The sequence below is a fragment of the Nelumbo nucifera genome, chromosome 5 (assembly GCF_055504915.1).
Source record: "Nelumbo nucifera cultivar China Antique chromosome 5, China Antique-T2T, whole genome shotgun sequence".
NCBI classification, from domain to species: Eukaryota; Viridiplantae; Streptophyta; class Magnoliopsida; order Proteales; family Nelumbonaceae; genus Nelumbo; species Nelumbo nucifera.
Window position 1 is genome coordinate 40,260,217 of NC_142653.1, and position 72,089 is coordinate 40,332,305.

Genomic DNA, 72,089 nt, shown 5'->3' on the forward strand with positions numbered 1-72,089 from the left:
ATGTTTTAAAAAATGACCCGGAACTGGAACCGTTCTGATCACCGTTTGATGGTTTGACTGTCCAGTTTGAACGGACAGTCTGTTTTAATAAAAAATTAAAAAATAATTAAAATAAAAGGCTAAAAACCGTTGAATGGGTCAGATGGGCAGATAGTTTGGCAGCCTGAGTTGACGGGTCATTGACCAATTCAACGATTTTTGGTCAGGGACTGGGTTTAGGGTGAAACAAAACCAGTTGTCTGAACGATTCCCGGGCCAAACAGTCCGACCATCCAGGTCAATGGAGGTTCCAAAACATTGTTAAAAAGTGATTTTCTACGACATTCTTACTAAGCTAATCATTTTTGCTTATTTACTTAAACTAAAGAAATGGTTTACCAATGCCAAATTGATCTGATTAGCTGCTATGGTGTAAAGCACCTTGTTGAGCAAAAGCAAATCCAAATAGATTTGAGTTCCAACTTAACTTCAGTTGGCAGGTCAAGCGTCGCATAGGATAAGTCATAAGTGGATAACGAACCAATGAGGAATTCAGTTTCGCCAATTACCAGTCATCAAATGGTCCCTTAGTTCAATGATTTAAATGTAAGCTTTTGTATGTTCTTATTTTGATAGGCCTAAAATGAAAGCAATTATAATTGATTTTGTGTTTGGAATTGCATCACTTTTAGAAACTTATAGATTTATACTGTAAATGAGGGGAACCAACCCATCATTTTGGGGGATTTTTTTAGTAAATTTGGAATGGTTATTTGTTGACATCCTATATATGCACAAAAAGTAAATTTTGAGAAAATAAAAATAAAAATGGTTGCTCCAAAACTGTGTGATTTCATGAGTGAAAAAGGTTGGCTGGAGATCTACTTAGCTTTCATGTCCATCTCAGGTGTTTCCTCCGGTTAAACATTAAGGGGGGTGTTTGGCAATAGGCATGATTCTGTTTTTTAAAACAAAAATACTTGCTATATCATTAAAAATGTTCTCTTTTTTCTGATTGAATACCCATTTGTAATGTATTATGATAATAAGACCATTTAGAGTCAATTTCATCTACATTCTGCATCCACCAACAGAGCTTTTGGAGTGTCTGAACATGGATCCCCACCAAATCTTTTCGTTGATAGAGGAAGAGAGCAGTGCCTCTTTCCTAAACAAGCCTGAAAAACATGGAGTAGCAAAAAAACCATGGATTATATCTTTTATTTAAGAAAAAACAATTGGAAGCTACTGAAGAAATAATAACATAAATTAAAACTGGGTTTCTAAAGAAACAAATTCTACAAATAGTAATAGACATCATTGAGGAAATTGAGTGAAATCATAAATTAAAATCAAAAGAAAAGGTTAGGGGGGTAATCTCTAATATGTATGATTTTGTTTCTTTTAGTGCAAAAAAAAGAATATACATATTGGTGAAAACCCCATAAGATTTTTATATCAAATGCTAAGCAAAAGGTTATCAAAAGAAATTATTCCAAATTTGGAAGAGAGAGAGAGATCACCTTCTCAACAACTGCTCTGGAATTAGAGGAGTGACACCTTCCAAAAGCATAGCTTTTACAATCACCAGAAGGGTTTCCAAAGCTTGCAAATAGAATTTTTGAAATGGTCCTTCCATGAGGACATTCAAGTTGAACTTTTGGTTTCCTTCGAGGGTGTGTTTGATTCTGTCTACCTAACCATGAAACCACCGGTGGCAAATGGGATTCCAACACGTGTCCACATACTTTAGAGATTGTAATAGTCTCCAATGTGACCTTCAGAGGGTTCCCACCAAATTCTTCAAATAGGACCAGGAGGTTCCCTGAATTCTTGATAAATGATCGAGGCACATGGTACCTGAGGAATGAGAGATGGAACCTTAGTGGTGGAGGAAAAAATTATTACAGACTAGGGAAAATAGAAAAAAAATCCAAAATAAATATCTAAAAAGCAAGTCCAGAGCTACAACTTACAATGTCTGTGAAGGGTCTGCTTTGTCTGGGTAAAATGAGACCCAATAACGGCCAATGCTTTGGCCATTAACCCAAGCTTCGCCTTTCCCCATTGAGCTCAGGTTTAAAACAACTGGGTCATTTCCAATTGGTGCATCAAATGTTGTCTGTCAATTTTTTGAATGAAATTAAAACTGGTTACAATTAATAAAATTCTCAGAAAATGGGTTTTAGCAGAAAGTAAAATCTACCCAAAACTTTTCATCAATAGGGATTTTTGAAAGCTCTCCATTAAAGTATTCACTAGTAAACCTATATTAGCAAACATGATTATGGTATTTTCATCCAGTACTTTTCTATGATGGATAATTAAAATACAACAGTTAGATTTAAATTCATAAATCATACCATATACCTTATACCATGTAAGAGGTTGTTGATGGGAGATTGTGAGATTGTTCCATTGAATTTTAGCCAATCCTTGGTCTCCATATGTTTTAAGCTTTTCCCCAGATAGTCCTACCTGTATGACATTAAATTTGGAAACATGAGCATTGGAAAATAAAAAAAAAATTGTGCATTTGCTTTTTCCTTCTTTAAGACAACAATATTCTATAGAAAGTTGCAACCTTGCTGATTGTTTCATGCATGGGAAAGCTTTCTACCAAGGTTTCCAAATATTACTGAAATATCAATACTTCATATTACCTGAAAGAAATGAAAGCTTTCAAAACTTCATTTGGAATAAATAATATTAGATATATCATAGAATTAAATATTGTTTTTGGCTAGTTTTCATATAAATGTATTATATTCATGTAAAATTTTACAAACCCCCCAAATTTTCATAAAATATTTTTTATACTAGAATACAGTTATTTCAATTTCATCCACCCTATATGATACTGCATTTTTTTTCGAAATTACATAAAATTTTGGCTGAATTGAAAACCTTGACTGCAACATAGAGAAGTGTACATTTTAGTACAAAGACCTTCTCCATTGTATTAAAACACTCCTATTTATAGGTTGAAGAAAAGACCTGGTATCCCCACTGATACTTGGAGAAATCTTGAAGCCATTTTCCAGTGCCTTGAATTCTTACCCGACGCAACCCAGCAACTCTACGCTCAAGATATGCTCCTGAATCCTTAATAGGATGAATACAAGTAATTAACTGAATGCTAATTACTGAAAATTGGCATTAAAATAAAAAAAATAATCACATATATTTAAATTTGGTGAAGTAATAAAAAGGGGGGAGAGAGAGATTACTGGTAATCCAACCATGACACTTAGTAGTGAAATATTGTTGACCCCATAATTCAATGAGATTGAAATATTAAGGCTAGATCCTGGATTTTCATGGCTTCCATGTGCAGATCCTAGAGAATAGAAAAAAAAATCATCTACTGCCTTGAAGATGTACTGTGAGCATGGCTTTGTGGAATTCTATTTAGTGGTTATTTAAATCAGTTTTCCAAACCAAAACAATTGATTAGATGCATAAATCCATTCATTCCAAATCACAACAAAGATGCATTAAACTATATATTTTGGCCTATAAAATAATTAGAAAACATTTCCATATATTTTTGACATTTGAAGTCTCGACTTATAGTATGTATCCAATAACAGTGAAATTAAATTTTCAGTTTTTTTTTTTTTTGTTTTTTGTAGTGAAAAGCGACTAGAAGTTTTTAATACTTACCCGCATATATTCTATTGACAAAAGCATGAATAACATGTCCAAGGGAGTAAACTTGAAGCATATTCCCTTTAGCAGAGGAGTTCTGCTGAAAGCTGCATTAATTATTACATTAAAGACTGGAATTAGTAAGCAAATATCACTAATCAATATATTATTAGTCTTTCAAATTTGTAATACAGAATAGTGGGAGCATTTTCAATCCACCACATATGAAATAGGGGGGAGAGAGTAGGGGTGGCAATTTCAAGCATGGGCTAGCCCACTTGATTTTGGCTTGGCCTAAGGACCTTTAGTGCTATGCCCAGTCTATATACCTCCCTGGATTTCCAGATGGACCAGGCCTTGGCTGTAGGTTTATCGGAAAAGTACGGACAGGCCCAATGCAGATTTCTGATTTCCGCTGCAGAGCTATAAACATTCAAAATGTCAACAACCCACACTCTATGCACCAATGTCCGTCCGTGAATTGGCATCAATTCCGATCTGGCACCTACCCCAACAGTACTTTATGCCTACAAATTCTGACCCTGGGATGAACCGTCATTCTCCCTAGGTTTATTCCAGTTAGGCCTAATTCAGTTGGCACTGAATATACTCAACTACACTCATTTTCTAGTTTTAAGTTTCTTCTCTGTGTGGTTAAACTATGAAAAAGTTGCCAAATATGAATTGGGCTTCAATAGAGAAGTAGGAGGTTTATTTCACTCTATGTAGCGAGTAGCATGGATAGAAAGCAATTCTTGACATTTTTCTGTAAGACTACTTAAATGATCTTTTTGACTTACCTGAAAGTGTACCATAGATAATCAGATGCATCTTTGGTTGTACCCATGTGTTCTAACAATGTAGTTTCTTTCTCAGATGTGTCTGAAAAGTTAGGGATAACCTCACTAAATTCTTTCCATTGCTCAGATGACTCCAACTTTTGGTTTAACCATGTTGATCTTGCACTATACTGTGAGCTTACCTGCAGGCATAATGAAGGAAAAAAAAATGACATTACAGATATAAATACAACTACGAGCAAACTTCTTTCTTTCTCTCAGATAAACTTTTCCAATAATTACAAGTTTTCCAATCTAGTTTAATTATTTACACTTGTAGCGAACAAGTTGAAGACCAATTTTCAACATCTCTCCAATTAAAGATAGTTATTCAAAACTTATTTAGTGAAATATCTGTTTTTAATGCAATTGGTAAGACAAGTAAACCAAGTAATTAATTAAAGAAATTTTATTTCCCTCCTAAAACCTTGTCCAAAATTTCAAACTCTCCCTATAATTTTATTGTTAATACTTAATATAAAATAAATTGAAGCTTATTTTTAAAATCTCCAATAGAAAAGCTAAACTTATGTTAGACTTATTTTGATGATTCAGCATTAAATCATAAAGGAAGTGTAGTTATCTATACTATACTATTTAATTATATATTGGAGGGAGGGAGGGATGGAGAGAGAGAGAGAGAACCTTTGCTGTGTTAAAGATTACATTCTTGCAATCTGGTAGAATACTAATTGATTTTTGAGGAAGTACAAATGATGAATTTTGGAAGTACACTGTAGAAGTATTTCTTATATCATTGTTTACAAGAAAAGCAGCACAACCTCCTGATTTTCCTTGGAAAACATGAGCCTGCAAGGAAGAAATTAACAGTTGTTATCATCCATTCACAAAAAAGAAAATTAAGAGATATAATAGGAGATCACAGGGCTCTCTACCTAAGTTCTTACCTCTTGTAGTTGGCCTAATGAGAAGTTATTGTATGTTCCCGTGAGCAATTGTTCAGAGCACAGCTTTATTGCTGCATGCAATTCCTTGAGATGACCCCATTTTGGTTGCCTAGTCAAACCTACAGGTTCCAAGAAAATTAAGTCTTCCCCCTTTTCCTTCTCTCTTTTCTTTGTTTTTATGGTAATCAAAGAAAAATTCAAATTTATTTAAAGAATATATACAAATAATGTGATAAGATCAGAAATGTAAGTCACCCACCATACTCATCAAGAGGAGCTTGATCATAATAACTTGTTGTTGCATAAGCAGAGCTTACTCTCCCAAAATTTGTTCCTCCATGATACTATATTCACTTATTCAGAGTAGTTGCATTGTTAGATACATTCATATTTGCAAAAAATAAGTCAAACTAAACTAAATTAAACTATCTACATTGAGTATCTTGTACCAGTGCAAAATCATGTTGAAGTTAAACGAGCATAAAGCATGGTAGATCTTGGCCCATCTTCCATATTAGAAACAAGGTTCAGACTGAACAATTTCTAGTCTGACCTGGTGTCTCAAAATTGGGTTGGGAATTTTCCAACCAGAACTCCATTGCTGTTCTATTTACGTTATGTTTGATTTGAAGGAAAAGATAGGGAAAGGAAGGGAACATAGGGAAATCTATATAAGGTTTGTAAATGTTTTCCTACATTTCCCTTTCTTTCCCTACTTTTTCCTTCAAACCAAACACAGCCTTAGAGATCATAAATCCCTTGAAAGTATTGATAGAAACAAAGTAAAAAAAAAAAAAACTTGCTTGTTAAGATTAAAAATGACATACCATGTAATAATTTACATAGCTTCCCTTCTTTGCAGCAACAAAAAGTGCAACATGAAAAGCAATGTCTTCAGCAGACCTTATGTATGGTTCTCCACCAAATACTTGATAGCTTCATTTTTATTTGGGTGGGGGTGGGGAAGAAAAGAGACTGTTAGTTGGGTCTAAAGCATACGAGCACCCAATTTTATTTGCAATAAGAGCATTAACAAAGGGCACTTTCTATGATGCCGGAAGGGTATGATACCCGAAGAACCCCCCCTCCCCCCACCCCAATTGGTTACCTTCACTTCTATGAGACCGATTGGTTGGTTATCAGTTTTTTAGGTATCATACCTTTTCTATATCATAGCCGGACTCTTAACAAAGAATAATTTTCATGCTTAGACTAGAAACATGATCCTCAAAGAACATGCTAACAGATTGAATACTGAATAGGTGAAAACTTACAAAGATGTCCAATTCTCTGTCCATATTGATGGCTTATTAGGGGAATTTGGTCCTGCAAATGTTTCTCCACACCTCATCCCATTGCATGAATTGATCTGCACACAATAATGAAGTTAACTAGAAAGAATTTAAAGCCAACCAAAAGGCAAAAACCATCAAAAAATACTTCAAAGAAGAAAAGCCATGGGTGGAATTAATCCTAGCTAAGACTAAGAGACTTGTAATAAAACTAAGAATTTTGGTTGAAGAAACTGGAGCACTAAGACCACTGGATCAGGGGCATCGTCTTGCTTGCACATCACCCATGGAACACCAGTTTGGAGCCCGACCGCCATTTTCGCAGCCCAAAGAACATAAGGTGGCCCTTTCTCATGAAAAGCTCTTTCAACATTTCTGTATTCATTCTCAATCTACACAAAAAACCAACCTTAAATCATGGAAGAAGAAGAAGAAGAAGAAGAAGAAGAAGAAGAAGAAGAAGAAGGAGCCAAAAGTGTTATCTATCTTGGGCTTAATTACCTGTGATAGTATGATTGGGCCTCCCTGTGAAGCATACAGCTTCTCTGATTTCATCAATTCTACTATCTTGGTTGTAAAATTTTGCATGTAATACTGTACACATGAATGAGCATACGTGAATCAAAGTGTTCATTTTATGTACCACCACAATATACGTAATATCACATGGATCGGGGTGAACCGGTCTATTAATATGGACAATTGGGTTCGGCAAATCCTGGACCAGTTTCAGCCCGGTTCAGGTTGGGCATCTTCAGTTCCAGCTCAACCTGGGAATTGGATACAGAACATAATACCTTGAAGGGTTCATTATCGGATCGATAGACGATTCCTGGGATGTCATGCAGCCAGAAAGGTAGCCCCCTGCATCACCATAACAATTCCAGTTATCCTTTCCATTTTATATTAATGGCTAAATAGTTAATGTTTACCAACCGGGGAAAGAACCGGTTTGCCGTCGAACCATTCTTGGCCCGACCAGTCAATTTTCCATTTTATTCTCAATTCTCATCTCAACCCAACCGATCTGAATCGAAATTGGGCTTCTTAAATTCGGCCCAGAAGGAAAATATTGGAATTGGCTGAATGGGCCCATTTATTGTGGGTCCCAATGTAAGTGAAACCCATGAACTTTAAAGTATTTATATAAATCACAACACAAAGACTAGAAATCTAAGATCAGTATTAATATACCCATAAGTCCATTCAGCTTCTATGAACGGTCCGATCCTGAGGGTTACATAGAGTCCTCGTGCTTGGATTTCCTTGATGAACCTCACCAGATCATATCTTCCTTGGAAATAATACTGTTACACAGAATACACCATTAATGGCATAAATGAGAGAGAGAGAGAGAGAGAGAGAGAACCTGGCCTGGTTGAGGCTCATGTTGGTTCCAGAACACATAGGTTTGTATCACGTCCAGTCCTCCCTCCTTGGCTTTAGATATCAAAGATGGCCACATCTGAAGAAAAGTTTGTAGGAAGGAAATGAAGGAAACAAATGATGCTAAGAATGCATACAACTAAGTGTGACCTTCTCCCGAGAACCACCCATATCTTACCTACCCAGAACAATGAAATTTTGGTGATTTATTTCTTCTCTAGATTTTAAATGAATGGGTGACCGATAAATTCCATACACAAGAGGAAGAGAAACTTGTGCACTGATGGAGTACCTTAGGAGTGCTACGAGGATAATGAATCGAGCCGGAGAAGAGAATCTTCCGTTGCCCGTCGATGATGAGCGATCTCCCATCGTAGGTAACATCCCCTCCTCGGACGCTGCCGCCTCCAATCACCACTGCTGCCACCACCACCCAAGATAACCACCAGACCATGTCTAACCCAAAGCCAAACTAACTCTCTTGGCAAGCCAAAATCCTCAACTTCTTGCTCGCCATTTCTCTCCTTTGATCTCAATTTATATACAAATCTGACCTCATTGCCTCAACTCAGCTCTAAAGCATGAAAGAAACACATACAACTGGCTTTCTTTATATCACTTTGTAATGTATGAGAATAAACTAATGGAATTTTCCAGTAGAAGAAAGATGTACAGATTTATGGAGCTTACCAATTTGGGAGAATTTGATGATATGAGACATAAATTAGTTTATATAAGGCAATGAAAAGGTTCTACCTCTCATTAAAAAAGTAAAGATAGGAAAGGCTTAGAGCTAGGGGCTAGTTTTAGGAAGTTAGAGAAGAATTGACAGAAAAGGATGGCAGTTGATGAGTAGTGAACTAGTGATGCATATGTCAACTTTATTTTTATGGGGTTAGACCGGCTATAACCATTGAATGCCGAGTCAAACCAAGTTGATCAGACTAAACTGAACTTTTAAAACCTGGGTACTTCCCGGTTCTGAAATCCAACCGGTCTGACTGACCCACCACACCGCACTGACTGATCATTTGACTAGATCTTGAACATTTTCTCCTCGAATTCTGCTGGACAACTGCTGAAATTGAAGAGCTAAATGGGTAGTTTCTAATAAAACAATTAAACAATGAAATATTTTAAACCCAACTTCAGCTTCGCCCTTAAGCCATTAGTCCACAACCTGCTTACTAACTACACAAAATTTATTGCCGAAAAACTTCAACTCTAAGATTTGGTTCAGGTTATGACTTATGGGTCAACTCTGACCCGGACTGACTGGGTGGCACGTGCAAGAGAGAGAGAGAGAGTTAGAGACATGAAATTACTATTTTAGGATGGTAGATAGACGTAAACCCGAAGAAACCATAGGCAATAGGCATAAGTAAAGAATAAAGATGACTTCAATATTGTATGGTGCATTCTCGATGAATGAACAATAACCATAGGGTTAGTCAAACCCATATATAATTGCGGAGCTTCCGATACCATTATGGATCTGGTGCAACCAGGGGCATTGCGTGACTTCAGATTCCAGTGTATTTCGAACTGAAATTAACATAGTTTATTAAGTGTTTTAATAGGTTCACTTTGTTTGCGGTGCAAATTTCATTTGCATCGGTATATATACATGGGAACGAAAATTGGTTGAGTGTAAATTCTATTATTTGTACTTAAATCCTGTTTGGTGAGAACTGAGAAGTGAGATATGTGTTTTTCATCTATGTCAGCACTGCATCAGTCTGTGATGCGGGAAAGGCATGATATCGGAAGAGTTTTGATCAATTAAAACCCGTTTATGAAATTTGATAATTAACATCTGATTGGCTATGGTATTTATAATTTCAGTTGATTCGTCAGAAGTTTTTTGAATATCATATCTTTCCGATATCATAGTTGAATTCATGGTTTTCAAAATTGGATTGGATTGGACGGTCGAACTAGAAAAATTGGGAATTAATCGTTTTTCCCTAAAACCATTGATTTTGATCAGCAAACCGCTGAACCAGCCGGTTTATCATTCGAACCGTTTGATCCGATAACCGGACCCCTAACCGGTTCGGTCACCAGGTCAGTTTTAAAAACCATGGTTGAACCCAACACCAAATTGATATTTTTTAAGACACCCCTGATTTATGTTTCTAGTAGAGACATTTTATCACTGTTTTAACTCAGAACAGAAAATTGGGCATTAAACTCAAAAAACCTAGGTGCTAAGATGTGGCAAAATTTCAAGTAAAAACGGCCATGATACCAAATGTCCCCTTTGTCTTATTTGTTTGTGAGAAGTAAAATGATGTTTTCCCCACACCATATAAATTAAGATTAATGGAAGTAGGAAGTAGAAGAGAGGTTTGTTTGGGGTGGGGTAGGAAGCAAGATGATAGTTAGTCTCCACTTTGTATGAGAGACAATTAAGGCAGGAGGAAGGTGGTGCAAATTTTGTATTTTTAAGATGCAAAACTTGCACAGCCAAAAAGTGCAAAATGAGAGACAAAGAGTACAAACTTTGTATCAGATAAAAGCACAAATCATAATTATAAACAAATTAACAGATGATCAGAGCCTGATGACTAGGATGCATTAATAAAAAAACTAGATAGCAGAATTTGTATTTGATTCAGATTGGCACGACAAACAATCAGAGCCTGATGACTAGGATGCATTAATAAAAAAAGGATCCATAGTTACTAAAATTAAATTATGCATCAGATCCATAGTTACCTAATTCATTACAAGATCAAGCAACTTGAAATATGGGTAATTAAATTGCTCAAACCTCCCTTGAAAATTTTCACTATTGTTGAAACCTTCTTTTAAATTTGGTAATTGCAATATCTTCTATGAACTTTTTGATATAGTTGCAATTAGACTCCCTTTATTAAAATCCATTAAATAAGAAATATGGAAATGCCCAAAATATCCATACATTTATTATTGAATTTGGTTTCTACAATAAAAAAGTATAAACTTTATGAACAATAAAGAGGATGTTTAGTTCTGTGGACTTTTATTGAAAAAATGCGAATCTTAAAGTGAAAAATGTTTAAAATAAAGGGTAAAATCCAAAAACCTCTCCTTTAATTTCATTTTAACATACATCCCCTGAAATTTAAAAAAAATCAACAAACACCTCCCTTCTATCACTAACTTAGACAGAAAACATTTAATTGATGCATCATTTTTTTTTTTCAAATACCCATTCTAACCTGGGTATTGGCAGCATCTCTACCAAGGCCAAGAGCAGCAACGAAAGTTGGGGTTTGGGATTCTTCGGTTGCTCTGCAAGGAATGAAAACTCTGTTTAGGAGAGGAACCAGAGTAATGAGTGACCTTGTTGTCACTCATATCACGGAGGACATTACAAATGACAAGCTTCACTTGTTTATCAAAAGTATATATCAATCTGGTCTCATCATGCGATTAGATGTCACACATATCTTCCATTCTTTCTCTTTAGCTTCCCCACTTGGCATTTCTTCGATTTATTCTTCTATAATTCGGGAAGATAATGATGCTTTCTTGAAGCTCATCTGTCATTGCAGAGACAAGCTCATGATCAGGTTCCCGGAGTGTTGGACGTTGGGGTATGTGTCTAAGTCTGCTAAGACGAGGCGGGTCCAGTGTGTCTGAAGTTGGAGGTGAACTAGGCAAAGGTGTTGCCATCACTTTGTGGCTCCTGGACACCGCCGTGGAGATGGACGACAGTGGAAACGCCACCGTTCTTGGGAAAGGCAGTGGGGACGGTTCGATCCCATGGGAGTATGTGATTTTGAGGGAGATGATTTTGCCACATCACATAAGTTGGTACTCTTCAGAGTGTCTCAATTGTGGGACCGGGAGTAGTAGCGGGCATTTAGGAGGTCCCATACGTTGGAGGCAAGTCACAATGGAACTTCTGTAGTAAAGTGGAGAAAGTTCATCAAACATGACAAAGAAGCAAGAGGGAGTATTGTGAATTAGTACCCATTTCTTTTGATACATGTCGATGGTGAGACTTGAAGGAATGGAAAGGCGATATAGCATGGAATAACCGTAGAGCTTTGTTATTTGTGGGAGTTCATCAACGAACATTTGCAGAGAAGTGGATACTGTTGAAGATTAGTTGCTTCGGTTATCGGAGGAGGAGGAGGAGCCTATGCTTGGGCTTAGTAAAAAATATTGGAGACTATTATAACACTACTGTGATTGTGACCATACACGTGGTCAATCTGTAATTCCCTGGATGAGTGACGTTGATCTGTAATTCCGAAGGGTCCAATGCAAAAAATGCTCTGACATTAACAAGGGTAATTTCATAATTTTATAATTTTCTGTCGGGTCAGTAACAGAAGGGAGGTTTTTATTGACTTTTTTAAAAGTTTAGGGGAGGTATTTGTTAAAATAAAACTAAAGGGAAGATTTTATTATTGTCAGAAACTTGAGGGTAGGTTTTTGTATTTTACCCTAAAATAAAGTTGTACAAATACATTTAAAGAAATAAATGGTCCATCCATAAATGCCCACGGAATCAAATATATACAAAAGAAAAAAAAAAGAAAAGAGAGTTTAAAGTTGCAGTTTTATCTTTGAGCCATTAATATGAAGGGCAAATTTGAAAAATAAATCAATTTTGGAAAAAGAAACGGCAAAGGCTTGGGGTAGCAATTGATATGAAGAAAAAATTTAGAAAATAAAATTTTGCTCAAATAACTATATGAGTATTTTGGATATTTTTGTATTTATTAGAGTATTAAAGGCGATATACTTGCAATGATATCAAAAAAATTCAAGGGAGATAATTATAATTATAAACTTTCAGCAATGGTCCAAACCTTTAAGGGAGGTTTTAGAAATCCACCCTTTAAATATTTATGACATTGAAAATAAGTCAAGAACCAGGCCATCTACAAAACAAAACATAGTAACCTCTTTAATCAAGCTCAAGCTGCTCAAACGTCCAAATATCCATTTAAGAAAAAAAATCAAGCATCACAACAAAAGAGAAAAAGACACCAACAGTCCAAGTGAAAGTAAAACACTAAAATAATACCTGGTAATGCTTTTAATTGCAGAACTTTATAAATTAATGTTGTCAGTTAATTTAACAAATGAACTGAATTAATTATTTCACTCAACAATGGCCAGGGTGGAGCCAGGAAGATTCATTAATGAAGGTCGTGGTGTTTTGTCCCAACAACACCTTGTGATCCCCCATCCCCAAGGACTCCAACTTGGGCTACGGCTGTATTCGGATCGAATCAAGCAACATTCAAATCTGACCCGACTAATAAAAACAACAATTATAATCTGATCAGGTGGGATCAGATTGAAAATCTATTAGACTTGGAACAGAATCGGATTTAATTAGAATTTGCTTCAATTTTTAAATAAAAATTTAATTACAAAATCCAAATCCAATTCAATTATGTGAATAGATCATTAGAATCCAAATTCCAAAATAATCAGATCAGATGTCAAAACGGGTTTCATACATATGGAATACATTGACAACCCTACTTGGGCCAGGTTGGACTGAACCCCGCATGAAAACGTCGGCTTGAATCAGATTAGAGTTGAGGTAGAAACATATGAACCAGACTTAACCTGGGATTGGATTAACTAGGGTTGAAGCCTAGGAAAACCCGGCCAAAACAAAATCATTGAGTTGAGTTAGGGTTAGGATTGGAGATTGGGGCCGGGTTCACCAACTTTGAATTGGGTTAAGATTGACCTCAACACAACCCAACCCAACCCAACTTCCACCCCTAAATTGCCAGCCATCAAACAAGATGCTACTGTGTAAGTGAATAACAAAGAGTTAACCGTTTGATCCAGAAGATGGTCTTAGTTATGCCCATTACCAAAAATCATTGAAGAATCAGTGAATAGAGCGATTCTTGCCACATAAGAATTATATTCTTTTGGGGTAGAAAGAAGAACTATAATTATAATTGGATGAATTGGTTTGTGTTCCTCACTAAATTCCGTAGAAATGAAATGATCACCCTTAATCTTAGCATGATTCAAAGGCCAAACCTATTCCGTGTCTTATCAAATTTCAAGACACCAACAAATGCACCCAAATGATGGAATTTGGAGATTGGCAAAATTGGCAATTCCATCCATACCTCAAATTATTCATATTTACCCAGTCTATAACTTTGAGGGGCAATAGATCAGCCCAGCAGGCCATCCTTTAATTTTGACGGTCAGAAATGCATGCATGGAAAAAACAAATATCTAGATGAGTCAAACTCAAACCTCAATAAACAAACAAGATTTTTATAAAATAAAAATGGATTAAATGATCAAGATTAAGCAGCATCGAACTTGAGGTTTTTTTCTACAGAAAACCATATCTTACCCACTGAAAACAATTGCACAGCGGTGGCTGATGACTTGCTTCCTTCTAATATAAGTTATAACCTAACAAGTTTTAACTCACCCAAGACACTCTTTAGATATTGATTATTTAAATAAATATTGAGAGAGAGAGAGATGTGAAATGTGGTGGAGTACCTGATCAGTGCTGCAAGGATAGTGAATTCAACCGGAGAAGACAGTCTTGTCTTCCGCTGCCCGTCGATGATGAGCGAACTTCGGTTGCAGTTTGCAGGTGACATCTTCCGACTCCTCCAATATTGATTGCTAGTGCTACCAAAACACAGCCCAATACGACCAACAGATCCCCATCTCTAACCGATTCTCTCAGCAAAACAAACCCATCAAAATCTTATTCACTTACTTCACCGTTCAATCGGGAGTTCAAATATAAACCCCACTTCACCTGACTGTACCTCTCAAGCACGAGGAAATAAAACTGAAAACTTCAATATGATGGCAACTTCAAGAATAAAAATGTCCAGAGAGTTTGAGATATGCTTGGGCTCTGAGCCTCTGATTTCATTTGCTTTTAAATTTGTGAAGTCGATCGAACTGGTTTTGTAAAAGGAGAGAGAGAGGTTTTGGTGGTAGACTGAGACAGGGAGAGAAGCTGGAATTTGACCGTATCAGCCACGAACTATTGATTAAAATAGAAGCAAACGGCTCAGACATCAAAGTGTGCTTTCTTTTACTACTTCGATGATGATGACTTGGTGGGCTATATAGAGCAACCGTGTTATATACACTAGGGATGCATGGATTCTGGACAAGAGTTCATGACCGGGTGGTTCATCTGTGATGGTGCGCGATCTAGATATTCTTAACCGGAAGACGATCCGAACTCTAGTTGCATGGCGAGCTAGACCAATTTGTAAAATAATAGATCAGAGAACCCGGGGTAGCTAACCCGATGAGGCCACTCTGATACTCAAATCAGTACTATACTGTGGATGTGAGCTAATACTTGAATGCTTGAATGCTAGTGAGTAAAATAATCATGCGTACATTTGCCTTGGGGTTTTATGTCCTTATATAATGGAATAGTCGTGGGCCTTACGAAAGAGCTCCGGGGTCTCTGGGCTGTGCGGATAAGATCTGTTCTGTTTTTGAAGGAGAGCAATATGTTGATAAGGTTTATCGTCTACCTCCGATTCAGGTGGAGATAGGATGAATCTCATCGTGATCCGAGAAATTCAGAGTCCATTGGGGAGGCTTTTCGAGTCGATTATGTGGTGTTTTGGCTCTTTAGCTCCGAACTGGTACTTTGGTTTTTTAGTCCCAAACTGGATTGGGTGTCGAGGTGTCTCTATGTCGAGGTGGTTTTTGGGCTGAAATAGTTGAACATCCGAGCTCCAAATGTTGTGGACCGGGTTCGTTTGGCTGAATTGTCACCCCTCGAGTAGATCACGTCTATGTATCCCCTTTTTACTAGATCGTGCCAAATCACCATTCATCAATGTGATTAACAAAAAAATGGATTTTTAAATGAACTTCAAACCAATCAATCGACCCTGTTAAACCGCTGAAATTCAAAGTTTCAAATTCATATATACTTTGTTTTTGGAATTGGGATAACGATATGGTTGAATTTGTTATGTTTTATCATGATAGAGTTTGATATGTATTGATATAGACCAGGTCAGTTTGATGGTATGATGACCCACTCTTATCTTTATCCTCTAATACTTTGAATAATCTTATGTAAGAGGAGAAGTTATGATAGTATGATGACCCAGATCATTTCCCTAGTTCAGACTAGGTTAGACTGACCCACCACCACTGATCAGTTTGATCTGATTAAAACCACTGGATTATGAAGGCTACCTGTGGTTGATTAAATACTGTTGGGTGCTAACTTAAAAATCAGATAGGTTTGCATCAACGATTAGACAGTAATCAACATACTAGAGGATGCTAACCATTGGATCAATTGCTTTCTATCTTTTGGTGGTCCAATAATATCCACAAGATTAGGTGACCATAGAAGTGATATATATATCTATATAAAGAGAGAGAGATTTATTAATGATAAGCAAATTGGTGGAATATTTTCAAATGCTGAATCATTATTTGCTTTTTTTTTTTGAGACCCGATCTAGTAGGCATAACAAAGTAAGCACGTTAAGTGAGCACTTGATAAATATTTTGACAAATGTCAAAAGTGGGTATTAATCTTTTTTAAAGGTAGGCTGGAGGCATTTTAAGGGATAGGTGTCAAAAAAATTTCTAATTACTCATTTAGCGTGCTTACAACGTTGTGACTACCTCATCCGAACTGTTTTATTCTTTCACTCTTTCTCACTTGCCACAATTAAAAAACCTAAAAACTGAAAGAATATAAATAAGGTTATCAATGGATTGGTTCTACCCGATCAATTAAACTGAACCAAATCAATTATATCAGTTTTGGTTATGTTATTTTGTCCTAATTAATAATTGGGTTGATTTTGGTCCTTGCTTGTTGAGAATTATTTCAAACCCGGCTTGACTATTTTCTTATTAATATAAAATATTCCTACTTTTTTTTTGTAATTTTTATTACATTTTATGTCTAAGATGGTAAATTTGAAATACCATATATAAATTATTTAGCATATAAATAACTTGCTATTTTAATATCATTTTTATTAAGGTTATATTATCAAAGATCAAGTTTATGTTATTATTTATAAAAAGTAATTATAACCATCAATATAATTTGGTATATTGGGTCAAACTTGATCATTAATTAGGAGGTTTTGGGTTTATGATTTTATCTTGATTAATAATCAGTTTGGGACTAGGACACTTGTCCCGACCCAACCCTATATCTTCATTAATTTGGTTCATACTTGTTGGATTTATGTGTTTTATTGAGAGTACTGTTGAATAGTGTTAAGTGTGTAGTTGTTCCAAGTAACTCTAATTGAACTAAGATATTTAACAAACTACTATGAAAAATCAAGCTTGAAATGAATTGCATTAGGCAACTTTCAATCAACTAAGTGACTCTCAAAAAAAAAAAAAAATTTGCTATCAAGAGAAGAAAACAAAGAAGCATCAAGTTCCAATACCTTTAATTGTGTGTCTTGTTTAGGACTTATGTAAATCGTTTACATGAGATGCACTCTATGGGCATAAATGCGACCAAAGTTGGTTGACCTAACCATAGAGACTAATGGTTAGAATTAGGTTTAGTTCTTAAGTGTTTTCGGACTATATATTAATTAGATTTAAATATTGAAAATCTAAAGTTACAAACCTAAGGTAATATTTTCTACACCTTTGAAATTAAAATCTTAAAGCTTATTCTAAGCTTGTGAGCTACCAGTAGTTGATTTCCCATGAAGTTATAGTCAATTATCTGTGACAGTTGAGGCTAGTGTTACTTAGACACTACTTAGTAATTGACTATAAAAAATCTATAGTGGACTATGTCTCATAGTTGATACTAGTAGTCGACTATGTCTCATATTTGATATTAGTAAATTGCTAGCAATTGGCTGGTAGAGAAAAAAAATTTCTCCTTGCGCATAGTATTTGATCACTTAGTAAAACATCTGACCGTTTGAAGGCATTAATGAATATTTTTTTCTTCTAGTAAGTCTTCGATCTTGTTAGGAACTTGCTCTAAACTTTTCCTAATATTGTTTAGTCCCTTCCCAATGGATCTATAATGGCCACTTTCTCTCTACCACTATAAGTTAGTGGTTCTGGATTGAAAACATGAAGAACTTGATCAATGAAAATCTGTTGAGGAAAAAGAGAGCATTGTGATCATGAGTCTTTAGAGAAAGAAGAGATTTCTGAGCTTAATCAGTTCATACTAATGAGAAAAGTTGAGTAGCCTTTGGGCCTATTTGTTTTTTACTGAAATTTCTCAAATCTCTTCAAGCGTTTGAGCCTATAGTTTTGTGCATACACTCTTGCATTTGATATAGATTTGATTGTATATGTTTCTATCAACCTATTAAGAGGCATTTGCATTTGGGCCTATGTGTTTAAGATTGAAAACCGTTATAGGTCTACTTGGCACCCATAAGTCCAAATGTTAAGGTTTGCTTGACACTCGAAAGCTCGACTGCTCAAATCTTATTGGCACCCATAAGTCCAATTATGTAAGGTCTAATGGATGCCTGAAAGCCCTATTGTTTATAAGGTTTTATTGACACATGGAAGTCTAGTTGTTTACTAAACCTTTATTGGCACTCGAAAGTCTAGTGTGGTCTAGTGGGCACCTGGAAGCCCTAGGTTTGGCCAAAGCTTTATAAAATCTCCATGTTCTTTATTTTTTTGTATAGTTTATTTATTTGTTTATCTTTGTTATTTGCATCACATTACATAACACACACACACCTACCTTTTATTCTATTATTTTTACATTCATAAATTTTAGAAGACCGGGGAAAAATCTTTTAGTACCCAAGTCACTCACTCTCTTTGGGCTGGCAAAACCATTCAACCATATTATGCCCTTAAGGCTGTGTTTGGTTGTAGTGCAAAACTTGAACCTGATACAAATTTTGCACCCAATTCAGTTTTACATTTGTTTGTTTATAACTATGATTCATATTCCTACCTAATACAAAGTTTGTAATTTTTGTGTCCTTTGCTCACACTAGCAGTGTAAATTTTGCATATAATAAAATGGGGGCCACACCATTATGCTTCCTAATCGCACCCCACTCCTAAACAAATAACCCTCCTACCTCCATTTTCTTGCATATAAGGTGGGAGCATACCAATTTATTTCTTATTTTATTTTTCACAAATAAACAAGACAAGATTAAATCTAAATTAAAGTAAACCAGAATTTACACTCAACCTATTTGCACTTCTATGCCTTTACACCAGTGCAAACAAAATTTGTACCACAACCAAAAACAACCTAAACAAAAGTATTAGCTTTACCTTTCAAAATGTATATTCTGAAATTATTCCTACTTATAATTATTATACACAAATTTTCTATCTCAAAAATCTGATTGTAATGACGGAAAGTTTTGTTCCGTAGAGGGTATTCTCTTGCCCATTTATTTTACTTTCACCCAAAAAATGAGTTGGGCACATCACACCAAGGTTGATTGAATTTGATATAGGCACACCACCATGAGTGATTTAATTTGATATAGACACATCATGGCTGGTTTAATTTAATATGCCCACACTTACATTTTGTACGCAGTGGGGTATTGATGGAAACATCAAGAAGAGTATTGATATTCTAATGGAATTTGGTTTGCAGTATATAAATAAAGTAAACATAAAATGATTTTAATATTGTATTTCATGAATAAAATGAATTAAAAATTACTCGTGTTAAAAGATAAATAATTTAAACCTCACCTCACATTTGGAGTATATTATATAAGCTTGGAATTAAGCCCAGCCTGGGCCCAGAACGCAGGCGCCAGGCCCAGGTTATAGCCCTTAGGGTTTTAGAGTTTTAAGAGTGCATTTGAATCTCCTTTGTTAGGATTGTAATTAAAACTGAGGGCTATCAAACTGAAGCAAACTTTAGGGTATGTTTGGTTTGAAGGAAAAAGTAGGAAAAGGAAGGGAAAGGTAAGGAACCCTATATAAGGTTTAAAAAGGTTTTCCTATTTTTTTCTTCAAACCAAACACAACCTTAATGGTTACTACCACAGGCCAATAGTGTTTATGAATAGGATTGTCAATAGGTTGAATATGAATTGGTTCAAACCTAGATCCAAGCTTGATCCAATTAATACTCAAATTGGATTGGAATCAAATGTTACCCCATAATTATTAAGGTTGTATTTGGTGCCACTACACAGAACATTTTGGGTTGATTAATACAAAATGGCATACCATAAAAATGCATGTGTTGGCTCTTTGAAGCAATATCAAATTGACATTTCTTGTTCCATGGGATAAAATTATTCAAACTGAAGTCTCATATGCGATGTGATAACACACGTCTTTCACCAATTTGAATTGATCAATCCAAAATATTTCATGGTACCAAAAACAACCAAATGTGTCTCCCAATATACTGAATATTGTATGACTTTGAGAAAATCAGCTAAAAATATGTCTCCTATACAACTGAAAGATCATTACTCAACTGAAATCTGAAATCAAAAAGACATACCTTAAAAATTCACGTGTGTAGGATGTAGTTTGTAGCAATGTCAGGTTGATGTTCCTTGCTCCACCAAGTGAAGTCTAATCACTCATGCTGAATGGCCAATTTGCATCCATCAATCCAAAAAATGTTTAGTTAGAAACAACAACCACACCAAAATCAACCCAAAATATTTCTAACTAAAGGTCCTACAAGCTCAATCCAAAACAATTTGTATTGATCAATCTAAAAATGTTCGACTCCAATTATACAAGGTCCTACAAATTCAAGATTTTACCATTACACCAAACAATAATTCTTGTTCATTGAATTGAAAATGACTTGGTACAATAGATTAGTGGGTAGGGGTAGGGGTGTTCATGGTGGGTCTTTTTTTCCAAACTGGACCAGTGGTATCGGTAAAATATAAATATACATAAAGATATATAAAATATAAATATATGTATACCGGTTGGTTCGATTAATTATCATTTTTTTTTATACTGGTTAACCGACCAAATTGGTACCTTCGATTTTTCTAAAATACCAAACCGATCAGTTCAGTTAACTGAAATAATCGGTTTGACTTTTGATTTTTCTTGCTCACCCCTATTAGTGGCGTTTGATGAAAAAGAAGTCTGATATCTGTAAAGCAGAAAAACTATTTTTACAGATTTGAAATTTGAAACCATCACCTTTCCTTTTCTATTTTTCAAAGCCTCCATAATATTAAAAGAAAACGAAGGCACTTTGGTCTTTTATGAACCATGCAAGACGCATTTGAAAACATTTTGTGAATAAAGCCATTTCTTACCAAATCACATTATCATTGAGGAATGGTTTAGACATAGATCCACATCAAAACAATGAGATCCACCTCTGAAAAGCAAGTTTTGAACATATCAGACCCCGTTTTAGTGTTACCCAAAGCCACCTTAAGCCACATTTTAAAACTTTTGCACAACTTTCTTTTTCTTAGGCACTGTTTGGTTCTAAACACTCTTGTCTCTTAGTTAGAATCTTGAATGGAAAATGCTGAACAAGAGAAAAGCATTTCAAAGAGAAGGGAGAAAAGTGTTACATTCAATATAGTTCTCTTTGTAGAAAAGTTGGAATAATATGTTTCTACTTCAATTATGGGTTTTAAATGTTGTGAAGAGAAAAGAGCATCCAGTGAGTGGGTTTCCGTATTGCTTGTGTTGATTCCCATACAATCCCTCTTCCCTTCTTATATAAGTGCTTATTGGTAGTGTTTTCAAAACCGGATGGGACTGGACGGTTGGACTGGAAAAATCGGAAACTGATATTCATTTCATCCAAAATCGTTTTTTAGCAAAAAATTGTTGATTTGGTCAGTAAACCGCTGATTAGGGCGATTGAACTGTTGACCCAGACAATGGTTTTTAGCCATTTTTTTGTTTTTTGTTTTTTTTTTAAATTTTGTCAGAATGGGCCTTCCATTCGGACTGGATGGTTGGACCATTGTCCAAAATATTAGACCGTTCTACCCAGGAACCGGTCCCTAGAATGGTTCCCTGTCCGGTCCAGTTTTAAAAACCTTCCTTATTGGTGTGATTCCAGACTAAAATAAATGCTTAAAAGTAAACACTCCCGAACAGGGGTTAAGAATTCATTCTTTGGAGCTAAAAATTTTGACCCAAAACTCATTTTCAAACAGTGACTCTCTCACGAGAAAACCAGGCATACCAAAATGTAATATCCAAATGAACATTTTGGTCATAGTTGTGGATAAAGCACGGGAAGCTTGAAATGGGCTAAGTTGGGTTTAGGCCTATTCTATCTAGCCCAACTCGCAAATTCGTGGATATGGGCTATACTTATCAGTTGTCCGGTTCAACAATTGCTGCCCATTCTACGCCAGCCCAATTTGTAAACAACCAGGTAGGCAATTCTTGTGTCATTTGACCTGCAGAGTGCAGATGTGTGTTGCAACATCGTCTGTAGAGCGAAGTAAATAAAGAGTTGCACAAAAGCATTTTGCAAGATCCAACAAAACTACAAAATGTGGTCAACCGGGTTGCTTCGATCAGACCTCTTCAACGGTTCGACCAACGGCTGGTTTAAGACAAATTTACAGGGGGAGACCGGAGAGCCAGAACCCTTTACAGGCTTTTCTAGTTTCTTTCTTTCTTCCCAAGCTTCTTCTCTGCTTTGCTCGTTGAATCCCCCTTCTCTCCTCAGTCTCCTCTCTTCGTTCAGCGCTCTTTTGTCCCCATGTCGGTAGGTTTTCGTTCTCAATTCATCTCATTTTTTCGTTTGAATCTCTATAAGGAACATTCAAATCTCATTTGGGTTTGTTCCTTTCCTCAGATCTTCGAGTACAATGGCAGTGCCCTTATTGCAATGGTAGGGAAGAACTGCTTCGCCATTGCCAGCGATCGCCGCCTAGGAGTTCAGCTTCAGACCATTGCCACCGATTTCCAGAGGATTTACAAGATTCACGATAAACTCTATATCGGTCTCTCAGGCCTAGCTACCGATGCTCAAACGCTGTGAGCATTTTTCTCTTCTCTTTGTTTTTCAGTCTTTTTCTTCTCACCTCTAATTTCCAAATTGGGGTTCTCTTAATCTTCCCTTAATGTAAAGGTATCAACGGCTCGTTTTCCGTCACAAGCTGTACCAGCTTCGAGAAGAGAGGGATATGAAACCCGAGACCTTTGCCAGTCTTGTGTCCGCTATTCTTTACGAGAAAAGGTTGGTCATTTCGTTTTGATTCCACACAAGTTGCATTATTGTTAAGATTGAACCGCTTATGTTGGAATTTGCAGAACTCATGGTGTTTCTCAAAAACTGGATTATTTAAATTTAGGGCTGAAATAAGGTTCATCTGATCTGGATTAGACCCTTTGAGATTGGTTCTACATCCGATTAATTATACTTTGGATCAAGATTTAGGGGACCTGTAATTCTTAGTTTTGGTCCGTAACTTAAATATTGTCTAGAATCAATTGCATTTGCTTCTAGGAATATGCTTCGTATTTTAGTTTGAAGATGATATCCAACTCTAACTCTTCAATTACGTGATGTTTTATTAGTGAAAGCGTAAAATGGAAAACTATCTTTACGTGTTCAATTCAGCCCCCAGTTCTCTATACTGGCTTAAATGGAATGGTATATCATGTCGACTGACAGTGAAGTTGATGGTAAAAATTATCAAAGTTGTCTGTGACTTTCCTTGAGTAAATGAGGATAAGATAGGTCCTAATAGATTGTAGACTAATACTATTCTCAATATCAGCAAGCAATTTACTCTAGATATTAGAAGGGCTTGACAAAATGTCATTCTAAATTGCACATTATTCTATGCTTTGTTATTTATGCAAAGAAGTAAACAGAAACTTTTCTACATTCATCCCTGTGTAAAGATTTTTCATTTGATGTGTCTGCATTTGTCCCTTTGTAGATGGCCTATGAATGAGAACTCTATTGGATGCTGGTGGTTATCCGAAGGGATATGTCGTCTTTCCAAATTCCAATAATAGCTCATACACAAAATTGATTGTTCTCTTAGAGATCAGTGTTTTAAAAGCACAAGGCGCAAAAAAGGTGCAAGGGCCAATTTGCCCCTGAGGCGAGAGGTGCAAGGCAAGGTGTGCGCCTTTTTGAAGCAAGGTGCAAAAATACAAAAAATTGCTAAAAGATAAAAAAAAGTCAGAAAATTCAAAAAAAGCCAAAAAATTCAAAAAATGCAAAAAAAAAATTATTAAACATAATATTAATAAGAAATATAAACTTAGTTTTTAAAATTAATGGTTTTAAAAAACGTACTATCTAAAATTAAAATACATAAACATAACATGTAAAGCATATTCAAATGAAAATTTAAAAATAAAATCAAACATAAAAAACATTTTCAAGCATATAAAGCCCTACTTCAAGGCACAAGGTGCATCAGGCATGCGCCTTTTGAAAGTGCTGCACGTAGGACCTGGGCGAGGCGCCTACCCTAAAATGCACCTCGCCTGTGTGCCTAGGCACGCCTTTTAAATCACTGTTAGAGATGGATATTATGTCTCAGATGCAGTAATGTGTGTCTATATGTGTAACAATAACTGCTTATACAAGGAAATGATTGCTGTCTTAGATTATGTCTCAGATGTAGTAACCCTGGTGGATCTGGCTAAACCTAATAAATATCTGTGTTTGTGATAGAAGTCCCTTGCTTAAAGAATTGAATAAAAACTGAACTAACTAGACCTTGTGAAAATTTTAATGAGAGTTGAAGGGATGCTAATAGAAAAATTACAATACCTTTGCTGGTTCTGGCTATCTGGGGTTTTCAGAGGGATGGACTGGATATGGACTTAACCTTTGACATTTTTTTTTTGCACAAAGTGGCTGTTCTCAGACTCGGCCACTTTGGCCTTTTGTAAATCAAGCTTTCTTTTTAACTTTTAATCTTCTTCTCTTCTTTTGTCCTTCTAAAGCATTTGCATGCTATTTACAGTAGAAACTCAATTTCAAGGGTTTCTAGTTTAGCATTCCTGGCCCTTTGGGTATTGGAGAGCCAAGAGCCTTTGTGGATTGTTTTATTCATCCCTTTAGGCTTGATGGTGATGGTAATTCAAATAGTGTTGATATCTTTGTTTTGTAAAAGGCTTTATATATTCTCATTCCCTTGGTTTAAGTAGATTTTGGATGGGGATGACTCAAGTATAATAGTTGGATGAATGTTATTGGCATCTAAGTTGAACTAAGTTCTTTTGGACACTAGGTTTGGCCAAGTCATCTCTCTCTAGGTGGGGGTAGGATGGTTTAATTTGGCACAGCTACATTGTATGGTTGAATACTTGGGTTCTATATCCTTTTGTAGTGGGAGTTGTGCATCATTTTTTCCCATTAACCATGCAAAACACTTTTAGGCTGTTGGATTCCTTTTTTGCATCATTAATACAATATGTACACTTACCTATCCAAAAATACAATATGTACACTTCCTATTACACAAATAGCTAAAAAGAGAACAAAGGAAAGAAAGATAAAAATGGCTTTATCTTTGAAATTTTCATTATTTATTCTATTGAAAGTTACTGTTTCCTATAAAAATTCTCATTGTTTATTTTGTGATGCATTTTGTTTTTTCTGCTGTCCTGGCTTTTTCCTAAGCTTGATAAATTATTTAGTTAATGCTTGACATTGACAGTAGAGCTGAGAACAGCATACAGGGGAAGTGAACTCCTAGATTGGCCAACACTGTTGCTGATGGGTTTGCAAAACAGGGAGTAAACTGAAGAGAAATGTCTTGGGGTTTGATACCCCAAGGGTAAAGGAATATTTCCTTGTATAACCATATATAAGATGACTAGCCACTTAGCCAGACTAGCAATTGTATTGGGGTGCTTGGCACATGCTTAAATATAGTGATAGAAACTTCATTAAAGATCAATAAGAAAGATGCAACATGACTGCTCCCACAAAGAGGTGCGAGATGCAGCCTCAAAATCAAAACAAAAACTAAAATTGAGCCCAAAATAACTGATTCTTATGAATAAAGCTTGCAATTACTGATAAAGAAGTTGCTCTATTAACATAGAAAAATGTAGAAACATATTGGATTGGTTGTCTAATTTGTTTTCAGATGCTTATTATATGGTACTTTATAGATGTAATTATGTGCAATAGTTTCTGTAAGAAAAAAAGGTGAGACCGCTAAAAGAAATGAAATGTGGTTGTTTTCATTTTGTAGGTTTGGACCATACTTCTGTCAACCTGTGATTGCTGGATTAGGAGATGATGACAAGCCATTTATTTGCACAATGGATTCAATTGGTGCAAAGTATGTTAATTTCCTTTCTTTATCATGTTTGTATTGCTATTGTTTAGAAGTGCATGCTATAGAATGCTAGCAGTTACAAATAATTAGATTGTCTTGATCTTGCCTTTCAACATAAAATCTTCTTTTTCTGTTTCTCTTTCTTTCTTTAGAAAGAACAAAACCCCAATAAAAAATAGCATTGGATAGCATCCTTGATGGAGAATTTTCAGTCAAATCATACTATGAATCAATGACTAAAATTTAGCTGGAAAGATCAAATTAAAGGGTTTTAGGGTAACCCACCTCCTAGAGTATTTGCTTGGCTATTAGCAATTTACCATTGGATAGCATCCTTACTAGAGGCTTTTATCTTCCATGTATTTGTTTTATGTACAAGAAGCAAGAGGAAGACGTGAGGCATTTATTCATTAATTGCATCTGGAAAGAACTTATTTGGGATTTCATTTTTGATATTTTTAATGCTCAGAAATAAAATCCAACCGAATTCAAATATATTCACTGTGACCTAAAGTGTAATGGGTAGCAGCAGGACACAAATCTTATGAAGCATCATTATTTCTGCAGTTTGCTGGGGTATTTGGAAAGTGAGAAATAGATGCATTTTTTAAGATAAATATTGCTCAAGATGGAAGCTGGTTGTTGATATATGCTCTTCAATCATGGAATAATCTTTTTCTCATCCGGAATTTAAAGATATTAGTAAGGAAGATCTTGCGGATAGGTATGATTTTCTATGGGTTTAGTTAATGGGAGTAATTCAGATGTACTTGAGTTAATTTGTTCATTATTTATGTATGTGTCTATTTCATGTTAGGTGAAATGTCTTCACCATTCCATTGTAATCTTCTTTAACTTTTTTAGTGAAATTTTACTTTTTACTAAAAACACAATTATTTACAGAGACAGGCAGTAGTTGCATTGTAGTTCACAATTTCTCAGATTGGGAAACGAAACTTGGCAAGAGAAAACCCTAGACATGCTCAACACCACTAACTTGGTTGCATGTGATTCACTGTTGTATATTTTTAGTGCATTTCTAGTCCTTACAAAACCTAGATTTTCATAACCTACTTTTGAGTTTTGTCGGATTTGGGTAATATTAATGAACTTTTTTTGGTGAGTCACCTTATTTTGCTTACATTTGGAACTTGCAGGGAGCTTGCAAAAGATTTTGTTGTTGCTGGTACTGCATCAGAGTCTCTTTATGGTGCATGCGAGTCGATGTACAAGCCTGACATGGTTTGTTGCATATTTTATTTGATTTCTACTTTTACAAGGGGCAAGTACTTGATATCTCATTTTAGTAGGCACCACCAAGTTTGAGTAGGAAGCAACAAGTCACTGAGTTTCATGTGGTTGACACAATAAAAATACAAATTCCTTGAGAAGGTTAGGCTGGAACATATCTTGAGCACAATTGGCATAATTACTAGGTTACATGTAAATACGGTAACATGGTTATCTCTTAGACTGTCTTTGGATCTAAGTGGAATTGCAATTGGTAATTTGGTAACAGGATTGGCGGGGGGAATTCTACATGTCAGTGGTTTTAGCTTGGATAATATGTCCACTTCAACTGCAAAGTGGAATTTAGCAAAACATGGATTTTGACCTTGAATTCTGTGTTTAGAAGAATTAGAAATTATTAGTAGTTATTTAAATTCTGGAGAATTGAGGCATGAATGAAAATATGAAATTCAATTGCAAATCCACTCCTATGATCCAGGCACAAATTTGGCAGATCTATGGGTCTATGTTGTCTTGAGTCTGCATTATCTTTTGATTCGTTAAAATAATGTCCTGTCATCTTTTGACTGTGACTGAAGTTTGCTTTTGTTCTATATTATTATTATTATTATTATTTTATTTTATTTTATTGAAGAATGATAGTATAGTGATCTGGGGGGGGGGGGGGATGGGGGGATAAACCCTTGATTGAAAAAGTAAATAGATGTATTGATAAAAAATAAATAAATAGATGTAATACCTCAAGATTCCACACTGTCTCAACTCTGAAGGTTTGAAAATGACTTGGAAGTTAAAATACAACTTTGATGGGTGTAATACCTTTATGATTGAGTAAAAAGTGCAAATCAGAAAAATATTTGTAACTGAACCAAGCATATATTATCATCTCTTTTGTTACATGCCAGAAGCCATGAGTACACGTAAGTCAACAAAGTAATTCTCTGTTAAAATGAATGGAAGTTTACATTTTGAAATATCTAAAAAGAATGATTCAAGAAAAATTCAACAGTTTTTATGTTTATTTCAGTTAAAAGAGATGAGGATATTGGTTTCAATTTCCATGGTCCTGACCCAGTTGGCAGGATATGTTAATATATGAATGCTCCTTTTGAGGGCTCTTAGCATGTAATACAGGGAGGATAGAAACCTAAGGAAATGTAGTTGGTTTCACATCTGCAGGAACTGAAGCTGCTCCTATTAAATTATAAGGAAACAAAACAAATAAGTGAATATGAGTGTTTTAGTTTCACAAGGGTTGGCTAATTGATTCTTATGTCATGGTCATAGCTTATGAATTTTTGTTCTGAATAGTTACTTGAACTGTTACTCAGGAACCAGAAGAATTATTTGAGACCATATCTCAGGCACTGCTGTCATCAGTAGATCGTGATTGTTTGAGTGGGTGGGGAGGACATGTCTTTGTTGTGTAAGCCCTAATTCCTTCACTTTTCCATCAGAAAGTGTGCTTCTGTATGTTTTAGTTTTATTCTATATCATCTATGCATGGTAAATGCTTCTCTGCTAGAGATGAAAGAAAGAAAGAAGATTGCAGATAAGTGAGTTTACGATGGCATTCATTTCTCAAGCATCATTTATTCACCTTGTTTAGCATCATGGAGAGATGCATTTTATAGAAATAGTATTATTACCACCCTACAAATATAGAACATAGGATTATCGAAATTTGCCTGCAATTGGTTGGCGAGCTATATCTTATGAATGTTGACCATCTATTGGGTGGTCCAGTTTTCCTCATTGGGCTGACTGCTGGTTCATTCATGGACTGAACCAATATAATAGGACTTGTACATCTTTGCATAGTTTTGTTTTTTTTTTCTTCTTCTTCTACATAGAATCAAAGACATCGGCCATTTGTACAAGTATCATCCCTGAGTCTAGCTTATATCTGCTTGTTTGACAGTTGGGGTCGTGCTACCTACCCCCCATCTTCTGTAGCACCTCTCTATTATTATCAAAAAAAAAACGGCCATTTTTTATTGATGAGATATCTCCATTTTGGTTACATGTGATGACTGAGTGGAAGGCCAATGGGGAGATTTGGGGCTTTCACTGGGATTGCATGTAATCACACCCTAGTTATTGGTAGACTGACATTTTCTTTTTGGTTGGCTTTGTTGCAGTACACCAACTGAAGTAATAGAGAGAACCTTGAAGGGGAGGATGGACTGACCTCACTTCATAGAGCTGAAAGTCAGAGCTTCCTATTTCCAGTGCAGCACTCTTTCTCTAATTTCAAATGCGAACTGGAGCCTCGTTTTCTCAACTGGAGACTTCTATCCTGTTGGCGTTCAGGACACTACCTCCTGCCACTTTTTGTAGGGGTAGTTTCTCACCGTCCCAAAATATTCTCTTTGGATCAAGAATCAAAACTATTAAAAGATATTGTAATTTTCTTTCTCAGAATTTTGGTTGTGACTGATTGATTATAGGCTACCTTCAATGACTGGAAACGCTTCAAATATTTATATGCTGTTGAAATTCTATCTTTTAAGTTCTGGGTTAATTACTTAAATATTCCATTTACTTGCTTAAAAAAAAAAACATGTACTGAACTACTTAAATGTATTCCATGGCCATGGTTTTCAGAACTACTTAAATGTATTCCATGTCACACGGATTGGTAATGTACATGCAAATGGATCGGATTCAAATTAGGGTAATATCCAAATCTGACATATTCAAGATTAGATCCGATTCAAAGATTTGATCGGATCTCACAAATGGTGATCTGAATTTGAATTTGTTAAGGATGTTGGATATCTGAATTTGATTAATAAAGAATATGATTATCATCATATATTAATATATATTAATATATTAATATATACATGTTATCCACATCATGTAAAGTCATGTGTGATTTTAAACATTCTAGAATCCCAAACCTATCCCCTACCCTTCTTTCTAAGTGTTTGTGATAAATTTGATTAATAATAAAATACAGTAAAAATTGCTTTGTAGGAATAATTGCTGTCACTGTTGGAAGCATCCATCACTGAGATCGATTCCTTTATCGGCTAGAAATGTTAATATATTGTAGATTCATCTCTGGTATGATACTCACTTCAAGACCCTATTTCTGCCATTGAATATGAGATCGGATTCAGTCCCCACAAGACTAAGACTGTGCTCATTCCATATTCACAGCTACTAGCAATCGTGTATTGAAAAAATCTCCGTACTTGAATGTTTTTATTTATGGGATGATATTTGTTGAAATATTCATGAGATATTCTCAATGCATAGCTGTAAGTGGTTGTGAAAACCATGTGAGCACAATTTTGTGAGAACTGAATCCAAATTTATCAAATAAGTTTTATTGTTTATTAATTTTTCATAGGTTATTATTTTTATTAACAAAATAAGTTTTATTTATTTTATTAATAAAAATAATTTTAAAATTGATAAAACTTAAGGCTCAATTTGGGAAGAGTATATATATAGATATGATGTATAGTGCAAAACCATGTATGTTACATTTCTAAAACTTGTATTTGCATTGTACATGTTTGTATTTGTACTCTTCCCAAATTGAACCTTATGAATTTTTAATAATATTTTTTATTTTAAATGCAATTGAAATGAATTTTAGTTTTGCTCTTTGTTTTTTGAATTGTTTATATAAGGTATTGCTAGATAATTTTTAGTTTTGTTAATAGGGTAAAAGACTTAAACATACCCTAAGTTTTCAAATAAACATAAATATACCTTGTGGGCCCACTAGACTTAAACATACCCTCCATTATTGAAACTCACATGTAAAATTATTTAAAATTTTTAAAATCCTATTTTTCCCTTCTATGCCTTCTACGATGTATGATTATTTCACATCATATTCACATCTTTTCTCTAGTTGTTGGAGTGATGTAGAGGGTTCCTTTAAAAGCTTGTGAAATTGGCCCTCTAAAGCATGGGAACCACTTGCCACCATGAGCTAAGTTCATATTTTGATTAATCGAATGAACTTTAAGTTAGTCTCCAGAGATTTGCCAATACTCAGGGGGTTTTTGTTGGATATGGTATGCCCTCGGGTCCAATAGTGTTTGTAATTGATATTTATTATGAATAAAAGTGCATTTGCATTTATTTCATGTGTCATGTGGTGTGCCTTTGCTAATTAACTCTTGAACTACATTTAGGATTATGTTTGAGACACCATATTCAGTATATCTATACTACTATAAAAAGTACGAATAGCCTCTAAAATATCTGGAATTTTTTTAACCGAAATACCCTCTTTTCTAAAATATGATCCCTCTATTTGTGAGGGTAGAAAATATAATTTGAATGCTATTATTCAATGTATTCAATTCCCTTTCATTAAATCACACATTTAAGGTATTAGCTTTCATTCACCCTCATTAAATCATATACTTAAAACATTTTATTTACTCTCATCACTAAATTCCACCAATTAAATCCATACATAATCTATACTACTTTAAAAAGTACAAATAGCCTCAATATTTTTTCTGGAATATTTTGAGGACAAAATTTATCCCTCCATATTTAAATTTATTCATAAAAAGAGGGCAAATAGGGTAATTAGTTATTGATATTAAATGACTTGAAAAGATGTAATTTTAAGATATTTAATGCATTCAATTTCATCTCATTAAATCCAAAATTTAATGTATTAACTTGCATTCACCTTCATTGAATCCTATATTTAGGGCATTTTTTTTCTTCTCATCATTAAATTCTATTAATTAAATCCATATAAAATAAATTGATAATTTCAATAACACAAAAACTTATACTTTTAAAATATATCTTGAAAAAAGTGTTTTCGCCTAGGTGGTTATAAGAAATTAAATCATTTTTTTGTCAAATGGGACAATCCATGTTGTCACAATTAAATAATAAAATTAAAAAATAGATAAAATACAAAAAAATAGAAATTAAAAAAATGGGAACATTTTTAACATCATATATTTTGCATATTAAACAAGAATAAGTATGATAATTAATAAAATGATTTTATTAAACGGAAATGGAATGTAAAATTTAAAACTAATTGGAAATAAAACTATTTTCCTATTTTCACTCATTAAATATCATATCTAAGGTATATTCTCTCATTAAATCCTATATTTAACATATATTTTTCTTATCATTAAATTCTACTAACTAAATTCATAACATTAATTTTATAGTATAAAAATAAATATTTTATAAAATAAATTTAAAAACAAAACCATTTTCTTCCCACCCGGTGGTGGGTAAGCAATTATACTATATAGGGTGAAATGGGTTAATAAATAATGTCATAATTAAATAATAAAATAAATTAAAATGAAGTAAATATATAATACAAATAAAAATAAAAAGAATTGGACATATCTTTAATATTGTATATTCATTATACTAAACAAAAAAAAAGTATGAAATGTAAGAATTATTCTTATTAATGTTGAAAATGGAATGCCAAATTTAAAATCAACCTAGAAATGAAATGATGCCGTAGTCAAATAATAAAATTTTAAAAATAAAAAATACAAAGAATCACAAAAATAAAAAAATAGAGAAACATTTGGGCACATGTTATACATTTATAAAAAATAAAATATTGGGTATATATCTAATATTATACATTCATTATATTTAAAAAAATAAGTATTGTACATAATAAATAATTTTATTAATGACGAAAATGCAATACAAAATTTAATGTCAACAAAGAAATCAAACTAATTTTCTTATTGGGTGGTGGGTTAGTGGTTTGGGTCAAATGGATTAATTGATAATATGATAGCTAAATAGTAAATTTTAAAAAAATAAAAAAGTACAAGTAATCAAAAGAATATATAAAAAGTTATATTAATTATGTCAAACAAAAATGAAGTATGATAAGTAGAAATTATTTATATATTGTAGATGAAATATATAACTTAAAACTAATCCAAAAGCAAAGTTATTTTCTTATTTAGATGGTGGGTCAATGATCCAACTTTTCAAAGAAACTCATGATGTCATAATTGAATAATAAATATTTAAAAAAACATAAAACACAAAAAATGAAAAAGTGCAGAATTTTGTTGAAAACATTTGGAAACATTTCTAATATTCTATATTCATCATATTAAATAAACATAATTGTTAAAATAAAATTCATTTTTATTATGATATAAATGGAATAAAAAAGTTAATAATAATAATAATAATAATAATAATAATAATAAATTTTCACGTGCATTTAGACATTTACAATAAGCACTTACTTTTAGTTTTAATTATATTGTTACTTTTATTAATTTTTAATTTCTATCTTAACTATGAAATATCTAAAATTCAAGTAATTAATATGAAGAAAAAATTCTCACGTGCAATGCATGTGCTTAATTACTAGTAATTTAAATGTTCAGAACTAATGGATAAACTTGGGTAGTCTAATCCTGACAAGGTTGATATTTACACACTACAAAAGTGATGGAGTAGGCTGTCTCATCTTATAGGGTTGTGACTCGAAGTGTAGATATGGGTGTTTACTTGAAACACTAATTGGACAAAGTTTTAGAGTGTTTTAGGACTTTTGAATAGGTGGAATAGCTGAACCATTGCTTGTAAACCCTTGATAGTGATACTTAGATATCCAACTAAACTATTTTTGATATATCAATCAGTGAGATCCTTTTGGAGTCAACATTTGGGTATGTTGGAGCAATTAAGTGGGGTGTTTGGGCAAGTGATCGTTGTGATAGGATCAACCACTTTGTTAGACAAAGAGGATATTTGTGAACATGCCCTCTTCAATGGGTAGTCAAAACTATGGATAGTGGATTTCAGAGGTTGTTAAAATCAATTTTTGCAATATATATATATATATATATGTATGTATGTATGTATGTATAATTTATTATGAAAATATTTTCAAAATAATTCCTTCTCGGGGTCCATTGATGAAAGGGTATGAAATTGGGTTATGTGTTAAGGGAATGAATTCTTCCCTAAATTTTGGTGTTAGGTATTAATGACTCTGAAATCATGAAGTGTCTTATTAGGCCCAAAACCCTAATGGACATATAATTAGGTTAGGACCATTAGACTTGGGCTCATAGGGTGGTTTAGGCCCAAGTAATTAGTATTTCATACTAATAATTAAGTATTAGATGCCAATGTGCTGAAATGTTCAAACCCATAATGTTATAGGTGATTCACTCTTTAAGTAGAGTGAATTCGGTCTAGTAGGCCCAACTCACTTCAAGTGAGTGAGAGGGCCCAATAATAGTTCAATCCTATTGGCATATGGGTCCCATGTCATACAACAATGTCTTCTCTCTTATCCTTTGAGAAACTAAACACATATTGGCAGAGCTTAGAACAAAATTGCAAGACTTCTATTTAGGTGGCGTTTGATAACACTTTTTAGAGGTTTGGTGTCTAAAAAACTTACTTTTCAGACACTAGACTTGTTTGGTGTTGCGTCTGAAAACTGATATGAAATCTGTTTTTAGATCTAAAATTTTAAGTTCATAGCCTGGCACTTAACGCGCTTAGACGTGTTTCAGATCCAACACAAAGTCGAAAATGCCCTTCTAAAAATTTTGAAATGGCACAAATTACCCCTGTTTAACCCCAAAACCTAAGAAACCTAATTCATTTACATTTTCTCTCTTGAACAAATGAGAAGGAAGATTGTCGCCTACATCTGATTTCTCTCACAAACCTACGCATCTAAAGATTGCTCCAGATTTCATGGCCGCAAACCTTCACATCGAACGAACTGCATCTGACATTGCTTCTTGCTATATTCTTAAACTTTTAGGGTAGCACTACACAGCCTACAAAGCGGGTTGGATGCAACGGAGGAAAGGGGAAATGAACATTGTGAATCAAGAAATCAAGCTTGTCACGGAGCTTTCTCCCGATGCAGAAGGCTTGAACTTTGTTGGCTTCCATGAGTGGTGAGTCCCAGGGGCACATTGCCATGGTGACCCACAAGGGCTTCGCGTTGTTAATCCGGTCACCGTGCCGCATTGTGATTATCATCCTAGGGGCGCACCGCCGAAACCACTGATGAGCATGGTCTATGCTTTCCGATGATTGATGCATCAAAGATGTGGAACGTTTCAGGCGAGGGCGAGACAACGAGTTAGGGAACGATATAATTTTCTAAATAAATTATATTTTGAATTGAATAATTTATTTTAATCAATTATTTGAATGAGTTCATAATCCAAAACGTTTCATAATCAATTATGTGGAACCTTCGTCACCCAATTTCCAAACAAAAAAGTTTCATAATCCAAAACAGAGGATGAGTTCGACAAGCAGAGCTTGGATCATAGCTGCGAGCATTGGAGCAATTGAGGTTTTAAAGGATCAAGGTTTTTGTAGATGGAACTACGCTCTTAGATGTTTGCATCACCACACCAAGAACAATATGGGATCCTTCTCTCAGGCCAAGAAGATCTCTTGTTCCATGGTCCTAGTGAGTATGAAGTTGATGACAGATCAACAGAAGATGAAGCATTCCGAAGAATCCCTTAGAAAAGTTATGTATTTGAGTTGTTGGGGTCCCAATTGAACTCACGGTTCTATACATATTTCTTTGTAAACTAAACTAAACTCTAATGGAGAATACATGTGTTACAATTTCCTTCGTTTTTTATCGTTAAGTTTTATCTTACATCTTCTTCCTCCCACAGTCCATTCACTTTTTAAGACATGGTTTTGCATTTGTGACCAGAATTTAAGTTTTTTTTTGAATAAATTATATTTTGAATTGAATAAATTATTTTTTATTTTTTAATCAATATTATTTTGAATTGAATAAAATATTTTTAGTTTATATGAGTTTTTTTGTATTAATTATAAATTATTTTAATTTTTATTATTTTTGATTAATTTAGTATTTTTTATTAGATACTAGTTGCACATTTAGTATTTAATTATTTGTTTTTTTATTATTTATTAATTAATTACTGATTTTATTAATTATTTTCATATTTATTTGGTTTTAATTATTTTAATATTATGTATTAGTTATTAAATGTTAATTCTTAATGATTAACATTGTTAGGTATTATTTAGTAATTATTAGTGCTATTTATTTTAATATTTTTATTAGTTGTTAATTATTTTGTTTAATTTTAAAATTTTAACTATTAGTTATTAATATTAATTTCATTAATTTTTACTAATTATTTTTATCCTTATTAGTGTTAATTATTTCATTTTTATTAATTTTTGTTTGTGTTTTTTATTAAGTATTAGTAATTTTTCATAAATATTAGTTATTTTTAGTAATCATTAATTATTAGTTATTAATTTTATTAATTATTGAAATTTTATTTATTACTCATTATTAAATATTATTTTGAATTTGATAAATTATTTTATATGAAATAGTACAAATTGAGCTCAAAATTATCAAATAGTCTTTTTTAGGGGTAAAATAGTAAAATTAGAGAATTTCAGATGTTAAAGGTTTGGTCCAACACAAACAAGCTTGAGTATTCAGAGCCTCTAAAAAATAGAAAAGCATCTATGCCTCTTTTTAGATTTTAAACACTTTTAATATCTTTTTAACTTTTTAGACTTTAGATTTCAAATTTATCAAACGCCACCTTAGACTAGAAACTTGATTAGTTTTGATTTGTCAAACTGGGCTGAATTAGTGTTCTATTTAAATCCAACCAAGAGCAATTTGATTGGGACTTTTCTAGAGTCATTGGGGACTTAACAGAAGCCTATTGGCATATGGGTCCCATGCCATACAAGAATGTCTTCTCTCTTATCCTTTGAGAAACTAAACACATATTGGAAGAGCTTAGAACAAAATTGCAAGACTTCTATGATATATATCATGTACAAATTTATAAATTTTAAGTACTAAGATAATTATTCTATTATTAATATTTTATTTGTATAAACTTCTTGGGATTAAAATCATCATTTGATGTAAATTTGGATTTGATAGATTATTTATTTTATTTAGTTATAAAATGCTAATTTTAAATATTATTTCTTTTAATTTTTGGTTGAAATTGTTAATCATATATGTATTGATTGTTTGAATAAACACAAAATAAAATTTATTTTATTTCATTAAATAACACAAAAATGTGACATGGCTTAGTTGCCTAAAGTAGTATTAAGAGATTTGGTACTATCATTAATTGATCAGGATTCAAGTCACTCTACAAGTGTTAATAAATTCTTTTTAGTAGAAAACATTGGGATCAAGGGGGTTTTACGGGTGGAATGGGTCGGAACAGGTTTGCCAGAGAATGGATTTGAAAAATTGAGAAAAAAAGTTAGATGAATTTATGACAAACATGAATTTGGGGGTATATAGGCGGTTTTGAAAATGGATAGGGTAATTTTCAAAACTATCCTACCCGTTGTCATTCCTAATTCCAAATAATCATGGGATCCAGAGCCATTATAAACTTATAGTCGCTCAGTCCGGATCCGTTGGACAGAGTCGACAGACCGATCCATTGACACCCTTCTCGCCACTTGGAACTCTTGCTATGTTTGGTGTGAAGGAAAAGGTAGGGAACCTATTCCCTTCCTTTCCCTACATTTTCCTTCAAACCAAACAAAGTACAAGAGCACGCGCCAACGCCGTAACGCGCGATGGGATTTTAAAAATTACGAACACGTGTACATATCGCCTACATTACACGTGGGAGGCGGGTAAATTCGATTTGAAAGATAAAATATCACTCACTCGCTGGAAAGGAGAGACGTTGGGGGCGTAGGGGCAAAATAACTGGCGACTGGAAGGAGGAAATCTCTGAATTTTTCACCGGCGACGATCGTTCCCGCAGGTGATAACATATATTTTTTTCTCTTTCCCTTTTTTCTCCTACTTTGAATTTTTCATGGCCAAAACTCGAAGCACTTCGGTCATTTTGTTCCACGAACAGAGTTCGGCTTCCAAACTTGTTCCCCTTCCTCCTTTTCTCTAACATTTTCTTCCAATTTTTCAGGTTGGGTCGACCTCATTCACCGTTTACCTCTGTGACTTCACGGGCCAAACCCATTTTTCCAAAGGTAATAACATACCGATTGTTATGGGTAGTTTTCCTCATAAATTTTCTTTTTTCCACCAACGTAGCATGCTTGTTTTAGTATATGGGTATAGATTCCTAAGTTTTTTTTTTTTTTTCTCATTCTCTTCCCTTTTAACGTTTCCATCTTACTCGCGTTCACGCTCAAGCAATGCCTCTGACCATGAATTTCGCCACTAAACCCATGATTCATAAAATTGGTTTGGCGTGTTTTGACTTTTGATTCTGTCTTTGCTATTTTTAAATGTCTGAATCTTCTGCACTGTTTCATCTTCTGACTTGATAATGCAGACAAGTTTGCTTCTAGTTGTTGTTTGTTAGATCGGCTTGCATTCAAGCTGTTCTAATCTTTCAATCAGTTTTAGGGACAATAAACATTTCTGGGTTTGTCTGCTGGTTGGATAAATTTCAGACCCCATAAGCCAGACAGAAAAACAGAAAAAACTTAGTCAAATTAATTATCACAGAATCACTGTAACTTCAATGTTGGCACTAAATACTGACTTACCATGTTCTTTATGAGAACACTTCTCGGAGCAGCCAGCCGTTCTGTGAACCGTCCAAGTTAGAGACAAGATGGGCAATATAATCAGGTCATTTGTTTCAGCATTCAGCAATGCTGTCAGTGATATGTTTCGAGCTCCGGTCGACTTCCTCACTGGAAAGTCTTGCAGGTGCGAAATCACTGCAATTCTTCATCCCATTGGGACTAGAACTGCCACCCATACTTGCTGTATTATATTTTATTTAGATATGGAATATTTTCATTTTGTTTTTTTCAATCTTCGCTGAGTTGACTAAGATAGTTCTTTGCCTTTGATTGTCATTCAGCACAGTTTGTGGATCAACATGGGATCTCATCTGTTACATCGAGAACTTCTGCATTGCCAACCTACTCAAGATGCTTATGGTGTTGGTTCTGTTTTACATTGGTGAGTTCTAGATGGTTGGCTATATTATCCAAGAACAAATCCAGGATCCCCATTAAGTAGTTCCAAAGGCACTGTCTGTTTGCAGTGTGCATGAGAGTGCAAATGGGGTTAAGTGTAAATTCTGGTGTGCAACTCAGGCCGGGTTGGCTCTAGGGTTGCAACTTGGGTCAGATTGGGTTGGAAATTTGTTAAATTTTCAATGGTCCTTTTTAAAGCAGAAAAATTCAATGGGCCTGAACCCTAACTCAAGCCCGATGTAGTTTAAATTCTTTAAAATTGGCAACCTGATATGCAGTCCTAATTGGTTCAGATCAAGGTCAATCCTAACTAGCCCAACATATTAAAACCTCAATTCTGACTTCAAAAAAAAAAAGTAAAAAAACCTAAATCCTAACCTGATCTTCAGATTGCTGTACTCATTCCTAGCCCAACCTGATCAGAAATCACATCCTCTGTGCCCTTAGTACAGATAATTTTCTGTACCAGACCAATAGCAATCTGTCATACCAGCCTGTTCTTCCTATTTCAAAATTAAAGTGATTTTTTAAATGGTGTGGCAGATTGCTATTGTTCTGGTACAGAGGATGTGAACTCACCTGACCATGAGGTCACGTTGGCCAGGTTGGGTTCTTGTTGGACCCTTTCCAACCAAATTTACAAACATTGTCATGAGTACACACTATCATACTCATTCAAACACCATTTTGTATGAAAATGATACATAGACATCATATTATGGTAATATTTTACAATAAACAAAAACTTGTATCGATCTTTTTCTTTTTGGTATACATGTATCTATTACTATATAAAGTGGATACTTGCCTTTGAGTTCTGTATACGTTATAAAAGTTAAATCCAAATACAATATATCATATATGGTTAATACATACTTGCAGACGTGCATAGCACATGCTCTTACACTAGTTATACTGACATAATGAACAAGAATATGATTACAAGCGTAGTACACTTGGTTGGTTTGGGTTGCCTAAGGCATCAATCCAAACCAACCCTATTATTTTGGGTTCAGTTATGGGTTGGCTTTGAGTTGGCCCAACCATGTTGCAACCCTACTCCCATCCCTTTTCTTTATGGTATTGGTGCACTAATGCTGGTATAAAGATGTATAATCTACTAAATGGGGTCCTTAGATTTCTCCAAATTTCAAAACATTAACAGATGACTCCCCCCCTCCACGTGCAGTTCTTTTGTTCCTCTATCTGCTATACAAAATGGGTATATGTAGCTGTGTTGGAAGGAGCCTTTGCAAAATGACTTGGGCATTCTGTGTCACCTGCTTCTCAGCATGGGAGTATGGATGCACATTCTTGTGGGTTAAGCTTAGAAGGATTAAACGGATGAATGAAGAGCATATTAGGGACATTGAAGAGGAGTATAATTCAAGTGGTTATGAACTTGAAGATGAAAGCATATCCTATCATGTACCAAGGGGCATTGAAGTTAGGAGGACACTATCTCATCGGTCCAGGGAACACAGAAGACTGCAGTTGCAAAGGTCACTGCGGCCAAGGAGCCACCGGATAAGAGTTGGGATCAGCAGAGGTTCAGCTTACGTGAGTTCTAGAAACACAGTTAAGCATGACAGACATGTTAGAACAGTTCAAAACATTAAGGTCACTCGAACATCAAAGTTCGTTCAGAAAGGCACCAATCTTCGGCACCGAGACTACCGGAGGAGGAGATGGTGATGAGGGACTGATGAAGAGAAATCTATTGTTCAAGCTCATTTTGCACCCTACAAACAGAGAATCAGTCATTGTAAGTCTCACTAGTTAACTGTTAAAACTTTAAAGGTCCAGCATACTACACAAACCAAAGAAGGCTATAATGTTTCTACATGTAAACATCTAGGTTGGAAGTGGAAACTCCTGGCCTTGGCAAGGTCAGGGCTGAAGTGTTAGGCACAGGCCCGGCCCACAAATTTCTAGGCCTGTTGCCGGCCTGGGCCAGGCTAGGCTAGAAATGATCACCTCTAGTTGTAACCCTTAAGCTTCATTTAGATGCCCAACAAGAGGGAGTGAAATAAATTTCTTAAATTTTGTTGAAGATATCTTGAAAGTGACTTTCGATTAGCACAAGAAATTGGGAATAGCCCATAAAAGAAATTCCTGCATTCCAAATATCTTTTTCTAAATGAAATCTATATTTTTCTTGTAGTTTTAATAAAATGTAAGAGATTGAAAGTGAACTGCTAAATAAATGGCTGGTCCCTCTAGCACCTAATTTTTAATTTCTTTTCTTTTGCCTATCATGCATGTAATTCAAGATATTTTCTTTTCTTGATTTATAATTTTCATTCACTTTCAGTCTGAATCCTCTAATTAATTGTTTGTCAAATGTGTACCCATGAGCACATGAATGGTGGACCTTCCTTGAGAAGAGATACCCCATAGATCCTTCCATGAGAGAATTCCATAAACATCTATAGTTTTGTCACACAGAGCATTGACATTGAAGGCCTCCATTTGAGAACGCCACATTATGACAGTTCAGCTTTCTATGCAGTTTCAAGCATAAGCTGCAGGCAAGATGAGATCATAAGAAAGAGATGTGATTGAATGTTTGATAGTCATCCAGCTTAATTATTATAAATGCATTGTCAGTTAATGGTGTAAAGCATTTAAATGACATCCTATAACTATTGATGTAATTTCTGAACTTGGCCAAATGATTTCAATTTGACTGGATTTCTGGTGGGCTTTGGGCTCTAATATAATCACTTAGAATCCCTGAGGCCCTGAATTTATTTGGGAAGACTAGATTCCACATGTTTTAGCAAAAATACAGAAGTTTTTTTTTTTTTTTTTTTAATTTTTTGACTAAATTGGTTCTAATTCACTGCTATTGATTTGCACCTTCAATGACCATGCCAATGGTTGACAAACCGGTGTTGGGTTGCCGTCCTGTAGTTTGGTGGCGAAAGTGCAGAAATCACCTGTAAAAGAGCAGAAGGCAAGGGCCAAGAAGTCACTACCGTTTTCCCAGAGAGGAGATGATGAAGATGATGATAAGAGGGGGGCCATTATAGAAACTTAATGTTCTTGGCCCGGCCCAACAACCTATCTGATTGCACGGCTCAGTCATAAAATGTCCAACACATGAATGCAAGCAGAACAATTCATTTAGCGGGTTTTGTTCTTGGAAACTATTGGTACCAAAATCAATCCAATTCACTGATTGAAAAGGCCCATAAACAAGAGCTGACTTTTTTAGGCAAATTGCTGAAACCTCCCCTGGAGTTTCTGACCATTGCTGAAACTTTCCCTAAAGTTTGACAATTGCAATTACCTCTGTTGAACTTTCTGACACAGTTGCAAGTAGACTTCCTTTGTTAAAATCCTCTAACAAGATGCACAGAAATATCTAAAATACCCATGCAGTTATTATTCAGGCTGATTTCTACCGAGAAAACAATACATATTTTATGAATAAAAATAGAGTTTAAAGTTGCAGTTTTACCTTTGAGCAATTGACATGAAGGGCAAACTTGAAAAGTATCAATTTTGGAAAAGAGATTGGAAGGGTTTGAGGTAGTGATTGATATGAAGAGAAAATTTAGAAAATAAACATTTTGGTCAAAAGTAATTGCATGGGTATTTTGGACATTTTTGTGACTCTTGTTAGAAGATTCTAAAGGAGAGGTTCAACTTACAACTGTGCCAAAAAGTTCAGAGGATGTATTAGGATTACCAAATTTTAGAAGAGGTTTCAACAATGGTCAAAAACTTTAGGGGAGATTTTAGCAATTTATCTTTTTTTTCTTTGATAAGTGAGAGCTGACCGGGGCCAGAAATACTGTGGATTATTAGTCTCTAAATTTGTTTCTGTCTTGTATCTTAGCCTGAGCAAGATAGATTAGACGTGACTAGCAAGTAGCAACTTTCTGCATATTCATAAAAAAATGTATAATCGAAAATATCAAAGTTTTTTAAACATAAAAAGTTGGATAATATAGCAAGCCTGGGGGAAAATATTATAATAAAACTCATTAATCCCATACAATGCACATTAATGAAAAAAGATAAATAATATTGTGTTTCTTTCAAGCCTTATCCCAATTATAATCGAGAAAGGCTTTGACCAATAAAAACTTTAATGAATTGGTTACTACTTATATTTTTTAATGGGTTTGAAGGTTTTTTCTTATTTTATATTTCAAGTTACAAACCATAATTAAAAAAGCCTATCATTTCTGTAAGTTGCATCTGTGTGTGCCTGTGACCTTTTGAGAGAGAGAGAAAGAGAGATTTATTTGTCCTTTCTTATTTCTCTTTTTCTCCTTTTGATTTACAAAAGGAAAGCATGGGCGCTATCTTGTGGAGGGTAGCATGGGCCCAGAAGAGCTGAAAGGGAGGGGACATTTTGGTGTAGTGAGTCATCTTTTTGTTTGTTTCACAAAACAAACGTTTATGTTGAGTTAATGGATGGACCTTAATCGATGGATTGAAGGGGGTTCAAACAAAGACATGGGCCAATTAAGGTAGGTGAGACATCACTGGTTAGAGAAATTATGAGGGTTGGAGGAACATTTTATTTGAGTTCTACCACAAGTGTTGCATGAGTTATTCATGCTAATCATTTCCTCAACTTTTCAAATAAAATATTATAATCATGAAAAATCTTTGGTAAAAAATCTATATTAATATAAAATGTATGGTTTTAAAATTGCCATTGACCTAATCGTCAATTAGGATGGTTTAACTGTTAAACCGTTTCCAGTTAATAGTTCTCGGGTTGCCTTCAACACAATTCAAAATTTTAAATTAGAAATTAAGAAATAAAAAAAATTACATATCCTATAATCTTGTTCCATTATTCCCAATGGCTAAAACTAATTAATTAGGGTTTTTAGTTTTTGCCAATTTGATTTTGAGTTTTGTTTATTTTTTCTAATAATAGGGAAGAAATTGTGAATCTATAAATGAAGAGATCCAAAGATCAATTCAAGAGATCAGATGAGAGAGGTGAGAGAGATCAATCAGAGATATGCAAATGATGCTAGTATGATTTGGGATCTAAGATTTAGAGAGACAAGAGAGATTTAAGAATAGAGCAAGCAGTGCTTTCTTCTTCTTCTTCTTCTTCTTCAAGGTAAACAAGTGCTGAAACATGAGAGGAAGAACATGGCAACAACTGCCATCAGTGCTTCCTTTTTTGTTCTTAGCTTTAACTAGCCATGTACCCTTCTCAAAGCTTTACTATATGTTCTTCTTAACCTATATTCTAATCTATTGGTTAGGATGCAAAATACACTATATTTTAAATCTAACCATTTTGACATACTCAAATTGGGCAGTTGAACAACTGACATAGAAATCCGAGGCCAAAGCAGTTCCTTTTCTAGGTCGATTTTTAAAACCTTGAATAAAAGTGTGAATAACTCCCCAAGGCTTTTAGACTTTTTTCTTGACTAAAATACCTCTTTTTGTGTTTCTTCTCTCTTTATTGAAAGGACAGAAATTGTAATTTGGTTAATACTTTTCAATCGCATATTTGTAAAATTAATTCTTTGTTCACTCACCTCCCATTCCTTGATTGTGAAAGCTACGGGTTTGATTCCACCATAGATAATTTATTTCATATTTTTGTTCCGCCTAATACTCTCTTTATTTTATTCACAGATGGTGGAACCTTATCTCCGAACCTTAATTCTTTTGGTGATATTTGTTTTTCTATCACTCTCTTGTCTATGTGCTTTTGGTGGTCATTTTCAAAGCAATGGGATTGCAAAAGAAGCTGAACTCATGGCTCTCTTTTAAGGACTCCAGTTTATCCTTCGCCATAACCACGACGTAGTTTTGATCCATTCGAACTCATTGATGTTGATAAATGCCTTGAATAATCGAGATCACATCTCCGCTCCACAATGCCCCACAGCACATCCCTGCTGTGTATTAGGAACATCTCCTGATGATGACATCATTGGTTCTGTTACTATTATTGGGAGATGTTCTCAATACACGGCGGGGATGTGCTGTGGGGCAGCCCCTTATGGGATGGAGATGTGAACTCTGAATAATCTTTCTAGCTTTCCTTGGCCTTGTCATTTTTTGTTATCTCAATACCAAACCCTTATATACCAGCTATCTTCTTTAAACTTTTGTTCTGTTAACAGACCTTTTAATGTTTTAGCTCATCAGTTGGCTCAAAGTGCAAAAACTTATCCTTCTGATTCTTTTTTTTTTTGGTATTTGATCATCATCCAACTTAGTTACCAAATGTATTGAACTTTATATCTTTCTCCTTTTTATAATACAGTTTCTTTGCCTATAAAAAAGTCCTATATTTAAGGCATTATCTCCTGTTCTCTCTCATTGAATCATATAATTAAGGTATTTTTTTTTCTCATCATTAAATTCTATTAATCATGTTCATGAACACTAATTCTTATAGTATAATACTTATACTTTTGAAATTGACCCAAAAATAAAAATGGTTTTTCAAGGTGGTAGGTGAGCAACTAAACCATTTGCATTAAACTGGTGAATCCGGGAAGTCATAATTAAATACTAAAAATTTAAAATAAACCAATAAAAAAAACCATTTTCTTTGTTTAAGTGGTGGGTCAATGGATCAACCATGATGTCATAGTTAAACAGTAAATTAAAAGTAGAAAAATACATGAACTATAAAAAATATAAAATAATGAAAAAATTAGACACAACTCGAATATTATACATTAATCATATTAAACAAAGATAAGTATGATAAGAAAGAAAAACTTTTATTGATGTAATGAAATCCAAAAATTAAAATCAATATGAAAATGAAACATTTTCCAATCTAGGTGGTGGGTCAATGGTCAAACCTTATAGGTCAAATGGATTAACACATGATGTTTTAATTAAATTATAAATATTTAAGAGATAGGAACACGAAAATATGAAAAATGTACAGATTTTTATATGCAATATCTACCTATCTTTATCTATACTACAACAAAAGTAGGAGTGGACTTTGAGTTGTCTTGGTTTTTTCTTTACCAAAATACCCTTATTTTGGAATTTGGCCCCTCTGTAGTAGAAAATGTGATTTAGAGTGCCACTTTTTAGTTCACTCTATTTCTTTTTCTTTTTTTTTTGTTTCTTACTATTGAATTCCACCTATTTCTAATAAAAAATATTTAATTAAATCTACAAAAAATAATTTTACCAATATAAACCTATGTATTTAAAACCAATTCACAAATGAAATTGTTTTTTCATCTAGATAGTAGGCTAACAATTCAACCATCTGAGTCCAATGGCTTAGTAGATGATGTCATAATTAGATAAAAATAAAACTAAAAATACAAAAAAAATATAAGAAAACACATAAAAATTTGGGCACATCTCTAATATTATATATTCAACATATTAAACAAAAGTTAGTATGATAAGTAAAAAACATATTTATTAATGGGAGAAATAGAATACAACATTTAAAACTAACAAGGAAAGGGAACCAATTTTCTGTTTAGGTGGCTTGCCAATGGTACAACAAGCTAAAGGAGTTAATTCATGATGTCATAATTAAATAATATTTTTAAAAGAGATATAATAAAAAATACAAAAAATATAGTAAAAATGGGGACATCTCTATTATCATATATATTATATCAAAACAAAAATTGGTATCATAAAAAATAATTATTTTTATTAATGATAAAAATAAAATACAAAATTTAAAAGCAATAAAAAATAAAATTAGTTTTTTTGGTTAGTAGGTTATTGATTCAACTATCTAAGTTAAATGGTTCAAGTCATGATGTCATAATTAAATAATAAAATAAAAAAGATAGAAATACAAAAAACATAAAAATTTTGTAGAAAAATTTGGGCACATTTCACAAATTTAACAATGAGGAAAATACAACACTCATTAAAGAAAAACCATGAGGAAAATACAACACTCATTAAAGAAAAACCATGAGGAAAATACAACACAAATTTTAAAAATCACTAGGAAACAAAATCATTACATTCCGGTGATGGGTCAACAACTCAACAATCTAGGTTAACCTATGATGTCATAGTTAAATAATAAAACTTAAATAGATAAAAATACAACAAGTTATAGAGAAAACATAAAAAAATTAAAGAAAAACCATGAAGCATGCCTAATATTATACATTTGTCATAATATACAAAAATAAGTGTGACAAATATTGGTGATGGAAATGGAGTAAATTTTTTAAAATTGACAGAAAAATAAAACCTTTTTTTGTGTTAAGTCAAATGGGTGAAAATTTAGAAATTTTATAAAAATACATTTAGAGGCATCTAGATAATATTATTATTATTATAACTATTATTATTATTTGAAATTATCACGTATAGCGCATGTGCAATTTTACTAGTCTATTAAAAATGAATAATAAAATTTGTTACACAAACCGATCTTCGGGTCTTAATGGAAAAAAAATGGAAAATCCTGTAGAGAAGAGGCCCGTTCTTTACCACACTTTTTGTAAAATTTGTCTGTTTTGTTTTTTTTTTTTTTCATTTTCCTTTTAATTTGACTAATTTGTTATTTTCCAGATTTTCTGTCACCCACATTTCTCTGCCCACTAGGTAGGAGAGGTTTCAGAGCCAAAAATAGGTGGCAAAAACTAAGCCATTCAGTTCTAACACATAGTCGACAAATAAGGACGGCCATACCTTGTTAATTCAAGTAATGCCCTTTATAAGTGTCATTCTGGGTAATCTTACACAGAAGATTATCAATTTATCACTTTCATTTCTTACAAGTTAGAGAGCTAGAAAGAGATGGCCAACAGAAGACTTGTTCTTGCACTGCTCTTCATCTATCTGTTGATGCTGCTACTTCTTTCTGCAACTCCAATCAGTGCCTACAATTGTTTCCAAAATTGCTTTAATGGCTGCATCAAAATTGATACAGAAAAGCATTGCATAAAGGACTGCACCATGAGCTGCAGGAATAAGGCATAAGGATAGCAGCATAGAAGAAACAACAAGTTTTGAAACCCAAGAAAATAAATCCCTGATGACCATGGGATGACACCGATTGAGACCTTCCAATTGTGAATCAACTGTGTGGCAGGATGTTTGGCTGTCCAAGTGATCAAACCCAGAGATGATCATATTTGGCTTCCATTTTGTTCTTTTTCCATTTTGTACAACAATTTCAACCACCCATGTAAATTTCCTTGTTTTTTGCTTAATCAATTGTAGTTACAGTCATTTTTTGTTTGAATTGTAATGATGTCTCATGTAGAAATAGCCCCATGTCTGAAGAAGTCCTATAGCCTGCCATGTGTCGTGCTGTTAATGTGGGTTGTTCTGGGCGGAACAGGATCTGCTTCTCACACATGGGCGTCTCACAGACACATCCACCGTGCATTGGAAACATTTCTGTGAATAATAACTTATAAGTACGGGAGATGTTACCAATGCATGGTAGGATGTGCATGTAAGGAGCAGATCCGGTCTCATTCTGTACTGGGCCATGGGTCGTGTCAGCAAGACCTACTCTATCATGCCATGTCATCCCGGCCCATGGGCCTCAAAATCCAAGCCTGGCATGGCCCAGGGATATGGGCTGGGCCTCACGCCCAGTTGCTACAATGACTAGCCCATATGATGCTAGGCCCACTTTACAGCTCTATGATTCTATATTATACGTTTCAATTTATTTTGCCGCATATCTCATCCAAAATATGCAAAATAGATATTGTGGGTTTCATAAGATTGCTTAACCATATTTGTAGTTTATGGTTGTGTTTAGTATCATTGCCATTTCAGGCTGAAACGTTTTGAGTAGTGTGGGTGGTGTAAGTTTTAATGGTTAAAGGAGAAACCTGTTTGGATAACACTTAATGTTTAATCTCAACAACAATGCTGATTAGGCATGTATAGTAGATATGTATTTGGTATGTCCTATTTCATATTGAAGTATTTAAAGTAAGGTTCAAAGTATCGATACGTATTAGTTAATATGTATCATGCCGGGAGCTTCCCGATACGCTCCTATAGAGGTTATATCGGGTCAGACCATGGTTCAGAAGGTAGCTGGGACTTAAACCAAATCCTCTGAATCGGTTTTGAAAAAAAAACACTGATACAGGCCGATACATCAATCACACTTTCAATATGCCAATCTAATTGGCAAGAATTTTCCAAATCCAAGATTTTATCAAATTTTATTTTTCTCCCATGTAAACACCAATCACGTTGAAGTGTTGTATGATACGTGATGCACCATATCAATTCATCACCATGCCACATCCAATGACAGGTAAGTGCGATATCAGCTAAAACTAAAACATTTTGAGATGCAAAGACTATTGGGGGAAACCTTAATTTGATGTTTCCTCCAATGCCCCCTCGTTTCAATTTTCAGACAACGTTTTTTTTTTTTTTTATTATTATCTTTAGTTAAAGCAATCTCAACTAAATAAAAAGTTTCCATTGCAATTCAAAACGCCTAGGTGGCATTGATTTGGCAGGGTTTCAGTTGGAAACAGCAATGGTACCAAACATACCCTATGTATAATTGATTCTGATGCCACCAAAAATTCAACTTTGAAAGACAGAAACGTTGGAGAAAGGGGAGAAGAGTTGGTGTCTCTTAAGACCTTACTTTTAGTTATTTTCGAATTTTGAAAATTTCATTGGTTAAGTTTGGGAGTGCTTAAAAATAAGTGCTTATTTGGGCCAGGACAATACCAATAAGCACTTATTGGTGTTTGGGAAATAAGCCCGAAATAAATGTTTATTTAAAAAATAAGGGCTTATTTTTTAAGCCCAAATTTTCAAATTTTTAAGTGCTGATACAATAAGCACTTATTCAATTTTTTTTTTCTTTCAAAATTATCCCTAGTTGAATTTTAAAATACCACTTATAAAACTATCCCTAGTTGAATTTTATAAAAGTATTTTCACAAAACTGCTTTCGTAAAAACACTTTCATAAAAAGTATTTTCGTAAAAACACTTCTATAAAAGTGTTTTCGTAAAAATACTTCTATAAAAATATTTTTGTAGAAGTACTTTCACAAAAATATTTTTATAAAATTGTTTTTGTAAGATTTAAAAAAATGAATGAAAAAATAGTTATAAATACTTATTTAAGTGCTTTTGCAATGCATGAGAATGCATTATGATACCCGTACACGATTTCATGGGTGAGCACGTATCCATGTGTCTTGTCTGCTGTGGCTGTTGCAACTTGGGTCAGGTTGGGTTGGGAATATGTTGAATTTTCAAATGGGCCTTTCGAAAAAATATTCAATGGGCCTGGCCCCAGCCTCAACTCAATTTGCAGTCGTAGTTGATTCAGATTGAGGTCAACCCTAACCAGCCTGATATATTAAAACCTAACCTGATCTTAAGACTGATCTACTCATCCCTAGTCCAACATGATCATGAAGGTCGTGGTTGGGTTGGGTTCTTGGACCCTTCCCAATCAAAGTTTCAAAATTCAAACCAAAGAAAGTTATAATGATTCTACATGTACACATCTTAGGCTGGAAACCCCTGGTATTGGACACAGGCCCAGCCCACAAATTTCTGGACCTGATGCGGGCTGGGCCAGGCTAGAAATGTTCACCCCTAGTAAAGTCATGAAAATGACTTTTGGTTAGCACAAGAAATTAGGAATAGCCCATAAAAAAAGTTTCTGCATTCCAAATATTTTTTTCTAAATGAAATCTTTATTTTTCTTGTAGTTTTAATAAAATGCAAGAGATTGAAAGTGAAATGCTAAATAAATAAATGGCTGGTCCCTTAACACTTTTTTTTTTTTTTAATTTCTTTTCTTTTGCCTATCATGCATGAAATTCAAGATATTTTCTTTTCCTGATATATAATTTCCTTTCACTTTCAGTCTGAATCCCCTAATTAATTGTTTGTCAAATGTGTTCCCATGGGCACAAGAATGGTGGACCTTTCTTGGGAAGAGAAACCTCAGAGAACCTTAATTCCATGAGAGGATTCCATAAACATCTACAGTGTTGTCAAACAGAACCTTGACATTGAAGGCCTCCATTTGAGCACGCCACATGAAGACAAAGCCTTTAGCTTTCAGTGCAGTTTCAAGACAATATCAGGGATTGCGTAAGCTGCAGAAAATATGAGATCATAAGAAAGAGATGTGATTGATTGTTTGATAGTCATCCAGCTTAGTTAATATAAATACATTATCAATTGATCGTGTTGAGAATTTCAAATGACGACAGCTTATAACTATCCTCTGATGTCATTTCTGAACTCGGCCAAATGAATTCAACTTGGCTGGATTTCTGGTGGGCTCTGGGCTATAATTTGTCTAATTTAGCCACTTAGAAACCCTGAATTTAATTTGGGAGGACTAGACTCCACCTGTTTCAGATAAATAATACACAAGTTTTTTTTTTTTTTTTTTTTTCTTGGTTAAGTTGGTCCAAATCGGCTGCTATTGACTTAAACCTTCAATGGCCATAAGGCCATAACCAGTTGTGGGTTTCCATCCTGTCGGTGTCGGCCGCTGGCTGCAAGAGTTGTGAAGAATTCACTGGCAAAATAGCTACAGGCAAGGGCCAAGGAGTCACTATCAGGTTCTTCCAGAGAGGAGATGATAAAAGGAGGGGGACCATGATAGAAATTTAATGTTCTTGATCTGGCCCAACAGCCTATCTGATTGCACGGCTCAGCCATAACTTTGAAATGTATGTTCATGATTTCATGTAAAGCTTGTCTGATCTCAGTAGTGGATAATAAGGCAAGACTTCTCTCCCATTATAGCTGAAATGTGGAACACATGAATGCAAGTAGAGCTACTCATTCAGTGGGTCTCATCCTTGGAAATTATTGGTGCCGAAATCAATCGAATTCCGTGGTTGAAAGCCCCAGAAATGAGACCTGATTGGGCTCAGAAATCTCGTGGATGATAAGTCTAAATTTGTTTATCTGTCTTGTGTCTTACTATGAGCAAGCCACATTCGACATGACTAAGCAAATTTGTGCCATTCACAAAAAAATAAAAATGTACAATTGAAAATATCTAAGAAGTTAAATAAAATAGAAATCTTGGGAACAAATGTTATAATAACCGTTACTAATAAAAGAATTTCCTAATTAAATCCCATACAATCTGCGTGAAAATAAATAAACAACAGAAAAGATAAATCGTGTTGGGTTTCTTTTAGTAGTTTATGTAAGTTTTCTCCCTATTTTATATTTCAAAAGTGTAAGTGATATATTTTGCCTTGTGAGAATATCTCTCTCTCTCTCTTAAATTAGTATTTATTTCTCCTTTTGGTTTACAAAATGAAGGCATGGGCCCAGAGGAGGTGAACGGAGGGGACATTTTGATGCAGTTACTGCGTGCATGTGAGTCATCTTTTGTTTGTTTCACAAAACCAAACAAACGTGTATGTTGGGGTCATGGAGAGGGGCCTTAATTGATGGGAAGCCGGAGACTTGTGACAATTAATCAAGTTAGGGTAGGTGAGACATATGTTACTTGCTAATTAATGAGGATACGCAGGAGAAACATTTTATTTGGGTTTTCTATCAAAGTGTTGAATGATTTATACATGATAATCATTTCTTCAACTTTTCAAAGAGAGACGATTAATATAACCATTAAATATCTTCAGTAAAAAGAAATCAATTAAAAATGAATAATAATGGACTCGTTTGGCAAGTCTTTATGAGAAAATCTTTTTGTAGTTTTGACAATCAATAGATGTATTCAGCTTTTGACATGAGATTTAGGCAGCCCAAAGGCGATTTGACAGATGTGCATTTTTTCATGTATCGTTTCAGGTTTTTCCGCATGAGATTAAAACATAAAAAACACGAGAAACTTTATTAGTGAAAAGTCTGAAGCAAACCGAAATTTTCCACATTGGCAATGGATGGAGACTACAAGGCTGCTCTCCAAATATTCCTTTGGCCACCATCTATTCATGGGACAAATCTGAAGCCAATACCCTTCCCACTCCTTCAAAACATGCCTTTACTAGAAGAGACTCATGATATACATTGATGTTGTTAAAAGATGTTCATGTTCTATAGGGAGTGATTGTTGTATAGTCTTATATTTTGACTTTTTTATATTTTTAATTAAAAAAAAACATAAATCTTAAGGGTATTGAAAAGCCATGTGAGAAGAGAGAATAAGCTGATGACCTGGACAACTACATTAACTATATATAGAATAGATTCTAAAAAATTTGAACTGAAAAATTAAAATTAGGATTGACTAATATCACTCCAAAAATATGTCAATACAAAGTGAGGATAACCTTACTTCTGGCAGTGATAAAAATTCTGCCCATTTTATTCTTCAACAGAGGGGATATAGATAAAATAAAATGATTCTATCATGTCAAATGTTAGCCGGGCCAAGTGAGTCTTCTAGATGAGTTCAACTTCAGTTCAGGATAAAATCCATTAGAGCAGCCTTTACAGTCTTGCATTGAGAATATCTCCATACTTATATGCTTTATTTATTGGAGAGATATTCCCCATGCAAAGTTGCAAATGGCGGTTGGAACGGTGTGGGTATGGGTTTGCCCTGAGGGAAGCCGGTCTCCTTCTAGATGCCCACGTTCTATCTCTCTTAGGCAGAAGTATAATAGGAAAATTCATGGTTACAAAAGATTACCATCATCATCATCATCATTATCATTATTATTAAAACTTATCATTCCGCTTTATGTCATATTCATTGTTAAATTATTGGTGCAAAACTCATGATTACAAACAATCACAAAATTAAGTTTCAATCAATCAATTAAATATTCTTCACTTTTTTCTTTCATTCTTTTCCTTTATCCGCAAAATTTACAATTCCTCACTATGTGTTAAATCAAATGAAATAGTCTAAATCAATTGAAAGATCTCTTCACCAATTGATCAATCTTATGTCTTTGCATGCATTTCATCAAGAGTGCAACTAGGAACCAACCAACCAAGAGGGAGAGGGAGAAGAAAGCTTTGATTTATTAGCGGCTCTAATCGATCCTTGTGGGGCCTTTGGGCAACGTGGGCCCCTGGACTTTCTCTTTTGAAATGTACATTTTGATCAATTTCGTTCAAGAAAGCCATATCTCACCAACTTGTGACTCCATTTTTTTGGTAGAACATGTCCTACATATCCTATCAATCAACTTGCCTGGTTCTGCTTTCACCAAATAAATCAATGAATCACATATCACTTGTTGGGTGGTTTATATTTACTCCCGTTGATTTTATAATTTATCTATAACTAATATTCTACTCATCAAAACAATCTATAACTAATATTCTTTAATATATATTTTTAAAGAATATTTTTAATTTTATTTATTAATTATGTGTTAGAAAAGGTAATATGACGAGTGGTTTAAAACCTGATTTGGAGGTTGAACCACCTTCATTGTGGGTCAATGAGTCAACACTTCAACAACTGTTTGAATCAACAGTTCAACCCATGATGTCAATATTATATTTTGGGGTTTTTACTATTCAGTCCATCCTTAAAAATCTTAACTCCACCGTACAGGTGCAATGAATCCTAACCATGGACTGAGATCTGTGATTTATTCGACTTCTATTCCCATATTTTGTGGATATGGATTGCCAAAAAGGAACCATATCCTAAAATTGATCCAATCCATAGATGTATATCCAAACAAAACTTTTGATGGGATCTGGGTTATTATTCATTACCCTCTTCTTTGATCAAACATATGGCTGGGCCCAAATTTACGATATAGAGCTCAGATCTCCTACCTACAAACATTTCCCACATCTACCCACATTACAACTGATGTTTACTGGGTGTAATGTGGGTATGAAGTATGAACTGTGATGCTTACTGGGTGCTAAATTCATACATCTAGCCATCCTTCATAGGCCAAATTTGTTAAAGAGTTGGTTCAGCTTCTAGGTCTGCATCGACTCACTTTTTAAGAATAGGGGACCATTTGGGGGGAATCTCCTCTTGCTTGAATCTTGTTGAGCCATCCATATTTAGGCCCAAAGAATGGGGGATCATATGGGCTAGAGACAAAATCATTCACACCAGGCTAGGGCCGCAAGGCAAGTGAACACACTGTTGTTACATACGCATGGGGCCTATGTTTTATGTGTACCGAACACTGGCATGTTCATTCATGATAGGTTGCTCAATCTGATACATATGCTTTTGTCTCCAATCGATTTGGACTCCAAAGAATAGGGCCTTTTAAGCCAATCCCCTATATTTGGGTAATTGGGATCTGCTCCTCATAAGGCGGTGCTCTCACACCGACTTCACAGGAACATCCCACCATGTATCGGAAACATCCCACCGGCCACCATGGGAGATGTTCCCAATGCAAGGTGGGATGTGCCTATGAGGTCGGTGTGAGGTGTGCTCTGTGAGGAGAAGGTCCAAACTTATATTTGGGAAAATGATTAGATGATGATGATGATGATGATGATGACAGCTTGACATTGCTGCATTTGATTTGAAATAAATTTTATACTTACCATATGGTTCAGTTTGGAAAGAGTACAAATACAAATACTTGTAAAATAATACAAAATGCAAGGCTTTGCACTACATAATTGTATTTGTACTCCTTCCAAACAGAGCCTAAGTAAAAAAGTAAATTTGGTTACTCATCTATAAAATGACTTATAAATAAGAGAAACTTACTTGTAAGTTGTTACTGACTGTGATAGGTTACTATTTGATAAGTAACAAAGCATAAACAAATCAAACTCCTCCTTAATTAACAACTCTTTTGTAGGTGATTCATCCAGAAGGAGGAAGTTGTTTTCAATGGTCATCATTTGGTTTCTTCACGGGATCATGCCCACTACAAGCCTGGAGCCATATGGAGATAGATCTTGCGAATTCACTGTTTGCAGATAGGGAAGCCTACTAGGATGGCTGCATTTCCTGTCCACAACTGGGTTGGCCGTATCTCCTCCTAAGGCTAAATTGTTAGGCTGAACTTGTCAATTGATGGTAAGATGTCTATGGAGCAATCAAGCAAACATATGGAGCACGTTTTACTAACCTACTAATATGCAGGCCATCCAGATTATTCTACCTGTAAATTGAATAGACTCATTAACAACCCAACCCAACCCAACCCCACCTCACCAAACCTAAAACTAAAAGCTAACATCTCCCCCCTATAATACAAGCTTGCAACTCCAAATGCTTTTGCTAGACTTCACTGTGTTCTCAAGGGATAACAAGAACTGATTGAGGTTTCTCATGGCAGTCCTTATAATGGGTTTGGGTCTATCTTTTCTCATAACCCATCCATCGGATCCAGGTATACCTTAGTATAACTCTACAAACATGCCTTTAAAAATTTTAAGGCATCATATTTATTAACAACTTTCTATTTCTCACTTTTTTTCTTTGTTAGGAGTTAAATAAAAGAAAATGGGTCCATTTAAAAAGAAAATTCAGTAGAAGCGTGTGCACTTGGTGAATCACTTATTGCTTTGTCTTGCAGTGAATAAGTCTGTAAAGAGGTTGTGAGCTCTTTAATATAATGGTTCATTAAGCTGAAAGCTGAAATTAAGATGATTACTAACTTTATACAAATCAAGGTTTTTAAAATTAAATCGGACAATAAATCGGTCAAGGGTCCGGTTTTTGGATTCGACCATTTGAACCGAACAGATGGTCCATACTGACAAAAAATTAAAAAAATTTATAAAAAATAAAAAACGGCCAAAACTATTGGATGGTTCGAACACCTGGGTCAACAGTTTGCTGATTAAATCAACAGTTTTTGGCAAAATAATGGTTTTAAGGTAAAATGGAATCGATCACCTGACCAGTTCCCAATTTTCCGATTCAACCGTCTGGTCCAGTCCGGTTTTAAAAACCATGATACAAACACAATACTCCCTTAACGTGACAGATGCGTTTTTTTTTTTTTTTTTGGTAAAGCTGTCCTCATAACTCTATATATGAATATTCAAAGAGGAATAAATGGAATGATCAATGGTGCAAGCATCTCAGTTTCAGGCATGATCTGATCCTTCCCACTTAGTTCAGTACACTCCTAGAGAGGCTAATCATAAAACCCATAAGTGGCACGATTTGGTCTTTTCACTTATGTTATGTTTGGTTTGAAGGAAAATGTAGGGAAAGGTAGGGAAACCTTTACAAACCTTGTATTAGTTAATAGTTTCTCTATCTTTCCCTTTCTTTCCCTACCTTTTCCTTCAAACCAAACATTGTGTTAATAGACCTCAAACCTGGTCATCAGTGATTGATTTCCTACTTTCAACCATTGTATCTGATTTACACTGAGTTAGGAGAATTTCAAAAAGAAAAAAAAAAAAAACTGCTAGGAGAGCTTTCAAGACTTATCCATGAAGATAATCTTGGTCTTCCGATTCTTAGATTAAATTGGGTTGTGTATGTGCTTTGTTTTTTCTATGTATTATTCTTTTTGGCAGGCTTGAGTAAGGATTAAAGTATTAGTATCGAGTTATATTGGACAATTTGGATATGAATGCAAATACGGATATGCTTTAAGGTCAAATAGATATAAATAATATATGAATGCATAGGAAATGTATATTTTAATGGTGTATATGAAAAAATATATTACTCTTAATAGTGGGTTGCATAGATATCATAGAATTTCATTAATAATGCATCAATCAAGAGTACAAGACAAAAAATGTGCACTTATTAATTATTATATCAATTATTTTCAATTTTACTATTTTTACATTTTTAGATGAACAAAAAGATCAACCAACTATTAAATTCACAAATGTAAATCTCAACTTAAAATATGTCAACTCTATTAAAATTTCTAAGAGACATGTCATATGAAATTCATAATTTTAATTATAAAAATAAGTTTGATATAAATGTAGATTAGTAGAGTTGATAGGTTCGATTTAATATTATATTCTCAAATGTTTTGTAAACAATTTCTTTTTTTGTAAATGATAAATATGCTGATATTTAATGTAAATTGAAATATTGATTAATAATTATATATATATATATATGTATATATATATGTGTATATATATAAGATACATATAAGTGCAAATTTATAAATTTTAAGTATTAAAATAATTATTCTATTATTAACATTTTATTTTTATAAATTTCTTGAGATTATTCCATTAGTTTATAAAATACTAATTTTGAATATTATTTTTTTTTTATTTTTAGTTAGAAATGTTAAACATAAATATGTATTGTTTATTTAGATTGTGATGAGGGGTAATTTGGCACGACCTATTAAGTAAAGGTCACGTGGACGCGATCTGCTAGTATGATGACAACTCAGTAAGAGGAGACTAGTCAGTAGTTTTCAGAGCTCGGGTGTTCGGTCACCTCGGCATAGAGCTACCTCGGTATAGAGGCACCTCGACACCTAAGCTAGTTCGGGGCCCAGGAACCGAAGTGACACGTAATTGACTCCAGAAGCTTCTTAGCGGACTCCGAACCTCCCGGGATCACGCCGCATAACGGAAGGCCTTATCCTCTCCCCGCCCAGATCGAGCGGTAACGATAGATTTCATTAACTGATACGTTACTCCCCGTCTAAAGCGAAAACGGATCTCATCTACTCAAGCCAACTATATAAGAGCATCAACCCCTCCAGGGTCCAGGTACGCGTGATTATTTACATTCAAGCTCTCTAGCATTCAATCTTTTAGTTCACAACCATAGCAAGAATACTAACTTAAGCATCAGAGTGACCTCACTAGGTCATCCACCCCAGTCCCTCTGATCTTTGTTTTACAGTTTGATCCAGTTCTCCACGTGGACAACGTCTAGGCAACCTTCCAGATAGGAGCTTTTAGATCACACATCATCAATGTCCAGGCAACTAACTGAGCCCGCTAACACACCGGTCAGAGCAGTACTGACCTGGGACAAGGAGCCCTGGATCCTCCACGAAAACGACTCGTCCAACCAGCGAGGAAGCAGTGATGGACTGATACTGTACGGCCCTAGCGAGGTGAAGTTGGAGTACGCTCTCCGGTTCAGATTCGAGGCGTCGAAGAATGAGGCAGAGTATGAAGCATTAATTGCCGGGCTAAACTTAGAGAAGGAAATGGGTACAAAACATCTCATCATGTGTAGTGACTCACAACTGGTAGTTAACCAAGTCAATGGTGACTACGAAGCATACGACTCGACTATGGCGACCTACTTAACCAAAATCAGGGAGATCCTACCAATCTTCAGCTCTTGTTTCATCAGTCAACTTTTGAGGTCCGAGAATGCTGAGAACGATGCCTTATCATGACTAGCAAGTACCAGCGACAACACCATGCAAACTGTGTACATAGAGGGCCTGCCTCGACCCAACATTCTGGGGGGGGGGGGGGTAGAAGAGGCCACTTCTGTGTTGCAAGCGGAACCGAGCTGGATTGACCCGCTCGTTGATTATTTGCTCCACGGTATGTCCTTATAGACGGATGGCTATACAGGAGATCCTTCACGCTCCCCTACCTACGTTGCTTGTGACCCTCAGAGGCTGAGTTTGTACTTCGTGATATCCATGAAGGATTATGTGGATGACACTTGGGGGGTAGAACCCTCATCCAAAAAGCATTAAGGTAAGGCTACTATTGGCCCACAATGAAGGCATACACACTCGAGATCGTCAAGAAATGTGATAGATGTCAGAGGCATGCCAACATCCTCCATCAACCTACTGCCGATTTGAAGTATCTTACTAGCCCGTTGCCCTTTGCACAGTGGGGAATCGATATCCTTGGTCCTTTTCCATTAGCAACTGGGTAGAGGAAGTTCTTGGCCATGGTAGTGGACTACTTTATGAGGTGGGTGGAAGCCGAACCATTGGTAAGCATTACAGCCCGGAATGTGCAAAATTTCTTCTGGAAAAGCATCGTGTGCCATTTTGGACTGCCCAAAGTCTTGATTTCGGATAATGGGAAGCAATTCGAGGACCTCAAATTCCAGAACTGGTGCGCCAAGATGGGGATTCAGTAAAACTTCACTTCGGTAGCGTATCCACAAGCAAATGGACAAGCCGAAGTGACGAACAAGGCTATCCTCTACGGATTGAAAGGTCGCCTCGTGCGAGATAAAGGGTTGTGGGTGGACAAGCTACCCAGTGTCCTTTGGGCCTACCAGACTACCATCAAGACCATGACCGGCAAGACACCTTTAAACCTCACATATGGCACGGAAGTTGTGATCCGTCAGAAATTGAAGTACTGATGTTGCAACTCGAAGCTTACAATGAAGAGGCGAACGACGACGAGCTCATAACTAACTTGCACCTCGTTGAGGAGGTACGTGATCTAACCCACATTCGAACTACGGCTTACCGACAACGGGTAGCTTTGTATTATAACGCCCGTGTCAGAAAGTGACTATTATGAGTCAACAACCTGGTCCTCCATAAGATAATGGTACCTGAGCCCGACATGGGTAAGCTCGGTCCGACTTTGGAAGGTCCTTACCAGGTGAGACGGGTGTTCAGAGAAGGAACCTATGAGCTCGAGACCATGGAAGGGAAACAGGTACTTCGAGCTTGGAACATGGACAACCTAAAGAGAAATTATCTGTAAACCTCAACGCAAACAAAAAATGACTAAGTCCATAGGATCACTGAGCTGATCCTAAAGACGATGAACTGGAGAGAGGACCTTAAGTCACTTTCAGAAGCGTAAGGGCTATGGTGCCAAGCTGACAAGACACCCTGGCGTACAATGACAATTAGATTATTCCTATTCGTGTCAAGCTCGCCAGCTTAGGAGTAATCTACACTTAGAAAAATTTTGCTCCTATTTGGTTTAGCTCGCCAGCTCGGGAGTAATCTATACTTAGAAAAATTTTTTCATACAAAGAGTTTTGAAAAATACTTGTATTCCACTGATAAAGCACTTCAGGTACATAGTAAAAAAAACAACAAAAAGATTATAACTATTTAGTCGAGCTTGGAGGCTCGGGACATCGAGTATTTACAAAGGAGGTCCAAGAAAAGACGCATCAGTCAATTCGGGGCTCCTCATCCCCAATAGAGGCATCGGCGAAAAGAAGAACCAGAGCATGGAGCGAGGAGTTCACCTGCCAAAAGAAGAACCAAAATCTAAGTATGGAGAAAAATCTAAGTATAATTTAACCCAAAGATTGAATACCTACCACCATGCAGTGTGTGGCCGCTCTGGCCCCAAGTTGAGCGACCGGTAAGTCAGCGCAATGAGTGACCTCCTCGGTGAATACCGCATCATTGATTTTGAGGAGGCCAAACTTCGGAGTCAAAATGCTTCGAGCAGAAGATGTGGTCTCCTTGGGCACATGTTGGGGCTCGGAAGATGTGGTCTCCTCAGGCACGCGAGGTGGAGTAGCCTTGCCTTGGTCCTCCTCAACTAAGTTGATCACATGAGGTTGTTCGGCGATTGGTGGATGCTCGGGGATGGAGGCGCCGACGTTGGAGGTGGTGGTTTCGGTGTGGAGCCGAGCTTTCTTGGAGGTCCTCTTCTTTTTCTTCCCCTTTTGTATGCTCCCGAAGAGCTCGTTGACGGGGATGTCAGCCATGGAAACAGCAATAAGTAACAAACAAGTTAGCCGCAAATTTAAGCACAAACTACGAAAAATAAAATATATGTGCATACACTAAAGTAACGACCTACCTGAAGGACTCAACCCGACTTTCACGAGCTTCTCTTCGGACAAGAAGTCCTTCAGTTGTAGGTTGAGATTGACCCAAGAGCGGATCATCGCCGAAGTTTCATTATTCAGTTGGACTCTAGGATCACTAATGGTTGTCCTCCACTCTATCGAGAATGGCCAACCTCCAGCTATAGAGATTACGAAGTACCACCTTTTCCAAGCCGACACTTTATTAGGGAATCCATGCAAGACTTTGTACCCCCGTCAAGGAGAAATATAGTAGCTGCACTTCTCATCCTTAAGGACATAGGCCGAGTTCTTCTTAATAGCGTAGATCGAACTAAAAACGTCAAGGTTAAGAGGTCTATTATATTCATGGAAGAGGGAAATGATATCGACAATGGACCTGATGGAGTTCGGGCGAAGCTGGTATATAGTAACGCTAAAAAATTGAAGGACATTTACAATGACGGGATAAAGTGGAAAACAGAGTCCTGCTACGAGCTACTCTTTGTAAACAACAATCTCGTTTGACTCATGATCCTAGGGATACTAACCCAAGAGAATGTTGTACACGTGGTTGTCAAGGAACTAGTAGTAGGAAGCCAAGAATTGCAGCCTCTCGGTGGTCATGGTGGAAGGGCCGAAGCTATTTGGTTTCCGGCTGGGACGCGAGGTGGATGCTCCCAGTTCGGACACCCCGCGATTTTGACCCAACATGTTCGCCCTACCCAAAGTGAAATCCAGACCTTCAACCGAAGTACATGCCCTAGTAGGATCGAACTCTTCAACATAGGCCGAGGTACCCACCTCGGCCCCAATGGACTCGTCACTCCCATCAAGGAGACTATCTACACTATGGCTAAACACACTGGACTAAGAAGGGAAAAAGACAACAGAGCAAGGGAAGACGAACTCACTGTGAAAATTAAAGGAAGCGAGATGACCTCGGACTTGAGGATAGCTGACACCGAGTTGGGAGACTTGAGTGTGACCTCAAGGACTTCAGACTCGCTATTTGTGGTGAAGAAAATGGGCCCTTCGGCCCCTATTTATAGCCATTATGTCCTGGGATCAACAGTCGAGATCTACGCGATCCAACGACTCCTGAGAAAACCGACTGCATGCTACCCGAGGTTGAAATCAGTTGAGCGCGTGTTTTGACATCCACGGAGTTTATAATCGGCTTGACGTCCACACGTACTTGATACGCGATCTAGGTCACTTCCTAGTCGAACAAGTCCAACCAAAGATCAACCGTCTGTATCACCTAGACATCATGCCAAATCCACTTGGGCTAGTCATGAACTCCTCACGTCGGGATAGGACCCCTGGCACGAGGAGTGGGGGGCAATTGATGAGGGGTAATTTGGCACGACCTAGTAAAGGTTACATGGACGCGATCTGCCAGTAGGATGACAACTCACCATGAGGAGCCTAGTCAACAGTTTTCAGAGCTTGGGTGTTCGGTCACCTTGGTACAAAGCCACCTCGGCATAGAGCCACCTCGGTATAGAGGCACCTCAGCACCTAAGCCAATTCGGGGCCTAGGAACCGAAGTGACACGTAATCGACTCCAGAAGCTTCTTAGTGGACTCCGAACCTTTTGGGATCACGCTGCATAACGGCATGCCTTATCCTTTCCCCGCCCGGATCGGGCGATAACGATAGACTTCATTGACTGATACATTACTCCCTGTCTAAAGTGGAAACGAATCTCATCTACTCAGGCTGGAGATCCTGGAATTGTTTTGTGAGATCCACGACAGCTCAACTATATAAGGGCATCAACCCCTCTACGGCTAGGAGCTTTCAGATTACGCATCATCAAATTGCATGTGGACACTAAAGTTAATAATAGCTATTTTATTTCATTTAATATCACAAGATGATACCTAGTGATTTAAGGTTGTATTTGGGATTTAGACACAAGACACTAGGTGAACTCGGTTTGAGTCACGCTATTGTCATTTTTTAACAAGAAAGGAAGGTGCAGTGGTAGTGGTACCACTGTGTATTCTTTAATATCAGTTTGTATTGGCCAATACAATACAATATAATATATTTTGATATACACTCATATCAGCCTAATATATACAAATTGTAGGAGACACCTCCAATAGTAACATATCCCGTGCTGATTACACTTGATACCGATATAATATGCCTTGGATCAGACATTGTATTCATATTTGAAACCTGGATTGAGACCTTGTGACCATTAGAGAGTCATTGGGTTGGCTTCAATCCGTTCTTGACAATTTTCATCCCAATAGAAGGCTTATCAAAGAATAAATTAGCCGTTGAGATTTCAAATAGTTAAATCTTACAAGTAGTCATAACCTTTATGGGTCAACTATCACTCATAGGAAGGAATCTATTCATGCCTTAATTGTCAAGGGTAATCAATTCATCATTATTGATTAGTCGACTCTTTATTGTTCCAAATCCTAGAGCCTGACATAATTTTATTTTAAAGGTTAAAAGATTATTACCTTTGGCTTCCAAATTTAGATTAAACATTTTCCAAGTCCAAGAACATTTAAGAACTAGACCTAAGGTTCAGATTAACCGAGTTTGGTCTTGATTGGTCTTATAGTGGTCATTCCAAGCATATGATTTACAACAAGTCCTAGACACATATGGACTTGTTTGGACTTGAATGATCTTCAATTCATCAAAGTCAATGTCTTCTCTTTGGACAGATTCATCGATGATTGGTAGTTGCCCAATGTTTCTATTCATACTTTGCTTCATCTAGCATTTGTTAATCATTTTTAGTTCAATGAAAACAACTAAATATTTAGCACAAACCGTTAGTACTCTCAATGAATTTATTACCATCAAAACGCATAGGACTAACACCTAGCCTCCCAAAGGGCTATTTTAGTTCCCTTTTCCCCTCTAGCTCTAGTTATTCTTGGGTGGTGGATTTGATGTTGTTCTCTATATATTGTTGAAGTTGAAAATATCCTTAAAATTCCTCTTTGCAATGAGGATTTGGAGGATCATCTTATCTGGTGTTTTAGTAAGGAGGGAGTATATTCAGTTAAATTGGGTTATTTCTAGGGAAGATTTCCCAGATCTTGGTTCCCGGTAGATTTTCCATCAAGCTAGTCTTTGGATGGTTGTCTAGAAGCTCAAAGTCCCCCTTATGTTGAATACTTTTCATTTGGAGATGCTACAATGATGCCATTTCCACCACCCAATTAATTCACAGTAGAGGCATTCATGTTGATGGCTGCTACCCAAGTCATTGAAGACCTTAGCCATCTTTTTTCTCTCTATCCCTTTACTAGGGCAGTGTGGTAGTGTGGATATGCTTAGTTTCCATGCCATTAGATCTGGTCTATTGTCCTCCGTTAGCTTTGGTGATTAGATCCACCCATGGACCTCAGAGAATGTCCTGATTAGTGAAGACAAGACTCAATAGATGACCTTTAAACTTTAACCTGTTGGTTCCTATGGAAGGCCAAGAACTCTTTTTGTTTTTCGACATTCAAATGATCAGTCACCCTTGTTTTTTGTCTCTAAAACCTCTTCCTATATATGCATGAAATCTTTTATAGCCCTCCTTAAACATCTTCAGACTCGATCCCACCCATAAATCTCGTGCATCCTCCCCTAACAGGCACCCAACAATGACAGAGGCTCTACCTCATTCAACACTCGTCTACACCTCTCTTAAAAAAATGAAAACGATAAAAAAAAAGAAAAGAAAATTGATAAAAAAATATTAAAAAGGATTCGACTATGATACGGAAAAGATATGATATCAGAAAAATAATTAACCAATAAATTGGAGTCATAAATGTAATAACGAATTAGGTGTAACAGTCAAAAAGAACGTGGCAATTCGAATACAACAAAAGGTATAGATGAGCGTCGGACACCAAATGCATGCAAAGTTGCATTTTCATTTACATCGTTGTGCACCAAACCAAAACGATGTAAATGGGATTGAAGGCTTTGGACAAAATTTACACTTAAACGGTGTAAATTTGGTTTTACACCACAAACAAATGGAGACTAAGTATCACTCTCTATCCCCCAAGTATAGAGTAGTTCTCTGTATTGTACCTTTTTTTTTTTTTGTATTAAGACTATATTTGGTTGCAGTGCGATTTTATTTGCACTAGTACAAATGTATGTGAATACAAATGAAAATAATGTAAATTTTCATTTAATTTATTTCATTTGTACTGCAATTAAACCAAAGACATTAAAATTTATTTCTACTGCCATAGTTTTGCAGCAGTGCAAATTTATTTACATTGCAATTTGCAACCAAAGACAATAAGGGATTAACACACAAGGGGAGACAGGGATGCAAGCTAACGAACATTCACCACCATACATAAATGTCCCGCACCCGATTTGAAGAATTTGTACTGTGGCAGGCTTGGGCTTTCTGTTGGGTCAATCAAACGTTAACAAATTCTCAATCCAAATCCACCCAAATTGCAACTCTACTCCCAAGCCCAAGCTTTGTACGTAAGCAGTTGGGAATTTCAAAATTTCGTTGTATCATTCCAAAATAAGTACCAAATTTAAACCAGCAAGAAATTAGGATGGGAAAATGTTGGTCCGGAGAAATGGGGTTGGGTCAAATAGAGCCGGGTTCAGGGGCAAATCAAGCCAGGTTAGATGAAGATTCAAGATTCAACCCCACCACATGACAATAAAGCCTACAGAGTACAGAGTACAGACAACAACAAACAAGTGAGTTGAATCGCGTCCAACTCTGATTGGTCCAACCCGGTTACCTGTCAACCCTAAAAGGCGAAAAGGATGTGAGGGGTAGGTGGCAATGGCTAAGGATGAAGCAGTTCCATGGTCAACTGAAATTACTTCTCCAGACACAACAATGAAATACCCATTACCCATCTTATTATTCCACGGAGGAAGCTTTCAATAACTTTATTGCGCGCCAGTCACGGAACTGCAGCTTGATTAGGAAGTGTCATTCACTCAAAGTGGTCAAGCATTATTATTGGATTATACCCATCTTGTTATGGTTTCTTTTTCTTCACTATGGAACATCTTCACAACATCTTCAAAATTCTATTCTCTGAAAGCAAAAGGAGCTGTCACAAGAAAGCTCCCTTCAACTAATCCATTTCTTACTGGACTTCAGCTGGTTACTTTCCCAAGCAATTTACTGCCTTGTCCAAGCCAGAAACCTACTAGTTCACACATTCTATGCTAGGTCTGGTGCATTAAATTGATAGTCTTAATCAATGTAGATATTTTGCAACTAATTACACAAACCCAATTTGTAAGTAAAGTATTCAGGGTTTCCTTTCTGAATTTTTGAATAATTTGATTGATCAACAGATAATAGATCAAACAACACTTCTTCTACCTGTGGACTAACCCAAAATTGGATTGACATATTTAAGGTTTTCTTTTAGCATTTTGAGTAAATTTATCAACTAAAAATAGATCAAACAGCACCACTTCTACTTGTGGACTGACCCAAAATTTGATTGGCAGAATATTCTTGAGTGAAAATTTGACAGTAGTTTCCACTTTACAATTGAGAATTCTGCTGCACTATTATCATCTCTCTCTCAACTTTTATTTTTACAAGTGTCGTAGATAATAAGAAAAAATGTTTTTCAGGTGATTTGTCTAAACCTTTTCGGTGGTGGGTGACCATTCTAATCCAGGCTACATGGAGATAAGGTTTTAAAAACCGAAACCACTTTGGCCACTGGTTTCTGGGTCAGTGGTTTGATCGTCCTGTTTGAATAAATAGTTCATTCCAACTTAAAAAATAAAAAAAAAATAATTAAAATAAAAAAATGACAAAAAACTATAATCTGGGTCGACAGCCTGACCGATCAACAGATCACTTATCAAATCAACAGTTTTTGGCCAAAGATTAAATTGAGATGAAACAGAACCAATTGTCTAAACAGTTTCTGAGTCAAACGGTCCAACTATCCGGCCTAACAAAAATTTGAATACATTACATGGAGAGATGGTGTGACTGAACCCCACAACCCAAATTAAGTAAGGGTTTACTTCAATTTAGCTTCCTTTGGTCATGTCATCCATATGAGGCCCAAGCATGTTGCATGTCTTCAAAACATGATTATGGAAAGACAAAAGAAGTTTCACTGGTCCTAGTACTACTCCTGGCTGGTGTTTGTTGAACCTTGCCACATGGGGAGAAGCACCTCCTCAGTCCCATGGGCTGCCAGTTAGATAAGGTTTTCTCGATTTGTACTAAACCATACCTACGACCCACCTCATTTTTTATTTTTTTCCAAGCGCCAGCCTCTCTTTACCAATGTTGCCTGCCAATCCTTGCATGAACTAATTGAGATTTGTTCTTGGCATTCCTTTTCTATCTTCTCCCATGCAGCTGTTCCACACGCCTTTACCTAATGCCTTGTCAAATTGGGCTAATTGCCATCAGAGATCTGTTCTTGGGTCCCATCTCCTTTGGTTGTGATGAGCTGCTCAAGTGAAATCACAAGTTTCAGTTTTTCTAAAGGCTGCATTTGGAAACGATGCAAATATGTAGAGTGTAAAATGGTTCATATAAATTACAAAACTGGGTTAGTTTTGTACTGATAAATTTACCTTCTTACCAAACAGATTTTTTGCTATAATGGATGCAAACATGAATTCTATTAAAGCATATGCTTTTTTTTTTTATCAAAAACCCACTTGAATGCAAATTTATTTCTTTTTCATTGATGTATTTTTACATCTTATTATCAATGTAAATTAATACGCATTGGTGTATCATTTGTCAATGCATAGCCAAACACAAGGGGAAATGAATCAAAATGCAAATTTATCCTGAGCCAAAATTTACATTCCATTTGTATCGTTTTCAAAAACAGCCAAAATAACAAAATATGGAATAGAAGAAAAGGGTTTCAAAAGATCCTAACACAAAAGAAAAAAAAGCACACAGAAAAATGGTGTTGAAAGAAAACTGCCCAGCTATAGTGGGTCACATCAGTTTAGAAAATGGCAACAAGAGCTGGGTTCAAACAAATTGGAGAAGAAATTATTCCACACCTAAGAAAACATCAGATCAGAACTGGTCTGATCCTTTGAATTAAGTCCAATTTTTTCACCTACAACGAGCTTGGATGGTAGGGTTGGATGCAAGGCGGTCTGATGGATAAAAGAAACAATTCTAGCAGTATCATTAGCAAATCAACTTCACAAAGAACCTAGAGAAGGAAAACTTTGATATATGCATTCAGGGTCTGAAAGGGTTGGTTAGGTTGAAGATTTGCTTACACGGAAGTGGCCTATTTCCAAACAGGTTGAGTGCATTGAGTCTGAACCCTAGAAAAATGTCAGGGAGTAGGTGAGACCATTTGAAAAATTCAATGTTCTGAGGTCTCACTCCTAAAAGAAATATTGGATATATTTCTTGACGGATAACGGATTGTGTGCACGGCGGGGGAAGAAGGATTGGTATTTGGTAGGACTTGGTCCCAAAATCCTTTAAAACGAACAAGGATTTGTCTTGTTATTGTTACGAGTTAGGGCGATTGTTATATTCTTTAATTTGAACTGGAAACAAATTTTGCACCTCATTCAATTCAATTTAGTCTTCCATCCATGATCCATATGTTTATAATTGTAAGGGCAAATTAAAATCGGCCACATTGTATTTAGGGGGTAGTGACTTCGACTCCTGAACTTTATTTTGCGATGAACTTCGAATTCTGAACTTTCTTCAAAGCATTTTTAAAATCCCAAGTTATCTTTATGTTATTTAGTGAGACCATTTTGCCCTTTAACTAGCTTTTCCAAAATCCCAACTCTTGCATGTTAGTTTCTCTAAACTTTCTTTCAATAAAGTTCATCTTGGGAATGTCTTCGGAATGATCGATTCATAATCAAGCAGAGTCTATGGACAATTTAGTAATTTTACTTTCACTTTCAAATGGAGGGAGGGATGGGATGGGATGCTGGAATCTAGAGTTTTTTTTTTTTGGTAATTAGAATTTTGAAGTTTTGGGGCAATCTTCCTGTAATTTACCCTAATTATTATATACAAATTAGGCTTATTTACTAGAATACCTCTTATAGTTTCACATGTTTATTCAAACCTACCTTATAATATGCATTTTACTAAAACATCCCTTATAGTTTGCAACTTTTTTACTTAATTGACATTTCATTAAGAATTATTTGTTTTGCCATATGAAAATAGTAATAAGATCACCTAAACTAAGTGGAAAATGTTTAAGAACATGGACCCATGGTTGTTTATTCCAAAAGTACCCTTAAATTGAGTGGAAAATGTTCAAGGGCATGGATCAATAGTTTTTAGTCCAAAATTACCCCTAATGTTTTTTTTTTGTAGAAAACAAAATTGACCAATTAGAGAAAAATAGTGGTTGTCTATATTTTATTAGGGGCAAAAATGACACTTTTATTTTTAATTTCTTTTGATTAAATTTATTTAAATAGATGTTAGTGTTAAAACTGTTATTTTTCACTTTCATCTAATGGAAAGTCGATTAAGTAAACCGATTACAAATTATAAATGATGTTTTACTAAAACACAAATTATAGGGTAAGTTTTAATAAATTTATAAAACCATAAGGGTGTTTTAGTAAATGACCCTACAAATTACAGTCCTAATTGATACCAAATTTATGCATCATCTCATTTTCTTTATTTATTAAATAGTGCAAATTTTGCATCCCAAAAACTGATGCAAAATTTATATCACCTTCCTTTTACATTGGTTCTCTTTCCTATTAAGTGGGGCCCACATCATTTTAATTCCCACCTTACTCCTCCCGAAAAGAATGGACTTTTTTTCGTGCGTCCATTCTCTTTGGTACAAGGTGGGGGCCCACATTATTATACAGACTATTTTACTGCTCACAAAACAACAAACCAAAGTCAGATTTGAAAGAAAAAAGTAACAGAGTTCACACTCAACCTATTTCTGTTCCCATGAATTTACACCAGAGCAAATGATATTTGCATTCATAAGGACAAGAGTGCCTCACAGAAATCAAGAGGAATTTATTTTCTTTTACTTTTACTTTTGAGGGAAGAGGTTGGGTGATTTAAAGTCTTATTTTCTTTTATTTTTTTAGGCTGGGATACATGCAACCCCAAAACACACAATGGAATAAGGATGCAAGCAGATTGGACCGGATTCGAACAATGATTCAATAAGATTTAATTTGAATTTGAATATTATTGGTAAGTTAGTTCTTTGGATCTGATTTGATCTGACTTATTTTCTTTAAAAATTAATGAATTATTAAAAGAAAAATAAAAATATATTAAATTAAATAAAAAAACAAAAGTACAAATATTTTTTAATTATTTTTATCATGTATATACATGTTTTTTTATAAAAAATAAATAATATAACAAATTTATAAAAATATATTGCTATTGAATAAAGATAAAAACAAATCTAATTCCTCGTGTTTCACTTGTAAACAAATTTGAATGGTTGAGTTTTAGGAAGGAATATCATTTTAACACACAGTAAAACAACATATATTCAGAAATAATGATCATTTTACATGTAACCAACACCAGAAAATCACACTGATTATCTTTTTTTTTATATTACTGCAACAACCCAAAAAAAAATTAAATTATTTCACTTATGCTGATCAAAATTATTGGTAATTTTTAATTCAAAAGTATGAAAGAATAAAACAAAAAAAAGGTTAACAGAAGAAAGAGATAAACATGAAGAAATCAAGGCAAAGGAAATCCCAAAAATTGAAGATTATGATGTGCCACTGAAAGTTAGAAACAGCAAGCATGCCAAGAACACAGATGTTCCATGGTTATTGGCCTGGCAGAGATAGCCCCAAGCAGAGGCTCCCAGGTTCTCTGCACTGTCTGTACTTGGACGGCTCCCACCCTCCAATAACTGCCTGCTGCATTTGTCCTATTGACCCTTTCGGCTTTCTCTGCCACATGACCTTGATCTTCATTTGACATCATTCTCCCATGTCCTTTCAACTTTTTGTATAAAGGACAACTCCCAC

At 35.2% G+C, this 72,089-nt stretch overlaps 4 protein-coding genes across 11 annotated transcripts; 3 read left to right on the forward strand and 1 right to left on the reverse strand.

Moving 5' to 3' along the window:
• Positions 1 to 921: 921 nt before the first annotated feature.
• BGAL16 (beta-galactosidase 16) lies at positions 922 to 14,957 on the reverse strand. Of its 7 annotated transcripts, none has more exons than XM_088889054.1 (20): positions 14,554 to 14,957; positions 8,348 to 8,655; positions 8,039 to 8,134; positions 7,864 to 7,976; positions 7,467 to 7,533; positions 7,171 to 7,263; positions 6,918 to 7,061; positions 6,652 to 6,746; positions 6,205 to 6,313; positions 5,637 to 5,721; positions 5,378 to 5,496; positions 5,115 to 5,279; positions 4,431 to 4,612; positions 3,646 to 3,737; positions 3,210 to 3,319; positions 2,977 to 3,084; positions 2,350 to 2,457; positions 1,956 to 2,101; positions 1,503 to 1,839; positions 922 to 1,157 (listed from the first exon to the last, which is right to left on the reverse strand). In XM_088889054.1, exons 2-20 carry the CDS (start codon positions 8,507 to 8,509, stop codon positions 1,047 to 1,049), a joined length of 2,442 nt encoding a protein of 813 aa, XP_088745180.1. In that variant the 5' UTR covers positions 8,510 to 8,655; positions 14,554 to 14,957; the 3' UTR covers positions 922 to 1,046. The 7 variants fall into 7 exon arrangements, with proteins under 7 accessions (XP_088745180.1, XP_088745179.1, XP_010243519.1 ...); XM_010245217.3 differs by having other exon boundaries at positions 923 to 1,157; positions 8,348 to 8,629; XM_088889055.1 differs by having other exon boundaries at positions 924 to 1,157; positions 8,348 to 8,472; positions 14,554 to 14,956.
• A 7,627-nt stretch (positions 14,958 to 22,584) lies between these two features.
• Positions 22,585 to 30,042, forward strand: LOC104587556 (proteasome subunit beta type-3). Its single transcript, XM_010245216.3, has 7 exons — positions 22,585 to 22,726; positions 22,817 to 22,998; positions 23,093 to 23,200; positions 26,193 to 26,282; positions 27,437 to 27,521; positions 28,862 to 28,956; positions 29,672 to 30,042. Exons 1-7 carry the CDS (start codon positions 22,721 to 22,723, stop codon positions 29,718 to 29,720), a joined length of 615 nt encoding a protein of 204 aa, XP_010243518.1. The 5' UTR covers positions 22,585 to 22,720; the 3' UTR covers positions 29,721 to 30,042.
• A 5,766-nt stretch (positions 30,043 to 35,808) lies between these two features.
• LOC104587555 (uncharacterized) lies at positions 35,809 to 36,078 on the forward strand. Its single transcript, XM_010245215.1, has one exon. It carries the CDS (start codon positions 35,809 to 35,811, stop codon positions 36,076 to 36,078), a length of 270 nt encoding a protein of 89 aa, XP_010243517.1.
• Positions 36,079 to 38,224: 2,146 nt separating this feature from the next.
• Positions 38,225 to 42,221, forward strand: LOC104587554 (uncharacterized). Of its 2 annotated transcripts, XM_019196033.2 has the most exons (5): positions 38,225 to 38,329; positions 38,492 to 38,555; positions 39,113 to 39,246; positions 39,404 to 39,504; positions 40,711 to 42,221. In XM_019196033.2, exons 3-5 carry the CDS (start codon positions 39,149 to 39,151, stop codon positions 41,214 to 41,216), a joined length of 705 nt encoding a protein of 234 aa, XP_019051578.1. In that variant the 5' UTR covers positions 38,225 to 38,329; positions 38,492 to 38,555; positions 39,113 to 39,148; the 3' UTR covers positions 41,217 to 42,221. The 2 variants fall into 2 exon arrangements, with proteins under 2 accessions (XP_019051578.1, XP_019051579.1); XM_019196034.2 differs by lacking the exons at positions 38,225 to 38,329; positions 38,492 to 38,555 and having other exon boundaries at positions 39,111 to 39,246; positions 39,409 to 39,504; positions 40,711 to 41,348.
• The last annotated feature ends 29,868 nt before the right edge of the window (positions 42,222 to 72,089 follow it).

Coding starts and splice junctions, on each gene's coding strand:
- BGAL16 (XM_088889054.1), bottom strand. CDS start 8,509: ATGGTCTGGTGGTTATCTTGGGTGGTGGTGGCAGCAGTGGTGATTGGA. Junction 7,264..7,466: donor CCGATAATGAACCCTTCAAG/GTATTATGTTCT, acceptor TCATGTGTACAG/TATTACATGCAAAATTTTAC. Junction 3,320..3,645: donor TGTCAATAGAATATATGCGG/GTAAGTATTAAA, acceptor TCTATTCTCTAG/GATCTGCACATGGAAGCCAT.
- LOC104587556 (XM_010245216.3), top strand. Junction 23,201..26,192: donor GCTATTCTTTACGAGAAAAG/GTTGGTCATTTC, acceptor TTCATTTTGTAG/GTTTGGACCATACTTCTGTC. Junction 28,957..29,671: donor GGAGGACATGTCTTTGTTGT/GTAAGCCCTAAT, acceptor GCTTTGTTGCAG/TACACCAACTGAAGTAATAG.
- LOC104587555 (XM_010245215.1), top strand. CDS start 35,809: ATGAGTTCGACAAGCAGAGCTTGGATCATAGCTGCGAGCATTGGAGCA.
- LOC104587554 (XM_019196033.2), top strand. CDS start 39,149: ATGGGCAATATAATCAGGTCATTTGTTTCAGCATTCAGCAATGCTGTC. Junction 39,247..39,403: donor CTCACTGGAAAGTCTTGCAG/GTGCGAAATCAC, acceptor ATTGTCATTCAG/CACAGTTTGTGGATCAACAT. Junction 39,505..40,710: donor GTTGGTTCTGTTTTACATTG/GTGAGTTCTAGA, acceptor CTCCACGTGCAG/TTCTTTTGTTCCTCTATCTG.